This window comes from Aethalodelphis obliquidens, unplaced genomic scaffold, assembly GCF_003676395.1.
Source record: "Aethalodelphis obliquidens isolate GAN/ISIS:26980383/991018 unplaced genomic scaffold, ASM367639v1 scaffold71, whole genome shotgun sequence".
NCBI classification, from domain to species: Eukaryota; Metazoa; Chordata; class Mammalia; order Artiodactyla; family Delphinidae; genus Aethalodelphis; species Aethalodelphis obliquidens.
In genome coordinates this window covers 8,178,992-8,251,080 of record NW_020838015.1, presented here as the reverse complement: position 1 = coordinate 8,251,080, position 72,089 = coordinate 8,178,992, and the positions used below count along the sequence as shown (strand labels likewise).

Here is a 72,089-nt window from a genome sequence, read left to right as displayed (position 1 = left end):
TGGTCAGTCAGGTGTCTTTCCAGGACTTCCTATACAGATTTAAAGAATCCCTTTCTCCAGCTCCCTCCTCTCTGAGATCCTCTCTTCACTCTCTAATTGAGAGAATGAGGGTACTAGCTGCCACTGGCCGACAAGGGTAAAAGTCCGGACCCCTCATTCTGTCTCTACTGACATGGCAACACCAGGTAGGGGGAGCATCTCTCTGGATCCTTTCCTTATGCCAGGTGGGAGAGGAGTGGCAGATGTCCAAACTCCCCCATACATTCTCAGCCAACACCACTGGTGGGAGAGGAAAGTGCCTCCCCAGTCGCCTGCCACTTGATGGGGGTCAGGGGATCCTGTGCCTCCCTGGGCCATTCCATATCACCAGGTTGAGGGGAGGGGGGCTGGAAGATGCCAGGCCTGCTGGGGCTGAAAGTGCTAACCCTGGCTACCTGGTGCTGCTGGGTGAGCCACAGCAGTGTGGATTCCTTGCTGGTTATCTGCTGATGGCTCCAGCAGGGCACAGCACTGCCACCATCCCCACCCCCACTCCCGACCAGTGTCATTGTGGCTCCAGTTTACTCTCCATGGGGGGAGGGGGTGTGGGGTGCTTCCCAGGCTGCCTGGTGCCACTGGGACTCACACTCAATCTTGGCTTGTGCTCTTCGAGGGAGAAGGAGGGGAAAGCATAGGAAAGTGTTTCCCCTAGCTGCCTGCAGCTACTGAATGGGGCACCTAAGTCAAATGTCCCTATTCAGTCACTGCTGACACCATAGGCTGCTGTAGGGCAGGTGCTGTCAAAAAGGTTTCTCTCCTGCTGGACTGGGTTTCTCTCCTTTCCAGGTGCTTTGGCCAGAAAGAACAGGATGTTTTTTTTTGGCTTTGCTGTTTTTTGTTTGTTTGTTTTGGTCTGCTCTGATTGGAGATCCTAGGTTGCAGGATTCCCCAGCACCCAGTCTGGAACACTGAAAAACCAGGGAGCTCACCTCCATGTTTTCTCGAGTCCTGAGGTCTCTGGGCAGCCCACATTCCTCTTTCCAGCACCAGAGTCTCTTTATGATGGACTTTTGTATTATTTCCAGGGATTTTAGTTGTACTTAGCAGGGAGGAGCAAAGAGAAATGAGCCTATGCCATCTTGTCTGAAACTTGAAGCTACCTCATCATTTAAAAGAAATTAGTGAGGGCTTCCCTGATGGCGCAGTGGTTAAGAATCCGCCCGCCAATGCAGGGGACATGGGTTCAAGCGCTGGTCCGGGAAGATCCCACATACCGCGGAGCAACTAAGCCCGTACGCCACAACTACTGAGCCCACGCACTGCAACTACTGAAGCCCACGTGCCTAGAGCCTGTGCTCTGCAACAAGAGAAGCCACAGCAATGAGAAGCCGGTGCACTGGAACTAGAGAAAGCCCGCGCACAGTAACGAAGACCCAATGCAGACAAAAACTGAAAAAAAAAAAAAAAATGAAATGATTAACAAAGAGATTTCTGTTTCAGTTGGAAAACACGAAGAATTTGCCACCATGATGACTTCAGCTTGTACTTTAAAGCCAAAATGACTCTTCTTTCTTTCTTTTTAATTTGTAAATTAGAACTGCTAATGCTTGGACTTCAGTGGAGAGACTTTCAGAAGGCCTAGGGGACTGTGTATCTGTCTTTGTTGAGCCACTCCTTGATGAAACTGGATGCAAGATCTCTAGACCACCTGTGCTATTGTGCAGACACTATGGTGGTGTAACTTGCCAGCAATGGGCTCAGGGGACCAAAAGTGAAAAGGCCAAAGAAATATAGAGAAGTAAATTATCACTCTTGGCAAAACCTTCCATCCTTCTCTTTTCTCTCCAATCTCTCTCTTACTCATCACACCAGTTTCACATGATAAAAATCAATAATAGGCCCTATTTTCCTTAGACAAGTAAAACAGCTACTTTCCATATAATTTCATCTGTCTGTGTACTGTACTATATATGTAAATCCATAGACAAATGGTCTGGAAGAGTACAGACCAAATTGAGAATGGTACTTACCAATGGGGAGTAGGGATCAAAGAGCATTTTTAGATTTATCTCCATTTTTTTCAGGGAAAATAAAATGGTATTATTTTTGTAATTAACAATTAATAATAAAACAACCTGTGCATCTGCCGAGCCACATGAGAGAGACTGATAAGGAAAAGAATATAAGATATGCTCCCTTTTCCTTGGCCAAAACTTATTTCAAACTTGTGAAATCTGGTAACACCTAACCTTTGTTCAGAACTTCATGACTATGAGTCAGGAATATTTTCAGATAAAATTTGGAAAATTGCTGACTTTTCAAACAGAAAAAGCAATTGTAAACACCTGGAGAATTTTATCTGCACTCACGATTGAAATGAAAACATGTAAAAATGGTCTTCATATGCGCATAAGCAAATACAAAGGAAACTACAGTGAGAGTATAGTCAGTGTGATAAATTCACGAGCCCTGGTAACCTCACTTGATTCTTTGCTATATATTGATATCCAAAATAATGCTATCAAGTAGAAACAATCTGCAAAAAAAAAGTTGGAGAGAACTTTTAATTCACAAGAGTTCACTTGTGAAGGCTGTATTCATGGAAGGAGACAGAAAATCAATGTGTGGAGAATCTACTGTGTTCCAAGTGTTTTAACTTATATTTTCTCATCTAATCCTTCCCCAAACCCTCCAGATAATAATCATTATTCCCACTTCACAGGTAAACAAACTGAGGCTCAGAGAGAAAATAACTTTCTCCACATCATTAATAGACAGTAGGTATGCTTCATACAAAATGCTTCTTACTCTTGTGTAGGTTTCATTATTTAAAGCATCCACCATTTTTATTCCAAGGGAGAGTAGAAATTGCCAACTAACCTAGCCCAGTATTCATTAAACATTTGTGGCATGATGGGAATTCCCGGCGGGCCAGTGGTTAGAACTCAGCGCTTTCACTGCCAGGGCCCGGGTTCAATCCCTGGTCAGGGAACTAAGATCCCGCAAGCCAAGCAGTGAAGCCAAAAAGGAAAAGAAAAGAAAGAAATGATTTACAAATGAAGACATACACACCTATTCCTTGAAATACTTCTTCCTTTTTAGGTGTTAACTGCAATTGAGTTGGAAGACTAATTTTCTTACCAATAAACTGAAAAGAGTTTAGTGGAATCAGGTAATAGCATACACCCAATGGATGAATTATAATCAGTGAAGCTTCCTTTCACCAGATGGTTAATGACCTTTATAGACCAAATATGTATTAATGCTGATACCACAGGTTGATAATATTGGTTCTTTCTCTTCTTAGAAGTCTGTCCAGGCTTGTGATTTATTTTCACAAAGAACAAAATGTTCTGATGGAATTTAAAAACAAAATGAAACACGAACAAACACCATTAGTGTTACAGGGCTAGGCTATAGTTCCCAGCTATTCATTCAAACACTAATTGAGGTGGGGCTGTGAAGGTGTTTTGTAGATATGATTCAAGTCTTCCTGACTTTAAGTAAGGAAGATTATCCAAGATAATCTGGGTGGGCCTGATTCAATCAGTTGAAGGCCTTAAGAGCAGAACTGGGGCTTCCCTGAAGAATTCCCACCTACGGACAGCAGCATCAGCTTGTGCCTGAGAGCTCCAGCCTGCTCGTCCTGACACTCCCCTCTACAGACTGCAGATTTTGGACTTGCCTAGCCAGCCCCCACGATCACCTAAGCCAATTCCTTGGTTCTGTTTCTCTGGTGGAATCCTGAATGATACAATCACTATCTTTACTTTTAAATCCAGAATCTAGATGTACTTAAGACAAAAATTAATTAATTTCCCTGAACTTTGTCTTCTCTCCTTAGATTGGATTTTTCTAAATCAGAAATTTCAAAAGGGGTGAACTGTCCGATTCCAGAGAATGCTCAGCTTTAGAGACTAACCGTCATTTTCCATATTAGAAGTAAACTGCACCATGTGTGGCTTAGGCGAGAGTGGTTCCTCTTGGAAATCATCATCTAAGTGAGTTCTCAGAAGTCTCTGTATCTGGCATTCTGAAGATATAAGCACCAGGATCTTTGGGATAGAAATCCACGAAAACTGTTCCAGGCCTTCTATGCTCTATTTAAGGCCATCCATAAATCCTGCATGTCTGATGGGATACATGAACCAGTTGTTGTTTTTGTTTGTCTGAGTCACAACAGCAATAATTTGGTTCCTGAAGTTCTTCAGAAATTTCTTGGAGATTTTTTACTTCGCTGAGAGACCTTACCCAAATGATCTCATCTCATTCTTTATCCCTCTGAAGAAACTTTTGGGTTATTTGGAGAAATGTTCTTAAACTTTTCCCCTCCCATCTGTTTATGGTATATTCTAAACTACACGGATTATAAGCTTCATGTGGCAAATACTGAGAGTTGTTTACCCAATATCCATTCTTTTCATCTTACCGTCAGAACCTCAGTTTTTCAGGGAGACAATATGCCCAGTAAGAATACTCACCTCCTCAGACTCCCTAGAAGGTAGGATGGCCATGTGATCCAGCTCTGGCAAATGAGATATAAGTTGAAGTCTACTGAATGAGACTTCTGGGAAAGTTACTGTTTTCCCAATGGAAAGGTACAGACTTAGCTGGCCTTCTGCCATTCACCTTCTCCATTCTTTCTACCTAGAATGCAGTCACCATACCTAGAGGTCTGAAAGCCATGTTACTGGCATAAAGAAAAAGTTACATGTTTAGGATGGCAGAGCAGGAAGATAGAAAGAGCCTAGGACCTTAAAGACATTTCGGAGTTGTTGGGTGGCCTAGCTGCCTACCTCAAGACTTTGTTACATATGACCCATCACCTCAGCTCATATAAGTTCAATACTCATAGTTGTTCAGTCAGAGTTACTAATTGAGTGGCATTAGAGTACTAGAGCCCCCTACACATGTTTATATTTGTATTCATCCAACCAGTATTCATTTGCCTTAGGCAGTATTTGGCTGCCTGAGGCCAACAGGGGGCAGGTACAGAAGTCTTGGTGGCTGTCCACAGTGAGTTTTGTGTCATGTTAGAAAAATAAGACACAAGAAAATGATACTTCAGAGTTTTGTGTGATTAAGGTGAAGACCTAACACTGAGGCTGGAACTTTTACTTACTTTATTTCACTGAATACTCAAAATAACTACAAAGCAGTCATACTTCTCATTTTACAGAGCACAGAACTAAAGACATAACTTACAGAGATCTACACAGATAGTATGTAGGAGAATGTAAGTCAAACCCAGGTCTGACGTTTCTCAAACCCATACTTGTTGTTCTTTGCAACTCTGACATGACTGGTTCAAATGATCAAGGGTCAGTGGCTTATTGGAGGAGATGGAAATTAGGCCAGTCCAGAAGGAAGGGCAGAATTTGAAGCTTTGGGGTAAGGGGGCGGGAGAAGTGGAAGAGTGATCAAAGGATTCCAGGCATAGAGAGGAACATAAGCAAAGACCAGTTTTCAAACGGCTAAAGTGGAGGACTGAGTTCTTCAAACAAGTAACTGTGATAGCTGCTGTGGGCTATACCAAAGTTAATTTTCGGAAAGTACATGGCATGTGTTGCCACTCAGTTTTTTTTAAAGTGATCACTGAAGAAATCAAAGAGGAAATTAAAAAATACCTAGAAACAAATGACAATGGAAACACGATGACCCAAAACCTATGGGATGCAGCAAAAGCAGTTCTAACAGGGAAGTTTATAGCAATAAAATCCTACCTTAAGAAACAGGAAACATCTCGAATAAACAACCTAACCTTGTACCTAAAGCAATTAGAGAAAGACGAACAAAAGAACCCCAAAGTTAGCAGAAGGAAAGAAATCATAAAAATCAGATCAGAAATAAATGAAAAAGAAATGAAGGAAACGATAGCAAAGATCAATACAACTAAAAGCTGGTTCTTTTAGAAGATAAACAAAAATTCATAAACCATTAGCCAGACTCATCAAGAAAAACAGGGAGAAGACTCAAATCAATAGAATTAGACATGGAAAAGGAGAAGTAACAACTGACACTGCAGAAATACAAAAGATCATGAGAGATTACTACAAGCAACTCTATGCCAATAAAATGGACAACCTGGAAGAAATGGACAAATTCGTAGAAATGCACAACCTGCCAAGACTGAATCAGGAAGAAATAGAAACTATGAACAGACCAATCACAAGCACTGAAATTGAAACTGTGATTAAAAATCTTCCAACAAACAAAAGCCCAGGACCAGATGGATTCACAGGTGAATTCTATCAAACATTTAGAGACGAGCTAACACCTATCCTTCTCAAACTCTTCCAAAATATAGCAGCGGGAGGAACACTCCCAAACTCATTCTACGAGGCCACCATCACCTTGATACCAAAACCAGACAAGGATGTCACAAAGAAAGAAAACTACAGGCTGATATCACTGATGAACATAGATGCAAAAATCCTCAACAAAATACTAGCAAACAGAATCCAACAGCACATTGAAAGGATCATACACCATAATCGAGTTGGGTTTATTCAAGGAATGCAAGGATTCTTCAGTATACGTAAATCAATCAACGTGATACACCATATTAACAAATTGAAGGAGAAACACCATATGATCATCTCAATAGATGCAGAAAAAACTTTCGACAAATTTCAACACCGATTTATGATAAAAACCCTGCAGAAAGTAGGCATAGAGGGAACTTTCCTCAACATAATAAAAGCCATATATGACAAACTCACAGCCAACATCGTCCTCAATGGTGAAAAACTGAAAGCATTTCCACTAAGATCAGGAACAAGACAAGGTTGCCCACTCTCACCACTATTATTCAACATAGTTTTGGAAGTTTTAGCCACAGCAATCGGAGAAGAAAAGGAAATAAAAGGAATCCAAATCAGAAAAGAAGAAGTAAAGCAGTCACTGTTTGCAGATGACATGTTACTATACATAGAGAATCCTAAAGATGCTACCAGAAAACTACTAGAGCTAATCAATGAATGTGGTAAAGTAGCAGGATACAAAATTAATGCATGGAAATCTCTGGCATTCCTATACACTAATGGTGAAAAACCTGAAAGTGAAATCAAGAAAACACTCCCATTTACCATTGCAACAAAAAGAATAAAATATCTAGGAATAAACCTACCTAAGGAGACAAAAGACCTGTATGCAGAAAATTATAAGACACTGATGAAAGAAATTAAAGATGATACAAATAGATGGAGAGATATACCATGTTCTTGGATTGGAAAAATCAACATTGTGAAAATGCCTCTACTACCCAAAGCAATCTACAGATTCAATGCAATCCCTATCAAACTACCACTGGCATTTTTCACAGAACTAGAACAAAAAATTTCACAATTTGTATGGAAACACAAAAGACCCCGAATAGCCAAAGCAATCTTGAGCATGAAAAACGGAGCTGGAGGAATCAGGCTCCCTGACTTCAGATTATACTACAAAGGTACAGTAATCAAGACAGTATGGTACTGGCACAAAAACAGAAAGATAGATCAATGGAACAGGATAGAAAGCCCAGAGATAAACCCACGCACATATGGTCCCCTTATCTTTGATAAAGGAGGCAGGAATGTACAGTGGAGAAAGGACAGCCTCTTCAATAAGTGGTGCTGGGAAAACCAGACAGGTACATGTAAAAGTATGAGATTAGATCACTCCCTAACACCACACACAAAAATAAGCTCAAAATGGATTAAAGACCTAAATGTAAGGCCAGAAACTATCTAACTCTTAGAGGAAAACATAGGCAGAACACTCTATGACATAAATCACAGCAAGATCCTTTTTGACCCACCTCCTAGAGAAATGGAAATAAAAACAAAAATAAACAAATGTGGCCTAATGAAACTTCAAAGCTTTTGCACAGCAAAGAAAACCATAAACAAGACCAAAAGACAACCCTCAGAATGGGAGAAAATATTTGCAAATGAAGCAACTGACAAAGGATTAATCTCCAAAATTTATAAGCAGCTCATGCAGCTCAATAACAAAAAAACAAACAACCCAATCCAAAAATGGGCAGAAGACCTAAATAGACATTTCTGCAAAGAAGATATACAAACTGCCCACAAACACATGAAAGAATGCTCAACATCATTAATCATTAGAGAAATGCAAATCAAAACTACAATGAGATATCATCTCACACCAATCAGAATGGCCATCATCAAAAAATCTAGAAAGAATAAATGCTGGAGAGGGTGTGAAGAAAAGGGAACACTCTTGCACTGCTGGTGGGAATGTGAATTGGTACAGCCACTATGGAGAACAGTATCGAAGTTTCTTAAAAAACTACAAATAGAACTACCATATGACCCAGCAATCCCACTACTGGGCATATACCCTGAGAAAACCATAATTCAAAAACAGTCATGTACCGAAATATTCATTGCAGCTCTATTTACAATAGCCCGGAGATGGAAACAACCTAAGTGCCCATCATCGGATGAATGGATAAAGAAGATGTGGCACATATATACAATGGAATATTACTCAGCCATAAAAAGAAATGAAATTGAGCTATTTGTAATGAGGTGGATAGACCTAGAGTCTGTCATACAGAGTGAAGTAAGTCAGAAAGAGAAAGACAAATACTGTATGCTAACACATATATATATGGAATTTAAGAAAAAAATGTCATGAAGAACCCAGGGGTAAGACAGGAATAAAGACACAGACCTAGTAGACAATGGACTTGAGGATATGGTGAGGGGGAAGTGTAAGCTGTGACAAAGCGAGAGAGAGGCATGGACATACATACACTACCAAACATAAGGTAGATAGCTAGTGGGAAGCAGCCACATAGCACAGGCAGATCAGCTCAGTGCTTTTTGACCACCTGGAGGGGTGGGATAGGGAGGGTGGGAGGGAGGGAGACACAAGGGGGAACAGATATGAGAACATATGTATATGTATAACTGATTCACTTTGTTATAAAGCAGAAACTAATGCACCATTGTAAAGCAATTATTCTCCAATAAAGATGTAAGAAAATAATAAAAAAAATATACTAAGGTATTATTTAAAAAAAGTATAGTTGATTTATAACGTTGTGTTCATTTCTGCCATACAGCAAAGTGTTTCTTATACATATATATATTCTTTTTCATACTCCTTTCCATTATGGTTTATTACAGGATATTGAATATAGTTCATTGTGCTATATACAGTAGGACCTTGTTGTTTATCCATTCTATATATAATAGTTTGCATCTGCTAATCCCAAACTCCCAATCCTTCCCTCCCCTACTCCCTGCCACTCAGTTTTTGACATTGTTTTTTTTTTCTTTAAGGAAGTGGCTTCCCTGGTGGTACAGTGGTTAAGAATCCACCTGCCAATGCAGGGGACACGGGTTCAATCCCTGATCCGGGAAGATCCCACATGCCATGGAGCAACTAAGCCCATGCACCACAACTACTGAGCCTGCACGCTATAGCCTGTGAGCCACAACTACTGAGCCCGCGTGCTGCAACTACTGAAGCCTGTGCGCCTAGAGCCCGTGCTCCGCAACAAGAGAAGCCATCGCAATGAGAAGCCCGTGCACCGCAATGAAGAGTAGCCCCTGCTTACCGCAACTAGAGAAAGCCCACGTGCAGCAACAAAGACCCAACACAGCCAAAAATAAATAAATAAAATAAATTTATTTTAAAAAATCAGATATCATTAAAAAAAAGAAAGTGGTCCCAGACTTGAGAACGAAGGTGTTCATCATTTGGATTACTCCAGAAGTTGACAATCTAGCTTGTCAACTGTGCATCACACAAGATGATGCGAGATTAATGATAACAAAAACACCCCCAAAGGCTACGCTCTTAACTACTATGCAGAGCAAAACCCTGCAGTGTATGGGATGCGTGAGAGGAAGCGAGCAGAGATCTTAAGTAGGGGTCCTAGTGAGGAGGCCAATGTAGCAACCATGTGCCTACATTTGGTTGATAAGTATGGGCATGCAAAGGAAAGGATGGAGAAGAGAAACATTTCAACAACAGGGCTAGTTAAGAGCTTCCTAGCAAGGGGTGGGGTGGGTGGGGGGAAGAACATTCTAAGATGACCCCAAAATGTCAGTGGTATAACTGAGATAATTTCGTGTCATCAATGGAAGCAAGGGTGCCAGGACAGGGAGACCATCTGGGAGGGAGGAATGTGATGAGTTCAGTGTACTACATGGTGAGACCAGGAGAACAATTAAAATTTAACTACTTGGGTGAAGATATTTGGTAGAGCTGAAGATTGAGCAACAGCAGCCAGATAAATGGCTGTCCTTAGCGGTGCTGGTCGAAGCTGTGAGAAGGGTTCATGGACCTAAAGGAAAGGACACAGAGATCAAAGCAGAGGATTCACGACTGACCCTTGTACCATGATAACAGCTGAGGTGGAAGAGGGAAAAGGAAGGGCAGAGAGAAAAAGAAAAGAAATGAAGAGCTAAACAAAGAGACTAAGTCTCAAAGAAGTAGGAAAAACTGAGGCTAGCACAGTGCCTGGCCCAAGAAGCAGTGCTCAGTGAATTCGTGGATGGTGGATAACTGCATTCATTATCACAGGAACCAAGGTGAGAGACATTTTAAAGAACAAGGCAATGATTATCAGTGAAAAATGCTATAGGGAACAAAGTGTGATTAAAAAACAAACAGGGAATTCCCTGGTGGTCCAGTGGTTGGGATCCTGCACTTTCACTGCCAAGGGCCGCGTTCGGGGAACTAAGACCCCACAAGCCACGTGGTGTGGCCAAAAAAACAAAAAACAACGATAACAAACCCCCCTAAAAAACAAACAAAAATAACAACAACCTATGGATCTTGACGAGAAGATTTAGAGGCACTCTTCTGAAATATAAGTGGCATTGACACACACAGTATAAAGGGGGTTGTAATACACATGAATAGCAATAGGAGAAGTGCCACTGACTTGATAGTTACTCAGTTCCTATCCCTTCATCAAGTTGGATTCTTCCTCAACTCTCTTGGTCACTCAGGACACATCTTTTCTATCAGGATCCAGGTCTGGTCTAAGGTATAGGTTGTCTCTTTCCAGCCATCTCTGGGTATTAACTTTTTTTTGCTTTCCCTGAATTCCATCCCAAGTAAAAAAATCACCAACTTGTCTTTGGAAAAAGTATTCCGATGATTTTTTTCTATTCTTATTCTTTTTCTCTTTTACTCTCTAAGCACCTTCTTTCTGCTTCTTTACCCCCAACTTGGATCTAAAAACAGATAATATATTTACAAAGTTCAAAAATCAAAGCTGTAAAAAGGTATATTTAGGAATCTCATTCCCACTTCTGACCCCATCCCCCTTGGTTTCTCTTGCCTCCTGTGGGCAACTTTTATTGGTTTATTTGTTCTTTCAGTGGTCCTTTATGCAAAATTAAGCATATATATACATGTACTTATTATCTCCCCTTTTCTTACACATAAGGTAGCACAGGGGGTACACTGTTGTAGACCTTGGTTTTGTAACCTACAAGTAACATTACTCCTTATCAGTACTGCCCACTGAAGAAAAGCCCACAACCTAAACGTTGTGACTTATGTTTTATTTGGGCACCTTACTGAGAGAGGACTATAGCCCAGGAGACAGCCTCTCAGATAGCTCTAAGGAACTGTCCTGAAGAGGTAAGGGAGGGGCCAGGATATATAGGAGTTTTTGCAAAAAAAAAAAAAATGTAGTCGAACATCAAAAGATTTTTGCTAATCACACACGAAAAAGACATCTCCAGTGAATGATATTAGTGCTCTTCTATGTATGGGAAGATGCAAGAGTCTGGGCTCATCGAAATTATTCCTTTGATATGCATCTTAACTATCTAGGGCCAGTATCCTGTTTTTCTCCATCTGAATTCCCCTGAGGGTACACCACTGGGTGGGGGGCTGCAGTGCCTGATGGCTTAATGGCAGGCAACATTTTTTGTCCACAGTACATAGAGATCTTTGTTTTTTGCTACTCGAATGTTGTTTCTCTGCCCTTCTTTGATCTTCTTCCCCCACCTTTAATGCTTTGTACAGCCCCCTTGTTTAGGCTTTCTAACTGCCTGAAGGGCCATATGTATTTTGAAAAACACCCACAAGTAATTTTGATATGCCCCTCTCTCTGAAATAGTGGTTAACAGACAGCCATTTAAACCCCAGCTCTACCACTTACCTGTTATGATAATGCTGGTCTTTAGGAGAAAGGAGACTCAGGGTTACTAGTCTCCTCCCCCACTTCCCTGGACAATCCTGCACATGCTCTATTGATGATGATGGCCAAGCTCATCCCTAAACTCTCCAAGTGGAAAGATGTCAAGAGATAAAGAGGGAGGATAACATCTGAGAGGGACTAAATGACTAACTTTCCCCACAAGCCCAAAGCAAGTAGCTGACTGCTGTTTTACTTTAACTCAGCCCCAGCATCAACAAAGCACCACTCTGGCTTATGCAACACATTTCCTCATTGAATAAAACAAACTTGAATAAGAAAACACATCAGAAGAAAATTTAAGTCAGAAACTGCTGTGCTCTTCTCTGTTTCCGATGCATACCACTGATGTTCTTAAAGCTCTAAAGGAGCCTCAGTGGGCAGAGACCCTGTTTACTATTTCAACACAAAACTGGGGGGGGCGGGAAGTAAATATTGTAGAATGTTTTTATTCCAAAGCCTATCAAGGAGAGTACATGAAGAGAGGAATTACAGAAAAAAACTAAAATCTGATAGAGTAGAATGAAGCACTGGATTATGTCATTCAGTCAAAAATATTTATTAAATATAGATCACATTACTGGACCCTAAGCTACTCTCTATGAATACAAAGGTTTCTGAGCCTTGATTTTAGTGCTTGAGGAACTAACAGTCTAGGACAGAGCTTCTCCAACTTTATATACTGAATCCCCTGAACACCTTGTTAAAAGGTAGAAGCTTGCAGACAGAAAATGTTGCCTGCCATTTCAGTAAACAATGCTGTCCACCATCAAGCCAGCAACCACTGCAGCTGCCCCCTGCCCCATGGTGCCCCCTGGGGGAATTCAGGATGTAGAAAAACAGGATACAGGCCCTAGATAGTTGAGATGCATATCTAAGGAATGATTTCTATGAGCCCAGACTCTTGGATCTTCCCATACATAGAAAAGGACTAAAACCATTAACTTAGGATGTCTGCTTTTTGTGATTAGTGGTAATCTTTTGATGTTCGACTATGTTTGTTTTCCAAGCAAAAACTCCTATATATCCTGGCTCCTCCCTTACCTCTTTGGGGCAGTTCCTCAGAGCTATCTGAGAGGCTATCTCCCAGGCTATAGTTCTCAGTAAGGTCCCTGAATAAAACATACATATATATTCTTTTTCTTAATATTCTTTTCCATTATGGTTTTTCATAGGATACCGAATATAGGTCTCTGTGCTATACAGTAGGACCTTGTTGTTGATCCATTCTATATATAAAAGCTTACATCTGCTAACACCAACCTCCCACTCCATCCCTCCCCCAACCCTCTCCCCTTGACAACCACAAGTCTGTTCTCTATGTCCGTGAGTCTGTTCTGTTTCACAGAGAGGTTCATTTCTGTCACATTTTGGATTCCACATATAAGTGATATCATATGGTATTTGTCTTTCTCTGTCTTACTTATTTCACCTTGCATAATGCCCTCCAGGTCCACCATGTTGCTGCAGCTGGCATTATTTCTTTCTTTTTTATAGCTGAGTAGTATTCCATTGTATATATGTACCACATTTTCTTTATCCATCTGTCGATGGACATTTAGGTTGTTTCCACGTCTTGGCTATTGCAAATAGTGCTGCTATGAACATAGGGGTGCATATATCTTTTTGGATTAGAGTCTGAATAAAATATGACTTGCAACTTTTAGGCTGTACATTTTTCTTCAGTTGACAGGCTTATTCAACAAATCTGGAATGGGGCCTGATACTCTAACAAACTCTAGGTGATGCTGATGCTGACGGTCTACAGGGCACACTTTGAGTAGCAAGGGAGGAATGGCTAAAGAAATAGAATAAAGTGTTACAGGAAATCTATACAGAGGACTGTGTAAGCACCAAAGAGGGGCTGCACCTTTGTGAGAATTAGAAAAGGCTTCGTAAAGAAGGAGCCTGATGAGCTGAGCCTTGTTCTCTGGGTGATCGCAGGGGAAAAGTCAAGAGGTCTACACCGTAGTTCAGTGATTATGGTTTGAGTTGGACAGGCCATCTAAATTTTCTGACCCTCAAATTTACCATCTGTAAAATGAGGGACTGAAAATGTCCATACACTTCACAGTCCTAAAACTAGATGGCTCTAATGAGATAATTTTTTTTTTTCGCCACACCACATGGCATGCAGGATCTTAGTTCCTCGACCAGGGATCAAACCCGTGCCCCCTGCAGTGGAAGCAAGGAGTCTTAACCACTGGACAGCCAGGGAAGTCCTGGGATAAATTTAAAAATCACTTAATATATGCTCAGTTTAGAAGTTAGGGTGAAATAATATAAAAGGTTCTATTAATGAGCCTAACAAGCTGACCTACAATTGACAAATGAAAGTACATCAATCAATAAGAGAACAGCACTTAAGTCTTAACAGCCTCTTATATGTGTTTTCTCTTATTCAGTTGCCTATTTGTAGGTGGGTGTATGGCTTCACAACTGAACTACTTTAAAAGATCACCATACTACTTTGCTGAGCACAGTAATACTTAACGTCCATAAAGCACCATTTCAAGGCACTTTACAAACATCAGTTAATTACTTGTCGCCACTTACAAGTTACTTTTCATTAGTCCAATTACTAGTGGACAGATTAAACTGAAATGGGGAAGGCAGACCCCAGAGGGAGGATCAGAGCCGAGAGAAGGATGCTGGGGGCTCCCTGCTACCTGTGAGCCTGCTCCCTCAACATCTATTTACAGGTAAGAACCTGCCCTGACCGGGAAAGCACCAAAACACTAGAAAAGGAAAAAAAAACACTGCTTCTGAACATCTTGCTGGAGTTTGCCACTAAAAGCCAAAATGTCGCAAATGTCAAAGGAGAGAGATGAAGTAGTATAAAGGTTTACTGCCTCCCCAGCTGAGTAGGACCGATTGCCACCCTCTTCAAACACTCGACCAAAAAAGGAAACCAAGTCAATGGTGAATGCCTCCATTTTCACAAAAAAAGTTTTCATTACTAAAATTCAAATGAAATGCGGCTTTTTTTTAGTGTTACACTTTTAAAGGATAAAATATTTTCTAGAATGGATTTTGAAGGAGTAATCATACCTTAATTACAGTATCTTCTCTTCCTATGTAAAACAGAGTTAAATATGACCCTTCTATTATTTATTTATTTATTTGGCCGCACCACACGGCATGCAGGATCTTAGTTCCCTGACCAGGGATCCAACCCGTGGCCCCTGCATTGGGAGCACAGACTCTTAACCACTGGATCACCAGGGAAGTCCCTAAATATGTCCCTTTTAAATGAGAAAAACACAGTGCTTTGTGACCACCTAGAGGGGTGGGATAGGGAGGGTGGGAGGGAGACGCAAGAGGGAGGAGATATGGGGATAGATGTATATGTATTGCTGATTCACTTTGTTATACAGCAGAAACTAACACACCATTGTAAAGCAATTATACTCCAATAAAGATGTTTAAAAAAAAAGATAAAATCATAACTCACACAAATATAAAATGAAAATAAAAATGAGAAAAAATTTAAACTCAGCACAGCAAGAATTATCCAATAAGTAGGAAGTAATTTTTGCTACTATCTTGCACAGTTCTGTTTTTCCCCCCAAATGCTCTAAATATACATGTAGAAGCTTTATACATAGAAATAATGATAATAAATGTTATTTTTAAAACTAACCAATCTGCAGTTTCTCTGATTTATGGGCTGCGAGAAGGAGAAATTGGGTACAAAGGCTGATAAATTTGGTAGCAATTCAAAAATAAGGTCCATTTGTATAAACCTGAAAGTATATCACAAACAATTCACTATTTTCTTAAATATGGAAGAAAAAGATGCCTAATCTTAGTAAGTATTCAATCATAGCAAAACGTATCTTTTAACAAAGGGAGCATGATATTGGAAATTCCTTAGATTAAAACAGGTTTTCTACTTCCTTTGCATTTCTCCAGAGTGCTTTGTACACACAACATGGCATACAGTTCATTTATCATTAACATAAGACAGATTAGACCATTTATTTTACTTTTATCATTAAAAAATTTGTGTCATGATCATATTTTGGTACACGTATGAGTAAATATATGTTATAGAAGTGCTCTTCAAAAATTAGTGTTAATTCATTTTCATTTTAACAATATTTATTACAAATCACATTTTATAAACACTAGATAAATTACATACAAAAGCTAGATATAAATATACAGAAGCAAAAACAGCAGTACTATTAACACAAGAGAAATAAGCTAATATAATGTCTAAACATGTATATCTTAAAAAAATTACTAAGTTTTCATTGCTAATTCTTTTTTCATGAATTCAAAAGCTATTCAGAAATGAAATGTAGAATACTGTAATTACAATCAAGGTTTAGAATGATAAAAACAACAACGTAGCACTACTTATTTTTAAAAAATCTTTTCAAACATTCAGAAGCAAAGAACTGTCCTGAAAGACAAATTAAACTTGGGTAAAAGCTCTTATCTAACTGAAGAGTATAAAATTTTAGGCTTTGGTTAATAGATACTAAATTTAGTGGAAAATTTTAAATTAACATCTCCCTTATATGTAATATTCCTGAGTTTTTGCTAAAATACCATAGGTAAAATAAAGAACTCAATTTACAGCGTTGTATAACATTGTATTATATTTTTGAAAAACAAAGTACTGTGATTTTTTAAACTGTGAATAATGGGATTTAATAATGTAATTATGATAAGAATATGTTTAATTTAGCTTACCTATGAGAAAAATTAATGTCCTCTGACTACTACTTGGCAAAGCTCATTTGTAAATTATGATAAAAATTATATTAAACCCATCACCGATTTTTATTTGTATCTTACGAATTCATTTTGATTTAAAGGATAGGTTATGTAGAATAGAATGCTCTTGTAGAAGACTGAAATGATACAATGCTAATACAAGGTGAGGCACAGGGTAGGTGGTCAATATTACTTATTAATTTAAAGTGAAAAGTCTTTTAATGTATTATTTCTGAATATCGACACACAATTCAATGCAATAGTTGTAAATGAATCTGAAAATATCCACAAAAATATTTTCAGTTTAAACACGAAAATACATTGTTAGTAACAATCATAAGAGGAATTTTTATAAGTGATTATTTTCAGCTTTAGTTTTATCAAAACATAGTTAAATTTAAGGTTCCTTTTAAAAATAGACCTATGAAAGCTAACTTCTGATTAGCTACTCTGTGTGGTGTAGATGGCAGGTTCAGTCCCTTCTCACAAGATCAGCCTATCAAGATCTTCTGATTACCTTACGTTACAACAAACCCCTTAAAACAGAGTTTCCCCTGGGCACTGAATCGATTTGCCTAAGGATTGGTCCAAGAACGTGGATTTTTAAACAAGTAGCTCTCCCCTGCCCCATGGTAAATTATTACGGTCAGGTTGATCTGGAAAATAATGTTTTAAAGCAACCAAAATAATTTTATCATACTTGAACATTGATTGATAGAAGTGGGATATCTAATTAAAATCAAATTTATCTAGCTTTTTAATAATCTGCATAGCTTATCACTATGCTTAAGTATTTCTTACCTAAATGTTGCAAGGCTTTGTTTTAATTCTAATAGCTCATAAGAGCTGATAAAACAGTGATCACCTTTTTGAACTGCTGGTGATTGGGCTTCTATAGTTTCAGTGTTGCATACACCTTTTCTTACCAGGAAGCAGAAGAGTCATCTAGCAGTTGTATTCAAAAACTAAACAATGTGGAATTTATTCAAATAATCATACTACTCACAAAGTAGTCTTTAAACAGCTATACCAACATCAGTTAGTAGAGTTACTTGCAAAACTGGTTATCAAATACCTATTAATTTAAAAATCTTAATTTACGAAGTATTATGTCAACTCTGTATACAAAATTTCATTTGCCATATTATGCAATTAGGAAGCAAATATTTAACTGGATGTATATACATGAAAAAAATGCACATAGGTTCATTCTAACCGATCTGCTAGTAACGAATCCTTCTAAATTAAAAAAGAAAATAAGCAATGGAATATATTCTCAAATATTATGGAGTACTGAGGAAAGTGTAAATTAGAGATTTGAAAGAACATTTAATTAGGACTAAAATCATGAACTGTTAGCCACTTCTATTTTCTAATAACAGTATCATATGCAGAGAAACAAAACCTACAAGCTCACTGAACTGGGTTAAATGTTTTTTAAGCTGATTAAAACTACTTAATTTAAAATGAACTCTTTTTGAAACTCAAGTAAATGATGCAGTATTCAAAAATTTATTTTAAAAATGACTTTAACAATTATAGCATCAGTAAAAAAAAATCATTGCTAATACACAAAATGAAAAGGGCTTAAAATCAAGTCCTTGTTCCACATCGCACTTCATATTCCCATTTGTATATCAGCAAAGTTGTAGAAGCTGTCTACATCTCCAGATGCCGCATCCTTGCTTTCTGATACAAACATCTATGTTAAACATAAAAGAGACAAAAAATACATGCTAGTAATCCCCAAATTCCAAAGCCCACATTCTTCACAGAACAGTCACAGGCTTGCTATTTAAAAGAAATTCAAGTACATCATTTATAATATTTGTGGATTTTCTGTAGAATTCATGCAATATAGTTTCAAAAGCTATGATGTAATTGAGCTTTTTTAAAAGCACTTAAGATATAATTAAGATCTTTGCTTTCATAATACTTAAGTTGTATTTTATTACACTTGGAATTTCAGTTTTTAAAGTATGTAACAGCCAATATTATGAAAGCTACGAATAAAGAGGTTTATTTAAAGAACTCTTAATTTCTTCTATTTTCTAAATAAGAATCTCAATAGGCTGAGAAGGAAAACTTGAGATTATCTTTTTCAAAGCTGCTAAAGATATATTACTAATTTTAAATTAACTATTTTCCAAACATCAACAAAGCAGTACTCAATAGAACCCTTCAAAAACAGCTTTTATAAATGTCAGCCAGAAATTAGAGGAGACCTGGGTTCTATTTAGCTTTATCATAAACTAGTTGTATGATGCTAACAATTTAATAAACCTCTCTGGGCTCAGTTTCCACATATGTAAAATCAGAAAGTTGGATTAGATAATCTTTAACTCATTCAGATCTAAAAACTCCAAATCATATAACCATTTTCTCTCTGTTTCCTTTTCTATTCAATCTGATTTGCCCTCTCCCTTAGTACTGTTGTGATGATAAAATGAGACAAAAGACAAAGTACTCTGAATTATGCAAATTCAAGGGACCATAAGCCAAATCAGACTATAAAATCAAAAATTTCCTCTCAGATATTTATCAAAAAAACCCAGTTATATATACTCATTTAGTCCTCTTATAATGTTTGGTTTTTAAGCTATATTAAATTAAGTTTGAAATTTTCAGATACAGCAACCTCATCAACCATATCTAGAAAATACCTACATGTAGTGATTTCTAGATATAGCTCAAGTTCAAGTTTTGATCAAGTATTACTGAAGCAAATGAAAATGAACACTGGGCAATAGGATTGTCCATCTAAAGTATACAATCTTAGAGATATAACATTTTCAACATATCACTACTTTTAAAAAAGGAAGAACTTGAAGAGACATTTGGTGAGACATTTTACTTTAGAAACATGTATTATTGAAGGTTTTTAATAAGTAGATACTTACTTTGTAAATTTTTAAGCTATTAAAATTTTAGTTTGGCAAGGAAAAACCAAAGCTTACTTCCCAATTATTTACCATAAATTCTAAAAATCATGATGTGCTGAAAATACTATTTAATTGTAAGGAAAAAGAAAGGAAAGGAAAGGTTTGAATGAAATACAGTCAATAAAATCTTGTACCTTGGTCCCACTGAATATCTCATTGACAATAAGTTGACATCCTTCTACAGCGCCATCTCCATTGAACTCCAAGGCAATAACAGGACCTATAAGCAAACCCAAGAAGTGTTGTCTTAACATGAATATAAATCTATTCTCAAATTAATCTTTTTATTCTTCCCTGAAGAATCTTTAGCATCTTCTTTGGGGGTAAGAGAAAAGAAAGAAGGGAATAGACAGATGGGACGTGTCACTTCAGCTACTTCCTACTCTAATCATAAAACAAATTAACATAGAGTCTCATCACATGACAAGTAGCTTCAGTGCCATTATAGGACTAGTGTCACATTTTTAAGTGTTGTAAATAGTCTGGCTTTTCTGGTATTCATACTTCTACGAAAACCATAGAAAGTACAAAAAAATAGTTGATAAAATGACAAATAAGATCAGAAGCTATTCAAATCATTTTGCTAGGCAGCCAGTCTTGCTTCCAACTCTCCTACTTACCAGCCAAGTTCTGGGCCACCTATAATGAAGCTAAGCCAAGTAGGAATTGAGGCCAGGCACCAAAAGTAATGACCATCTGAAAGTATTTTTCTTGAATGTGCCATAATACTACATGCTAGAACCAACGACCAAGTTTTATTTTTTAATTCTCTGAACAGAATATTTGTGCCTCCTTTCCCATACTTAATTTGATTACTTTTAAACCACCTGTACTTTAAATTCTGGTACAAAGATTCGTGATTCAGTTTGCCTTGGATTTAAATGTAGCATTGGAACTACCGGTGTCAAACTGTTGGCAAACATGGCTGTAAGTAAGCCAAACAAAACAAGCCTTTCAATTCAATTAAAATTTTTTCCACTATCACTATATTCCTAATAGATTTGTTTTTTATCTCCTTCAGTAATGGAGAAGTCCTGACCTCCAGGAAATTACAAATTTCTTTAAAAAGACATAAATCTAGAATCCTGCAGCCTGTGGAACAAAAGCCACATTCACAGAAAGATAGACAAGATGAAAATGCAGAGGGCTATGTACTAGATGAAGGAACAAGATAAAACCCCAGAAAAACAACTAAATGAAGTGGAGATAGGCAACCTTCCAGAAAAAGAATTCAGAATAATGATAATGAAGATGATACAGGACCTCGGAAAAAGAATGGAGGCAAAGATTGAGAAGATGCAAGAAATGTTTAACAAAGACCTAGAAGAATTAAAGAACAAACAAACCGAGATAAACAATACAATAACTGAAAATAAAAGTACACTAGAAGGAATCAATAGCAGAATAACTGAGGCAGAAGAACGGATAAGTGACCTGGAAGACAGAATGGTGGAATTCACTGCTGCAGAACATAATAAAGAAAAAAGAATGAAAAGAAATGAAAACAGCCTAAGAGACCTCTGGGACAACATTAAAAGCAACAACATTCACATTATAGGGGTCCCAGAAGGAGAAGAGAGAGAGAAAGGACCTGAGAAAATCTTTGAAGAGATTATAGTTGAAAACTTCCCTAGCATGGGAAAGGAAAAAGCCACCCAAGTCCAGGAAGCGCAGAGAGTCCCAGGCAGGATAAACCCAAGGAGAAACACGCCGAGACACATAGTAATCAAATTGGCAAAAATTAAAGAAAAAGAAAAACTATTGAAAGCAGCAAGGGAAAAATGACAAATAACATATAAGGGAACTCCCATAAGGTTAACAGCTGATTTCTCAGCAGAAACTCTACAAGCCAGAAGGAAGTGGCATGATATACTTACAGTGATGAAAGGGAAGAACCTACAACCAAGATTACTCTACCTAGCAAGGATCTCATTCAGATTTGATGGAGAAATCAAAAGCTTTACAAACAAGCAAAAGCTAAGAGAATTCAGCAATACCAAACCAGCTCTACAACGAATGCTAAAGGAACTTCTGTAAGTGGGAAACACAAGAGAAGAAAAGGACCTACAAAAAAACCCCCAAAACAATTAAGAAAATGGTCATAGGAACATACATATCGATAATTACCTTAAACATGAATGGATTAAATGCTCCAACCAAAGACACAGGCTTGCTGAATGGATACAAAAACAAGACCCATATATATGCTGTCTACAAGAGATATACTTCAGACCTAGGGACACATACAGACTGAAAGTGAGGGGATGGAAAAAGATATTCCATGCAAATGGATATCAAAAGAAAGCTGGAGTAGCAATACTCATATCAGATAAAATAGACTTTAAAATAAAGAATGTTACAAGAGACAAGGAAGGACACTACATAATGATCAAGGGATTAATCCAAGAAGAAGATATAACAATTATAAATATATATGCACCCAACATGGGAGCACCTCAATACCTAAGGCAACTGCTAACAGCTGTAAAAGAGGAAATCAACAGGAACACAATAATAGTGGGGGACTCTAACACCTCACTTACACCAATGGACAGATCATCCAAACAGAAAATTAATAAGGGAACACAAGCTTTAAATGACACAATAGATCAGACAGATTTAATTGATATTTATAGGACATTCCATCCAAAAACAGCAGATCACACTTTATTCTCAGGTGCACATGGAACATTCTCCAGGATAGAACACATCTGCATCACAAATCAAGCCTCAGTAAATTTAAGAAAAGTGAAATCGTATCAAGCATCTTTTCTGACCACAATGCTATGAGATTAGAAATGAATTACAGGGAAAAAAAGTAAAAAACACAAACACATGGAGGCTAAACAATACGTTACTAAATAACCAAGAGATCACTGAAGAAACAAAAGAGGAAATCAAAAAATACCCAGAGACAAATGACAATGAAAACACGACAATACAAAACTTATGGGATGCAGCAAAAGCAGTTCTAAGAGGGAAGCTTATAGCAATACAAGCCTACCTCAAGAAACAAGAAAAATCTCAAATAAACAATACAACCTTACACCTAAAGGAACTAGAGAAAGAAGAACAAACAAAACCCAAAATTAGTAGAAGGAAAGAAATCATAAAGATCAGAGCAGAAATAAATGAAATAGAAACAAAGAAAATAATAGCAAAGATCAATAAAACTAAAATCTGGCTCTTTGAGAAGATAAACAAAATTGATAAACCATTAGCCAGACTCATGTGAAAGAGAGGGAGAGGACTCAAATCAATAAAGTTACAAATGAAAATTAGGAAGTTACAATGGACACCGCAGAAATACAAAGCATCCTAAGAGAATACTACAAGCAACTCTATGCCAATAAAATGGAGAACCTGGAAGAAATGGACACATTCTTAGAAAGGTATAACCTTCCAAGCCTGAACCAGGAAGAAATAGAAAATATGAACAGACCAATCACAAGTAATGAAATTGAAACTGGGATTAAAAATATTCCAACCAACAAAATTCCAGGACCAAATGGCTTCGCAGGTGAATTCTATGAAACGTTTAGGGAAGAGCTAACACCCATCCTTCTCAAACTCTTCCAAAAAACTGAGGAGGAAGGAACACTCCTAAACTCATTCTATGAGGCCACCATTACCCTGATACTAAAACCAGACAAAGATACTACAAAAGAAGAAAATTACAGACCAATATCACTGATGAATATACATGCAAAAATTCTCAACAAAATACTAGCAAACAGAATCCAACAACACATTAAAAGGATCATACACCATGATCAAGTGGGATTTATCCCAGGGATTCAAGGATTCTTCAATATACACAATATACGCAAATCAATGAATGTGATACACCATATTAACAAATTGAAGAATAAAAACCATATGATCATCTCAATAGATGCAGAAAAAGCTTTTGACAAAATTCAACACCCATTTATGATAAAAACTCTCCAGAAACTGGGCATAGAGGGAACCTACCTCAACATAATAAAGGCCATATATGACAAACCCACAGCAAACATCACTGTCAATGGTGAAAAAAATGAAAGCATTTCCTCTAAGATCAGGAACAAGACAAGGATGTCCACTCTTAGCACTATTATTCAACACAGTTTTGGAAGTCCTAGCCACAGCAATCAGAGAAGAAAAAGAAATAAAAGGAATACAAATTGGAAAAGAAGAAGTAAAACTGTCACTGTTTGCAGATGACATGATACTATACATAGAGAATTCTAAAGATGCCACCAGAAAACTACTAGAGCTAATCAATGAATTTGGTAAAGTAGCAGGATACAAAATTAATGCACAGAAATCTCTTGCATTCGTATATACTAATGATGAAAAATCTGAAAGAGAAATTAAGGAAACACTCCCATTTACCATTGCAACAAAAAGAATAAAATACCCAGGAATAAACCTACCTAGGGAGACAAAAGACCTGTATGCAGAAAACTATAAGACACTGATGAAAGAAATTAAAGATGATACCAACAGATGGAGAGATATACCATGTTCTTGGATTGGAAGAATCAATATTGTGAAAATGACTATACTACCCAAAGCAATCTACAGATTCAAGGCAATCCGTATCAAATTACCAATGGCATTTTTTTCGGAACTAGAACAAAAAGTCTTAAAATTTGTATGGAGACACAAAAGAACCCGAATAGCCAAAGCAGTCTTGAGGGAAAAAAACGGAGCTGGAGGAATCACACTCCCTGACTTCAGACTATATTACAAAGCTACAGTAATCAACACAATATGGTACTGGCACAAAAACAGAAACATAGATCAATGGAACAAGATAGAAGGCCCAGAGATAAACCCACACACCTATGGTCAACTAATCTATGACAAAGGAGGCAAGGAAGTACGATGGAGAAAAGACAGTCTCTTCAGTACGTGGTGCTGGGAAAACTGGACAGCTACATGTAAAAGAATGAAATTAGAACACTCTCTAACACCATATGCAAAAATAAACTCAAAATGGATTAGGGACCTAAATGTAAGACTGGACACTATAAAACTCTTAGAGGAAAACATAGGAAGAACACTCTTTGACATAAATCACAGCAAGATCTTTTTTGATCCACCTCCTAGAGTAATGGAAATAAAAACACAAATAAACAAATGGGACCTAATGAAACTTCAAAGCTTTTGCACAGCAAAGGAAACCATAAACAAGATGAAAAGACAACCCTCAGAATGGGAGAAAATATTTGCAAACGAATCAACGGACAAAGGATTAATCTCCAAAATATATAAACAGCTCATGCAGCTCAATATCAAAAAAACAAACAACCCAATCCAAAAATGGGCAGAAGACCTAAATAGACATTTCTCCAAAGAAGACATACAGATGGCTGAGAAGCACATGAAAAGCTGCTCAACATCACTAATTATTAGAGAAATGCAAAGCAAAACTACAATGAGGTATCACCTCACACCAGGTAGAATGGGCATCATCAGAAATTCTACAAACAACAAATGCTGGAGAGGGTGTGGAGAAAAGGGAACCCTCTTGCACTGTTGGTGGGAATGTAAGTTGATACACCCACTATGGAGAACAGTATGGAGGTTCCTTAAAAAACTAAAAATAGAATTACCATATGATCCAGCAATCCCACTACTGGGCATATACCCAGAGAAAACCATAATTCAAAAAGACACATGCACCCCAATGTTCATTGCAGCACTATTTACAGTAGGCAGGTCATGGAAGCAACCTAAATGCCTATCGAGAGACGAATGGATAAAGAAGATGTGGTACATATATACAATGGAATATTACTCAGTCATAAAAAGGAATGAAATTGAATCATTTATTGAGATGTGGATGGATCTAGAGACTGTCATACAGAGTGAAGTAAGTCAGAAAGAGAAAAACAAATATCGTATATTAACGCATATATATGGAACCTAGAAAAATGGTACAGATGAACCAGTTTGCAGGGCAGAAATTGAGACACAGATGTGGAGAAGAAACATATGGACACCAAGGGGGGAAAGTGGCAGGGTGGTGGTGGTGGTGGTGTGATGAATTGGGCGATTGGGATTGACATGTATACACTGATCTGTATAAAACTGATGACTAATAAGAACCTGCTGTATAAAAAAATAAATAAAATAAAATTCAAAAGAAGACATAAATCTATTAAACAATATGGAACAAGAGAGAAAAATGAAGTATTAAGGAATGAAATACTAAGGTGAATGTAGTCATGTGCCACAGAACAAGGCACAAGAAGGAGAGAAAAGGCTTGTGATTTAATACAGACAACAAATACAGAAAAGGCAGGATATATACAGTCGACTGTACAATTAGATACAGAGAACGAGTTAAAGTATGAGTTTTGCAGTATCACAGTATATAGATCAAGATGGGTACTGAGTAAAGAAAAGAAGGTAACTGGGGAATATTTTCTCAGAAAAATGGATGATTCTATGTCTGTGGCAAGAAATGGGTAAGATCAACCTCGAATATCATGTTGAGCCAAAAAGCAATGAGGCTATCAAAGGCCAATAGGGTTTTATCAAAAGGATACAGGAGCCAGCTTGAAGAGGCTCCTAATGACCAAAGATGAGACATGGTGAGATCAGAAGGAATAATGCCTGCAAGTTATCGAAACATACTGAATATATAAAGTCATGAGCTCATAATGATATTCAGAAGAGACACAAACAAAATTCACTGGACACCACTATAGGTTGCTAGGGCACTGACTTTTTACTCTGAAAATCGATGCTTAATTATTTAAAAAAATCGACTTTTTACTCTGAAAATCGATGCTTCCTTTATTTACTCTGCTTTTCTGATATGAAGCATATTTCAAGTTAGCCAAACAGCTCAGTGTACGAGAAGTTCTGTTAACATCTATTAATAAATGCAGAGGTAATGACACACTTTGAAAATGATCATTTTGAAACTCCTAATAAAATAACTGGATCAGGCAACAATCATCAATGGCTTTAGCATCCCATAGGGAAGACTGACAGGAAACTCTACAATAAAAAGACTGTCACCACCTGAGCCTAACAATATTGGCATCACTAGAAGTACAACAATCAAATATTATGTGCCTTCTCATTATAGGAAATAGTACCACCTGTGAAATATTTCCCCCAAAAGACTAAACCTGAGTGTAAACAAGGCTTTGATTTAACTTCTAATCTACAAGAACTATAGAGGAACAAATTAAACAAACCCATGCATACTACAGGACAACTGACCACATTTCTTTTACAAGACGAAGGCACGAAACAAACAGGGGAGGGGGAACACCTGTTTCTGGTTAAGAGCGATATAAGATACAAAACAACCGCATACAGTGAGTGAGTGGGCCAGTTTTAGATCTGGATCAAATTAACTGTAAAAATACATAAAGAATGTTTTTAGACAATTAGGGAAATTTGAACATGAACTAGTTAGTTGATGATATTAAGACATTGTTAATCATGTTAGACGTGATAATACACCCCACTTAAGAAAACATTTATGTAGCTGTCAAATTGTTATGGTATAATCTTATGGTATATAAAATATACCTTAATAAAACTGTTATTAGAAAGCATTCATTTTTAATTTCACTTTGTTTAAGACACATACTGAAATATTTAGGGATGAAATGACAAGACATATCAAAATTTGATTAAAATATTTTAGCAAAAAGGAGAATATATAGATTATTTTTTAAAGTATGGCAAAAGGTTGATAAAACTGGGGGATGGGTACACATGGGGTCATTGGAAGCTACTTCTGAGTAGAAACAGTACATTTGGAAATTTGCAAAAAAGAGTTTAGAAAGCATTTCAAACCAAATAAATATGAACTAAAAAGAAAAATCTGATAATGTAGGGTTTCCAGTTTTGTAGAGAGTAGAAAGTTTGAATTAAGGTAGAATGGAATATGCTTTTATTCAGGATCACTAAAAGAAATAAGTAGATATCTCTTTTAAAGTCAGATATTTATTACTGAAAGTTCCTGTATTCTACAAAGACAATATAATCTAGAATTCAGAAATACAATTTTGGTAGAATTACCCAAGTATGTAACTTGGTTGCTATCCTTTGAATAGGATATGAAGAGCTTCCAATAAGTGACTTAATTTGCCAACAAAGAAACATCAACAAAAAAGGTGGACAAGTGCATCAGTTTTGATTAACATGTGTGGACCCTAAATTTAAAAAAAACTACACCACCAACAATGCGCTTTTTAAGCAGTTCTATTTGTCTCTCTATCTAATGATGAGGACTACAGTTACTTCAAAGTGCTTACTTCAAGTGACTATTTCAAACTGAATTATGAGGTCAACAAGATCACTGGTCATGTTTTTACTGTTTTAATGTGACTGTCTTATCAAATAGCTTGCAGTAGCCTTAAATCTAAATATTTGAACTGTCATGAAAAAATTGTGAGACTTCGAAGTAAACAAAAAAGATTTCTGGATATCCTATCTAATGAACTCTTCTGTGTTATTTAACATGACCTTGGAACAAGTCACTGTCACGTCTCAATTAGGTTACAGCAACAGCCTCCCAGCTGGTCTCTCTGTTTCTCCCTTAGAGTAACCAGAATGATAAAAGCTACATTTTAAAGGGACCATGGCATTCATATGCTCTAAAACCTCCAGTAATATGTCTATATTTTTCTTATTTTTAATTTTTCTAAAAATAACTGACAGTTTAAAGTAATAGTGTGAACAATGCATTAGGTGTTTATAGCATATGTAATAGTAAAATATATAATAGTGACACAAGGATGGGAAGGAAGATTTGAGAATATGATGTTATTAGGTCCTTATATACTACAGGTGATGTGGTATAATATTATTATAAGGTGGACTCAAATTATTTAAATATGTATACTGTAAAACCAAAGGTGACCATTAAATAAGATTTAGGAAAAGAGGTATAAATACTAAGTCACTAGGGGAGGTAAAATGGAATCATTAAAAAATACCCAATTAAACAGAAAAAGAGGTAACAAAAAACAAAGAACAAATGGAACAGAAAGCAGCTAGCAAGATGGTAGATATTGATCCAACGATATCAATCCCTTTCAATATGAATGGTGCAAACACACCAGTTAAACACAGACTTCCCTGGTGGTGCAGTGGTTAAGAATCTGCCTACCAATGCAGGGGGTACAGGTTCAAGCCCTGGTCCGGGAAGATCCCACGTGCCGCGGAGCAACTAAGCCCGTGCACCACAACTACTGAGCCTGCGCTCTAGAGCCCACAAGCCACAACTACTGAGCCTGCGAGCCACAACTACTGAAGCCCGCGTGCCTAGAGCCCATGCTCAGCAACAAGAGAAGCCACTGCAATGAGAAGCCCGTGTACCGCAACGAAGAGTAACGCTTGCTCACTGCAACTAGAGAAAGCTCGGGGGCAGCAACGAAGACCCAAGGCAGCCAAAAAAAAAAAAAAAAAAGACAGAGACTGTCAAATTGGATTGAAAAGCAAGAACCAACTATATGCTGTCTACAAAAAATTCACTTTAGACACACAGACTTTGATAAGTTCAAAGAAAAGGGATAAAGCTTTATGATGAAACACTAACAACCAAACAAAAGGTGGAGTAGCTGTATTTCAGACAAAGCAGATTTTAGAACAAGGAAGATTATCAGAGACAAAGAGGGACATTACATAATAATAAAGGATTCTTCAAGAAGACATAATCCTAGATGTGTATGCACCTAACGACAGAGTTTCAAAATTCACAAGGCAAAATCTGATAGAGTCTGAAAAAAGAAATAGACGAATCTACAATTACAGTTGAAGACTTTGACACTCCTCTAATTCATAGAGCAAGTAGGCAGAAAATCAGTAAGGATATAGATGACCTAAATAACGCTATCAACCAAACCGACTTAGTGGACATTTATAGAACATTTCAGCAAAGAAAAGCAGATTATATATTCTTCTCACCTGCACATAGATTATTCACCAAGATAGACTATATTCTGTTCCAGAAAACAAGCCTTAACTTATTAAATAAAATACAAATCATACAATGTGTGTTTTCAGACCATAACAGCATTAATCTAGAAATCAGTAATAGAAACACATCTGGACAATCTCCCAAATGTTTGGAAATTAAACATTATACTTCTAAATTATCCATGGATCAAGTGAAAAGTCTCAAGGGAAACTACTACATCAGGGGTCAGCACACTTTTTCTGTAAAGGGCCAGATGGGAAATATTTTAGGCTTAGTGAGCCATACAATGTCTGTCACAACTAATCATCTCTGCTGTTACAGTGCAATAGCAGCAAAACATAATAAATAAAAGAATGAGTGTGGCTATGCTCTGATAAAACTTCATTTAAAAAACGTAGAGTAGGCCATACTTTGCCAAACCCTGAATTAAATGAAAATACATCATATCAAAATTGGCAGAATGCAGCTAAAGCAGCATTTAAAGGAAAATTTCTAACACAAAATACATATACAGTCAATCCTCATTATTTGTGGATTCCTTATTTGCTAATTGCTTACTTGGTAAAATTTATTTTACCAAATAGGTAAAATATTTTACTGAAAATCAGTACTTGTCTTTTCATGGTCATTCATGGACACACACAAAGTGGCAAAAAATATGAGCTGCCTGACATGCATGTTTCCAGGTAAATTTGAACAAAGTGATGCTCTGCTTTCTTGTTTCAGCATTCATTCTGTAAACAAGTGGCCTTTTCACAGTCCATCTAGTGCCACATTTTTATACTTTTTGTTGGTAATATCAGTGTTTAAAATGGCCTTCAAATGTAGTGCTCAAGTACAGTCTAATGTTCCCAAGCTTAGGAAACCTGTGATGTGCCTTACAAAGAAAATGTCTGTTAGATAAGCTTCATTCAGGCACAAGTTACAGTGCTGCTGGCTGTGCGTTCAATGTTAATGAATCAAAAACATATCTAAATGAGGTGTCTTTAAACAAAAGCACACATACAACAAGGTTATACTGATTGGTTGAAAGAAATGTTGTGACCAGAGACTTGCAGGAACCTAGCCCTGCATTTCTCCTAGGAGTAGCAATTCAGTACTCACTGATTCAGTGTTCACAGCAACTTTATAGAACAGACCTACCGTGAATAACGAGTATCACTCTATTAGAAAAGAAGAAATCAGTAACCCAAACTTAAACCTTAAGAAACTAGGGAAAGAAGAGCAAATTAAACCCAAAGCAAATGAAAGGAAGGAAATAAATATTAGAGCAGAAACCAATGAAACTGAAAAGAGAAAAACAATAGAGGAAATCAATAAAACAAAAAGCTGCTTCTTTGAAATTATCAATAAAGTGATAAACCTCTATCGAGGCTAATCGGAGAGGGAGAGGCCTCAAATCACCAACAGGAGTATAAGAAGGACATCACTACTGATCCTACATACATTAATAATAAGGAAATACTATAAACTCTACACCTATAAATTTGATAACTCAGATGAAATGAAACAATTCCCTGAAAGACAAAAACTATCAAAATTCACCCAAGAAGACAAATATATCTTAAAGAGCTCTCTATGTAATAAATAAATAAAATGTATGGCTAAAAATCTTTCCCCCAAGTCTTCAGGCCCAGATGGGTTTCACTGGCAAATTCTACCAGACATTTAAGGAAGAAATGATACTAATTCTCTATAATCTCTCCAAGATCACAGAAGAAGAAGGATACTTCTCAACTCATTTTATGAGGCCAGCATTACACTAATATCAAAGCCAGAGAAAGATACTACAAGAAAAGAAAACCACAAACCAATATGCTTCATGGACAAAGATGTAAAAATCTACAATAAAATATTAGCAAATTGAATCCAGCAATATATTAAAGGGATAAAACATCGTGATCAACGGGGTGCATCTCAGGAATACAAGGTTGGTTCAACATTCAAAATTAACAAAAGTCACTTACCAGATTAAATGACTCAATAATAAAAAAACACGACCATCTCAATAAATACAGAAAAAGCATTCAACAAAATTCAACATCATGTGTGATAAAAAATCAACAGGGACTTCCCTGGTGGTCCAGTAGTTAAGAATCCACCTTTCAATGCAAGTGATGCGGGTTCAACCCCTGGTCGGGGAACTAAGATCCCACATGCTGCAGGGCAACTGAGCCTGAGCGCCACAACTACTGAGCCTGCGTGCCAAAACTAGAGAGCCTGCATGCCGCAACTACTGAGCCTGCATGCTCTGAAGCCCACACACCACAACTAGAGAGAAGCCCATGTGCTGCAATGAAGAGCCCGTGCACCGCAACGAAAAGATCCCACTTGCTGCAACTAAGAACTGACACAGCCAAGAAAACCCCCAAAAACAAAAAAAGCCCTCAACAAACCATGAATAGAATGAAACTCCCTCAGTCTAATAAAAGGTATGTATGAAAAATCTACAACTACCATCATTCTTAATGGTGAGACTGAACACTTTCACCCTGAGATCAGAAACAGGGCAAGGATGTCCTCTTCTCACTATTCTACATAGCATAATAGTGGAAGTCCTAGCCAACATAATAATGCAAGAAAAAGAAATAAAATGCATGTCAAAGAGACAGAGGAACTAACCTAAAAGAGCTCCCAAAGGCTAAACTGGAACAATTTGATAGTATTGGACTATAACCCAAAGAATAAAATACATATCTATGAGTTCCTACTGATAGACATAAATGACTGAATAAATAAATGGGAGAGAAGGGACAAATCTTTCTTACAGAATTCCAAATAATGTATGTAGATACTCCCCTCTCTAGGAGGTGGAGCTTAATTCCCTCTCCTTGAGTGTAGACTGGTCTTAGTGACTCAACTTCCAAAGACCATAGAAAGAACTTCCAAAGAGTATAGAAAGGGGAAAAAAGGAAATTTACAGTGTTCAAGAAACCTGGCAGATACCACCTGAACCAAGTCACTAAGGTCAACATCACCAGCATTAAGTCATGTTGCTATCATGTGCCCTATGATGTGATGTGATGTGACGTGATGAGAAGGGCACTTCACCTCTTCTCCAAAACCCATAACCCCAGTCTAACCAGAGAAAACACCAGACAAACGCAAACTGAGGGACATTCTACAAAATAACTTACCAATACTGCTCGAATATTTCAAGGTTATGAAAAACAAGGAAAGACTAAGGAACTGTCACAGATTAGAAGAGATTAAGGAGATAGGATGACTAAATGCAATGTGGGATCTTGGATTGAATTCTGGAACAGAAAAAGGACATAAGTGAAAAAAACCCGGTGAAATTTGAATAAAGTTTATAGTTTGAGTAAATAGTATTTTACCCATGTAAATTCCTTAGTTTCAACAAATGTATCATGCTTATGTTAACATAAGAGGAAGGTGAGTTTCAAAACTCTCTGTACTACCTTTGCAATTTTTCTGAAAATCTAAAATTATTCCAATATAAAGAGTTTATTTTAAAACAAAAATGTCTAGTAGATTCTCATCTCACTCAAACTAGAAGCCACAGTCTCTACAGTGGCCTACAAGGCCCTATATAATCTGATTCCTCTTTTACTACTTCTCAGATCTCATCTATGTTTGTTGAATAAATGAATGAATGACCCTCTAAAACAAAGGAACCCAAATCTGACTAATCATCAGAACCATCTGGGGAACTTTTTAAAATGCAGATTCTAAGGGAATATCTCAGAGATATTTGAATCAGTCTTTCTGGGGTGGGAGGTGGAAATTTAAATCTTTAACAGCACCCCAGACAGTTCTGAGAATCAGTCAGATTTGGAAGATTCTCAAGATGAAAAACACAACGAATTCTCTCATTTGGCTGTCAAATAGCTTCATTAATTGAAAGGAAATAATTATGACTACTTTAACTGAAGAGGAAAACTTAGAGACTCTAAAGTATAAACTATTTGAAATAAAAGTGAATTTTCAAAAGAATAAGTGCATCCCCCTGCTAAGAACAGTGGTTTGCAACTGGGAGCAATTTTGTCCGCCACGGGGCATTTGGCAATGTCTGGAAACATTTTTGGTTGCCATAACTGGGGCAGTGTGCTATTGGTACCTAGTCAGTAGAGGCCAGAGATGCTGCTAAACATCCTATAATGTACAAGACAGCCCACCACAGCAAAGAATTATCTAAAATGTCAACAGTGCTGAAGCTGAGAAACTCTCCTCAGAATGACTGATGGCCACTTTTACATAAGGACCCAATCCATCCAACACCTGCTGGAATATCTCCACAGACAGCCTGCTCATTATTCTACATCAATCAATGCACTATTGGGCAGCTTAAAATTTTCCCCCAACTTTTCTTTTGAAAAATTCCAAACATTGTAGAAAAGTTGAAAGAATAACAAACATCCATTTGCTCTTCACTTACACCCATCAAATGTTAACATTTGGCCACATTTGCTTTGCCACACACTATACACATATACACACATGCACACACAGACATGCACAAACACACACACTTTTTTGTTTTGCTGAGCCACTTGAAAATAGCAGACATCATAACACTTCAGCATGCATCTCCTATGTAACCACAGTACCACTATCATACTTAAGGATACAACAATAATTCCAAAATATCATCCTCAAACTTCCCCAGTTGTCCCCAAAATGACTTCTACAGCTTTATAGTTCACCCCACCCTAACCCAAAATCCAATTAAGGTTCACTCCTTGTATTTAATTGTTAGGTTTCTTTTAATCCAGAACAGTCCCCCATTGTTTTTGTCTTCCAGGACATTGTCTGAAGAGTCCTAGCCAGTTATCTTGTAAAATGTCTTCTATTTTTGATTTGTTTCAGTTTCCTCATGGTGTCATTTAACATGTCTCCAGATTTCCTTTCTTTCCTATAAACCAGAAATTAAGTCTTGGCTCGATTAGATTCAGGTAAAATATTTTTGGCAAGAATACTTCATAGATGATGATGTGTATTTCTCATTGCATCACATTAGGAGAAATACAATGTCAGGCTGCCCTGCCATCAGTGATGCTAAGTTTGATCACTGGGTTAGTGTGATGATCATCAAATCTCTGCTCTAAAGGTATACTTCCCATTTGAATTAGAATGTATAAGTATCCTACTTTTTATCAACTTTTACCCCAATAGTTTTAGCACCCACTGATAACCTTTGTCTGAATTAATTATTACAACAGGGGTTAGAAAATGGTGATTTCTGAAGTCTATCATTCCTTCTACGTTTATTAGCTCAGAGTATTCTATAAAGAGCAGAAGAGCTTTCCTTATTCCCTCTCCCCCCGCCCCCCTTTTTTTGGTGCTTAATACACATTTATTAACTGAATACATTCAATACTGTTGATTTCTCAAATTAGATAAAAAGCATGGGCTGATGAGTTTTATGGAGATATTTCTCAGATTATAAAAACAAATTTTAAACAGGATCTGTGACTACTTAGATGAGAAACTGATTATTACTGTGAGGCAATTTGGGGTCCTGGAGAAAGGGTCATTTCAAGCTAATGGAAGAGTGCCTCTCTTAATAGAGGATAGGAAGCTTCTAGATCGTGGGAATGTCTAGCAGTCATTCATGATATCCGTGTAGACCATATAGTTAGGTAGATTCCAAGCTGGCTGGGCACGCTGGTCCATAGTTCAGTGCCAATTTCCTCTCCCCTCTTTTTCATTATCACTATGGATGCATGGATTTCTATTGTTGTTTAATCAATTCCCTTCATTATTGTTTTTGATGCTCAAATTGACCCAAATTTGGCCAGTGGACACTTCTTGAGACTCCTTCAAGCTGGCTCCTGTGACCTTTTGACATAACTTCATTAGTCTTTGACCACTTCCGATGGACATCTCTGGTTTTAAAAGCTGTTTATATGATATTTATTTGCTGAAATTCCTATAACATCTGTCCATTGGTTTTGGTTCTACTTTTTTCAGGAACAGAACATTTTATTTCTTCCATGTGGAATGTTATGTGACTTAAACACATATTATGGCTGGGTTGGAGCAATTCTGTGAAACCACTTCACTAACATCACACAAGTATATAAATCATTAATTTAGGCCTACTCATATGCTCACTTCATCCCTAATCCTCACACTTTAGGATGTCTATTACACACACTTATTACTTAATTCAGTTTCTGAAAGCTGCTGAGAGTTTAAAGATTTGTTTCCAAGGTTTCATCAAATTTTCCCATATCAAAATGGCTGCATCAAAGGAGCCGGGTCATAATTTCCTATATATGATCTGGGATAGATTCATGCACTGGTTGGAGCCAGTCCTTGGTACTACTAGAATAACCACTAAGGTATATGAAATACTGTATTACTACTTAAGGGCCGAATTGCACCCAGCATTAGTTATTAAAGTTATCCTAACAATCCTCCAATATTTTCATACAGGTTTTTGCAGTTTATTACAACTTATTTATACATAAAGAGCATGTAAATGCAGATGTGCCTTCCTTCTAGGGTATATCCAATCAGCATTACCTATTACCATATATATTTGCTCAGGCCAGTCAAGAAAAGCCTGATGAGCCTAGAGCAAAAAATGTCCCTGCCCTAATAGATGAACGGTACTCTGTCTTCTAGAATACATAGAGGCAAATAGCAACACTTCAGGAGGGCACAGGAACTCTAGTTCCTCTGTTTGTAGACATATTTCCAGTATCTGACAACTTAATCAGATCATGTTAAATACACAGAATAGTATACTGTTTTATTTATATTTCTTATTCCTTTTCCAGTATGGTCAAAGCACACTGAAGGCAGAAAGAATCCTTATCAAGTGCTTTGTAACTCTGGGCAGGGAGAAGGAAATGCTCACTCACTATAGTACAATAATAATAATAAAATAATTTAAAATAATAAAATGTGACTTTCAAGAACGAAGGTGACAGAACAGGGAAAAAAAACCTAATGCCTAATTTCTAGGTGATTACATATGGCTTTTCGAATGATGTGAAATTTTGACATTTCTGAATAGTAATAGGAAAAGCATAAAACAAATGACAAAGAGAAGACAATGTAAGAGAAATACTAAAGGCAAGAGTAAATCAAATCAGCAGGTCAAGGGAAAAACCACAAAAGTATACCAATCATCCAGAAGGTACCTTTGTTCAGAAGAGGAAGGAAGTCAGGTGCTTTTTCCCGAAAAACCCTTTGAGCATCTTCAGCTTTCATTGATACCTCCTTTGTCTGAACCAGGAAAAAGCCTTTACCAACCAGCTGTGGGAAATAAAATTTCATTTACATTTTAAAATGACCTGAGACTAAAACAATATTTTCCTATTCTACAATTTTTCTGTATAAAATGTAACACAGTGCTCTGATTTTTGTTTTAGTTATAACTGTAATTAATTCAGAGTGTTTTCTATAAACAAGTTTTCACATACACAAGATTCTTTCTTCCAGATGGGTGGTTCTGATTAAGGATTAGTACTGCCACTCCAATAAAGATGTTAAAAAAAAAAAGAATTAGTACTGCCTACTGTTACAATTAAGGGTCAAATAAATGTAAATTAGCCCTCAAAATTTTAAACTTTATTAAAAAAATTTTGTTGACTGAAACTAACAGAAGCTTTAGTTTGGTGACACTGTCCAGTGAGAGGAGAATCATTAACTAAAGTATGGTACATTCACAAGATAAAATACCATAGTTTGTTAAATATAACAAATGATAAAAGGGAGAAAGCTTATATAATACTGTTAATTTTAAAAAGCATGATTCAAATTTATATAGTATAGCACAATAACGCTAGAATACATTTATGGAGTACTTACTATGTGCCAGGCAGTTTTATGTGTTCTACATGTAAAACACGTTTAATCCTCTCACGAGGCAGGTATTATTATTACTCTCATTTTACAGATGAGAAACTAAAGCACAGAGTGGTTAAGAAATCTGCCCATGGTCACACAACTATTAAGGGACAGAGCTGTGACGTGAACCCAATTAAACTGATTACAGACTAAATAAATTAAAATTATTCCTACAAAGACAATTCAAGGTACAGCACATTATGGATGATTTTTAAATTTATTTCTACTCTTCTTTATTTCTACAGTTCTCTACAATGAGTATACATTAATTTTTAAAATAATTATGAAAGTATTTTTTAAAAATGCAAAGCAATTCAACCAATTAAAGCCTATTGAGTTTTTAATTATAAAAGTAACAAACAGGCTCAATACAGAACATTTATTTTTTTAAAACATTTAAAAAATAAAAAACAGAAACAAAGAAATATCAACCAAAGTGCTACCACTCGAAGATGCCACTGTTATATAGGTATACTTCCTTTTTTTTGGCCACGCTGTGTGGCTTGTGGGATCTTAGTCTTAGTTCCCCTAACCAGGGATGGAACTCGTGGCCCCTGCAGTGGAAGCGCGGAGTCCTAACCACTGGACCACCAGGGAAGTCCTGGCATACTTCTTTTTACCTTTCCGGTTTTCGTTTTCCTCCATTACAGAAATAATACATGTTTTATGTAAAATCCATAGGGCTACGAACAAGAAAAGAAAACCCTGCTCCTAATCCACTTCCTAAAAAGAACCACAACTGTCAACATTTTAGTATATATAACTCTCCAGACTTACCTACTTTAAAAAAAAACAGATACGTAATATTCTACAAATTTTCACTTACTTGGTTGTGAACATTTTCCAACTATTCTACTACAAAATCAGTTTTAATGGTTGATAGTATTTCATTCTATGGCTACGTTATTCCATACCATTTCATCAAATTGGATTCAAACTCAAATCCTTTTCCAGAGCCCTCAATGCTGCCTCAGAAAAAGAGAAACATCCATAAAAATGTAGCAGAAAATTACATAAACATCACTGCCAGATAATGACTGCAAAGTTACTTAAATTATCAGAAACAATCCCACATCTGTTTCTAATTCTCTAGACTGCTCAATACCTCTCATTTTATAGTCAGACACATAAACTGACAAAAGTAAGATGATTAATTCAAAACACTGTTACCTAAAAACAATGAACTATGAAACTAGTATATTTACTTTGATATTTCACTGCAGACATGTGAAGAGACTCTTTTTCATGAAAATTCTTCTACTTTTAAGCTTTTTTTTTTTTTTGCGGTACGCGGGCCTCTCACTGCTGTGGCCTCTCCCGTTGCGGAGCACAGGCTCTGGACGCGCAGGCCCAGCGGCCATGGCTCACGGGCCCAGCTGCCCCGCAGCCTGTGAGACCTTCCCGGACCGGGGCATGAACGCGTGTCCCCTGCATCAGCAGGCGGACTCCCAACCACTGCGCCACCAGGGAAGCCCCTACTTTTAAAGACTTGAAAATAGAGGTAACTACCCAACTTTAATATACAATAAGTTATATATCAATATACATGTATATGTACATATACATGTATACACGCATATGTTAATATAAAATAAGTTATACAACTTTAAGTTATACAATACTTCCAAACAATTCCAAATACTTTAATTTATCCTGTGCTTATCTGTGATATAGTTAAGAGGCAGCAAGAAATCTGATCTTTAGGTAAGAAAACTGAGGCCTAGTAACTTCTCTTGACTCCTATGGAATGTACTTTCTGGTTTACCCAGTTTTTCTGGACTTCCTACTCTCTCAAGTTTTACACTTCCTACCTTAAAAAATCATTATGATATGTTTAATTTATGAAAACACTATGAAACAAAATTCTGTGCTACTCCTAGGATTTAACAAAACCAGAGTTAGCAATCACAGTTCCAGTCTAAGCTGTTCTAAGACATTTGTGTTATGATACGAGAAAAGACTCAAGTTTCATTTTTTTCTGTCTCAGCATTAACTAGCTTCTACACATATTTTCCAGGGAACTTGAGCTTCACTTTTTAAAAAATATGTAATCGCTCTCTTGATATGTAACTTACCGGTCTTTCAGCACGCTGTGATACCCTCTTCACATGTACTTAGCATTTTCTTCTTTTTGTTCTCTTAATTCTGTGATTTCAGAATTAGTCAGGATAACTCTAGCCAAAAAGTCCCAGGGTTTTTCCTTCTAGGCTGGAGGGTAGTATCTGCCTTGCCTCCACACACTTTCGGTCACATTCCAGCTCCACCAGGCATTTATCAACCTTCCTTTACCACTGAGGCAGCATAATAGCATCATGCTTAAGGGTTAAGACTATGGCCTACAAAGCCAAACTGCCTGGATTTAAATCATGGCTCTGCTACTTACCAGCAAGTGACCTTTTGCAAGTTACTTACCTTCTCTGTGGCTCATTTTTCTTATCTGTATAAAGAGAAACAATGGCACCTATTTCATAGGTTATTCCTGAATTAAGTGAGTTAATTCACTTAAATACTGTACAACAGTCACCTGACGTATAATAAACACTATATTAACTGCTAGCTATTATTATTGTCATCATTTTTGTTACTGTTATTGCTGGATTTTTATTTAAATTATTTTGTAATCCAGAAGGACATCTAAAGAACATCACTCTTCCTGGTCATATTGCAAAAAGTGCACACAACGGTGCCATTTTGTACAACAGATATCAAAAGTTAAAAGGTTAAGGACATCTGATGACTCATGAAGAATGACAGTGTTTGTTTTGATGGCTTTTTTCTTTAAACATACTGTACATTCTTTATGTCCTCTCCTCATTATCTACCAAAAAGGAGTTTAACCTGAATAATTACCTCTCTTGAAAACTGTATGTAGATTTTTTTAAAAATCACCATACAGTATAATGAAAATGTTTACCTCTCAGATGTTGGATTAACATGTGATTAGATAGCTCAAAGGCCAGAGCACTTTTTCTATATCTCACCAGATCCATAGCACATTTTTATCAGATTGGCATAATCAAGAAAGAAAATATCAAAGTCTTAAGATTATACTTGGCTTCTGTTGTTTTTAAAACTGGACCTCAGATATACTTTGTGGATTTCAGACATGGGTTTTCTACATTGTAGAATGTATAAGCTACAGAGAGGTGGTCATTTTTCTAGTTTTTTTTTTTTTCCTAAAACCGTTCCTTTTGACAGAAGTGTTACAACTTAAAAAAAAATCCATTCAAAGAGAGTTTTCCATTCACCTCTCCATTTCTGGAAGTTTGATTTTTAAATTCAAACAGACTCTTTCTGAAGAAAGCCTGATTAATGACTAATCAATACATCCTACTGCTGCCTCCCCACTGGAGGAACTGCTGCTTCTGGAGCCCCTAACCTCCACATCCCCATTTATTTTTCAAGTGAAAGCTGCTACCCAAAGAACCCTTCTCTACTCCTGAAAGCACTAAAAGCCCCTGCTCATGAGTCCACAATCTCTGCTGTCGCAGCTGCCACCTCATTGTTTCACACCAACTTCCTCTTCATGGCAATAAGGCAAAGGAAAGTAATGTGGAGGTTGCTCTCAGCCAAAACGGGCTCCAAAAGTTGTATGCCTAAATGCCTTCCCCACACCTTAAACAGTTAAAAACTCCAAATAAATTTCCCCACTAAATAATTATAAAAGGTCACGCTTTACTTTGCAGTACTACTTTTGTGAGCTCCCATGGAAATCAGTTATGATAAAGAATGGAAGTTCTTTGAGGGTAGAGAATTTTGTCTATTTATCTCCACTCCCAGCATATATTTCATCAGCTCTAAACTGCCATCAATTGTAAGATGCATTTCAGAGAAGCAAAACTGTGGAAAACAAAGGTGCATCCTATAATCAATGAAAGATGGTGACAGAGTAACCTGCACATAATGAGTGCTTAACAGATGCTTCCTGAATTGAACTGTTTTTAAAAAGTTTCTTTGGGAAAGTATTTGAGGCCTAAGCAACTAGCTTGCAGATAAATCTGTAGGGGGCAGAGGACTATAATTTAAGGATTGCCTGTATTTCTAACAGCCAATTTGAAAAGAATGGATGCTCTCCAGAAAGTGGTGTGTTTCTATGTAGGTGTATGTCTGTTTCTCTTCTCTCTCTTCTCCTTACCTCATCAATTAATTTCCTGGCATTTGCGATAGTATAATCACCAGCAAATAATACCACTAAGCATGACTCATCACTGTTCTTCTGTCTCTGACCCCGGGACACTGGAACGATACTTCTACTGGCTTCTGTGGAAAGGCGGACAGCTTTGAGCTCTTCAGTAGTAGGTAGAGGAACATGGTCCTGAATGACAGCATCTTCTGGAAGAAGGCTCCAATTGAGTTCTCCTGACACAGGTGTAAAGTCATGAATGTTACTCCAGGTATTATTGAAGATACTGAGCCCTGCATCTTTGAACTGGAAAGCTAATTCAGGGTAGTACCATTGAAAACAGCCAAACTTGATATTCGTGGAAGACTCAATAATGGGCTGAGTGGCACAGCACAAAAAGACTTCCAGCTTTCTACAATCCCGCACACGAAACTGTTGGCAGGCTAATGCACACTTGCAATCTCTGCAATTCCGGAAAAACACACTGCCTTTCACCGGTCCCAGAAAAATGACACAGTTAGTACAGTCATCAATAGTAACTGTAGCAGAGTGATCAAAAATATAGATGTTACAGTTCTCACAGTCTTGAATGAGAAATTGTTGTCCTGCCACTTTCCCAGGTAAGCGACCTACTGTTTCATCCTTCAGTCCACTGAACATGTAGTCTTTCGGATCAACCTGCAGGAACAAAACACAGACCTTGAGTATTACTGACATTATTCAGCAAACATTAATTGTCTATTGGGAGTCAGGAACGATTTTTATTGCTAAAATAATGTTCCAACTCTTACTGACTTTGCGACATAATAAGAAAATGAGCAGGACAAAAAACTTTTTTTAAATAAATACATAAAAGGCATGAGGGGAAGAAAGGGAGAGGAAACTGTTATAGATAAAGAAAGACTCAGGACATACCAACCAAATGATGTGTGGACATTGTTGGATCCTGTTTTAACATATCAACTGTAAAAGTACATTTTGGAAACAATTGGGGAAATTCTCATACATACACACAGCATACTGGATGATATTAAGGAATATTTCAGCTTTCAGCCTTTTCTTTTTCTGATGCTTCACTTTTAAAAAACTTCTGCATCTTTAAAACTTCTGAACTTGGAAATACACTCAGATAGGAATATGTTTCTGTATCTTTCCATAAATTGATGCCTAGGTCTTAGTTTCTAAACCCTGACTGATTTCTGCAATATGCTACAGAAAATGGAAGCACCTGAAGGCCCAAGAATCACTATATGTCAGAATTTGCATCTACAAATTTGATTGAAACATTTACTGAGCTACTCCTACAATGTAAAATTTTCAAATTTCACCATTTCCATCTTTAGGCATTTTAAACTAAAGCTCACAGAATCTTTTACACAGTGTGTCTGGAATCTGTTACATTATTTTTTAAATTTTAGCTGACCTCTCAAAATATAGTCATTAAAAGACCATTTTGATTTTTCTAAATTACTTTTAAATCTACTTGCACTGTCTTAACCTCTTTGTGAATATTAAATTTCATACAAAACTATTCATGTACCAGAAACAGGCTCCCATAGGTACGGTACACAAAAACTTGATTATTTACAAAGGATAATTTAATCATCTTAATCGTTAGCAAACTAGCTTAAAGTGATTTATTCAGTATTACACAACAAATGTTGTACTCATCAGTTTTACACAATGTACTAAAAGTAGTATTGGTCTGTAGCATGAGCAATAAAAGACACAGTTAGTACAGTCATCAATAGTAACTGTAGCAGAGTGATCAAAAATATAGATGTTACAGTTTTCTAGTCTCAATTTTGTCACCTATGAGCAACATGAATGAAAAAGGCACTTTAACTTTCTAGATCTTCATTCAGCCATTCAGCCATTTGAACACCCAATAGGAGCCAGACATTGTTTTAAGCACCAAAATGAATATGACCAACTCTTTCCATAAAAAAAGTGAACACTAACCTAAACAAATGATTTTAAAACCACCTGGCTGTGTAATGAGAGATGCTCAGAATATTCTGGAAATACAGAGGAGGGACACCAGGTGCAGGGGAGGTAGGGGTGTAAGACTTCCTGTGCAAAGTGAGAATGAATAAGCTGAAGTTCACCAGGTAAAAGGGGTAGGAGTAAAGGATCCTCCCTTCCCATATCAGGCAAAAGTGAAAGAATGAAATAAAATAAAACTCTTCAGGGAGTGTGAGGAAAAGTGAACGTGGTTTGGTGTTACCAGTGATACTGCAATGGGAGCAAATGAAGCTGGAGAGGTAGGCAGAGGCCATATTATGAAGCTTGGAAGTTCTCCGTGGACAAAGGGGTACCACAGAATGATTTAAATAAGCAAAATTTACATTTTAGGAAGATTGTTCTGGTAAGAATAATGACAAGTGGCATGTGAATCGGAGAGGCAGTTGCAGTCATCCAGAAAGGGCTGGAACTAGAGCAGTGGTTAGCAGGGAAGAGGAAGATGGAATGAATTTGAGAAATACTGAGGAAGGAGAATCAGACGATTTAGTAATTCAATGGCTGTAGGAGGTAAGGCAGAAGGATGGGTCAAAAATGATTCCTAGTTATCTAGTCCAGTATTTTTCAACCTTTTTGACTACAATTCACATTAGTACATTCTCCAGCACAGCCCAGTACACGTATTTATGAGTATTTGTACATGTACACATACCAATGAAAGAAAAGTTTCACAAAATAATACTTACCCTTATTTTGTGTTAAACCCCAAATATTTTCTATTATCCCACCCACAGGTTTGAAGAAACACTGCTCTGGTTTATGTGATTGGATGTTGGTAGTGCCACACACCAAAAAAAAAAAAAAAAAAGAAAATATAAGAGGCAGCACAGGTTTAATGTGGGAAGAGGTGTTCAAGCTATTCCATTTCTAGGATTTTACAGGTGACACACATATATAAAGGTACAGTGTTCCAGTTTGGGCTCTATCAAGATACTGAACTAGCATAGTGGCTGGTTCCCAATTATCCAAGATCAATCTCAAATGGACCAAGTAAGAAAAACACCAAGAAAAGGGGAAACTATGAGACACCCCTGTGGTGGGTGTGGGAACAGAAAACAGAAAAGGAAACTCAGATTTCTTCTATTGCTTCTCCCCTTCCCAAATCTTGAGACAACAATGCTTCCCATACACCTGCTAGGACTCAGACCTCTGGTCCAGATTTCCCTGGGAGCAAATTCCGGTCAGGGCAGAAACCCTGTGCTGGCGAAGAGCTGAGAAAAATGGGTGGGGATTAATTTTGACAGTGGTTCAGGACCTCTCCAAATCCTCAGAACTGGCAACTTAAAATCTAAGGAGTTTCTTCTAATGCTGCTTCTCAAGTATTGATTGGTCAAGTGAACCAAAAAAAAAAAAAAAAATCAACAAGGATCTAGGAGATCAAACCACACAATGAATAAGTTTGAGTTCTGCACACAACTAGCAGAGTATACTCACATTTTTTCTCAAGCACACATTGAAGGATTTTTTAAAAAATCATGTACTAGTACTAGATCATAAAGAAAGCCTCAACAAATTTTAAATATTAGATAAGTTACAGATTATTATATGCGACCAAGATGCAATTAAATTAGAAGTTAATAACAAAAGATACTTTAAAAAATCATTGCCTATTTGAAAATTTTAAAAACACAGTGCTGGACGAGGGGAAGATGGTGGAAGAGTAAGACGCAGAGATCACCTTCCTCCCCACAGATACACCAGAAATACATCTACACGTGGAACAACTCCTACAGAACACCTACTGAATGCTGTCAGAAGACCTCAGACCTCCCCAAAGGCAAGAAACTCCCCACGTACCTGGGTAGGGCAAAAGAAAAAAAGAAAAAACAGAGACAAAAGAATAGGGACGGGACCTGCACCAGTGGGAGGGAGCTGTGAAGGAGGAAAGGTTTCCACACACTAGGAGCCCCTTCACGGGCGGAGACTGTGGGTGGCGGAGGGGGGAAGCTTCGGGGCCGTGGAAGAGAGCACAGCAAAAGGGGTGCGGAGGGCAAAGCGGGGAGATTCCCACACAGAGGATCGGTGCCGACCAGCACTCACCAGCCCGAGAGGCTTGTCTGCTCATCCGCCTGGGCGGGCGGGGCTGGGAGCTGACGCTCGGGCTTTGGTCAGAGCGCCAGGAGAGGACTGGGGTTGGCGGCATGAACAGAGCCTGAAGGGGTTAGTGCACCACGGCTAACCAAGAGGAAGTCCGGGAAAAGGTCTGGAGCTGCCGAAGAAGCAAGAGACTTTTTCTTCCCTCTTTGTTTCCTGGTGCGTGAGGAGAGGGGATTAAGAGCGCTGCTTAAAGGAGCTCCAGAGACGGGCGCGAGCCGCGGCTAAAAGCGCGGACCCCAGAGACGGGCAGGAGACGCTAAGGCTGCTGCTGCCGCCAGCAAAAAGCCTGTGTGCGAGCACAGGTCACTATCCACACCCCCCTTCCGGGGAGTCTGTGCAGCCCGCCACTACCAGGTTCCCGGGATCCAGGAACAACTTCCCCGGGAGAACGCACGCCGGCCTCTGACGCCGCAGGCTCGCCCAGCACTCTGCGCCCCTCCCTCCCCCCGGCCCGAGTATGCCAGAGCACCCGAATCAGCAGCTCCTTTAACCCCGTCCTTTCTGAGTGAAAAACAGACGCTCTCCGGCGACCTATACGCAGAGGCGGGACCAAATCCAAAGCTGAGCCCCTGGGAGCTGTGAGAACAAACAAGAGAAAGGGAAATCTCTCCCAGCAGCCTCAGAAGCAGCGGATTAAAGCTCCACAATCAACTTGATGATTGAGGAGATGGACTTTGAGAGCAACATTTATGATTTTTTCCCCTTTTCCTCTTTTTGTGAGTGTGTATGTGTATGCTTCTGTATGAGATTTTGTCTGTATAGCTTTGCTTCCACCATTTGTCCTAAGGATCTATCCGTCCATTTTTTGTTGTTTTTAATTTTTTTTAATAATTATTTTTTACTTTAATAACTTTATATTTTACTTTATTTTATTTTACTTTCTCTTCTTTCTTTATTTTTTCCTTCCTTCCCTCCTTCCTTCCTTCCTCCCACCGTCCCTCCCTCCCTCCCTCCTTTCTTTCTTTCCTTCTTTTCTTCCTTTCTTCTTTCTTTCTTCCTTCCTTCCTCCCTTCCTTCCTTCCTTTCTTTCTTCCTACTTCTACTAATTCTTCCTCTCTACTTTTTCTCCCTTTTACTCTGAGCCTTGTGGATGAAAGGCTCTTGGTGCTGCAGCCAGGAATCAGTGCTGTGCCTCTGAGGTGTGAGAGCCAACTTCAGGACACTGGCCAACAAGAGACCTCCCAGCTCCACATAATATCAAATGGAGAAAATCTCCCAGAGATCTCCATCTCAACGGCAGCACAAGCTTCACTCAAGGATCAGCAAGCTACAGTGCTGGACACCTTATGCCAAACATCTAGCAAAAGAGGAACATAACCCCACCCATTAGCAGAGAGGCTGCCTAAAATCATAATAAGTCCAGAGACACCCCAAAACACACCACCAGACGTGGACCTGCCCACCAGAGAGACAAGATCCAGCCTCATCCACCAGAACACAGGCAATAGTCCCCTCCACCAGGAAGCCTACACAACCCACTGAACCAACCTTAGCCACTGGGGACAGGCACCAAAAACAACGGGAACTACGAACCTGCAGCCTGCAAAAAGGAGACCCCAAACACAGTAAGATAAGCAAAATGAGAAAACAGAAAAACACACAGCAGATGAAGGAGCAAGATAAAAACCCACCAGACCTAACAAATGAAGAGGAAATAGGCAGTCTACCTGAAAAAGAATTCAGAATAATGATAGTAAAGATGACCCAAAATCTTGGAAATAGAATAGACAAAATGCAAGAAACATTTAACAAGGACCTCGAAGAAGTAAAGATGAAACAAACAACGATGAACAAGACAATAAAGGAAATGAAAAATACTCTAGATGGGATCAATAGCAGAATAACTGTGGCAGAAGAATGGATAAGTGACCTGGAAGATAAAATAGTGGAAATAACTACTGCAGAGCATAATAAAGAAAAAAGAATGAAAAGAACTGAGGACAGTTTCAGAGACCTCTGGGACAACATTAAACGCACCAACATTCAAAATATAGGGGTTCCAGAAGAAGAAGAGAAAAAAAAAGGGACTGAGAAAATATTTGAAGAGATTATATTTGAAAACTTCCCTAATATGGGAAAGGAAATAGTTAATCAAGTCCAGGAAGTGCAGAGAGTCCCATACAGGATAAATCCAAGGAGGAATATGCCAAGACACATGTTAATCAAACTGTCAAAAATTAAATACAAAGAAAGCATATTAAAAGCGGCAAGGGAAAAACAACAAATAACACACAAGGGAATCCTCATAAGGTTAACAGCTGATCTTTTAGCAGAAACTCTGCAAACCAGAAGGGAGTGGCAAGACATATTTAAAGTGATGAAGGAGAAAAACCTGCAACCAAGATTACACTACCCAGCAAGGATCTCATTCAGATTTGATGGAGAAATTAAAACCTTAACAGACAAGCAAAAGCTGAGAGAGTTCAGCACCACCAAACCAGCTTTAGAACAAATGCTAAAGGAACTTCTCTAGGCAAGAACCACAGGAGAAGGAAAAGACCTACAATAACGAACCCAAAACAATTTAGAAAATGGGAATAGGAACATACATATCGATAATTACCTTAAATGTAAATGGACTAAATGCTCCCACCAAAAGACACAGATTGGCTGAATGGATACAAAAACAAGACCCTTATATATGCTGTCTACAAGAGACCCACTTCAGACCTAGAGACACATACAGACTGAAAGTAAGGGGATGGAAAAAGATATTCCATGCAAATGGAAACCAAAAGAAAGCTGGAGTAGCAATTCTCATATCAGACAAAATATACTTTAAAATAAAGACTATGAGAAGAGACAAAGAAGGACACTACATAATGATCAAGGGATCGATCAAAGAAGAAGATATAACAATTGTAAATATTTATGCACCTCAATACATAAGGCAAATACTAACAGCCATAAAAGGGGAAATCGACAGTAACACATTCATAGTAGGGGACTTTAACACCCCACTTTCACCAATGGACAGATGATCCAAAATGAAACTAAGTAAGGAAACACAAGCTTTAAATGATACATTAAACAAGATGGACTTAATTGATATTTATAGGACACTCCATCCAAAAACAGAATACACATTTTTCTCAAGTGCTCATGGAACATTCTCCAGGATAGATCATATCTTGGGTAACAAATGAAGCCTTGGTAAATTTAAGAAAATTGAAATTGTATCAAGCATCTTTTCCGACCACAACACTATGAGACTAGATATCAATTACAGGAAAAGATCTGTAAAAAATACAAACACATGGAGGCTAAACAATACACTACTTAATAACGAAGTGATCACTGAAGAAATCAAAGAGGAATCAAAAAATACCTAGAAACAAATGACAGTGGAGACACGATGGCCCAAAACCTACGGGATTCAGCAAAAGCAGTTCTAAGAGGGAAGTTTATACCAATACAAGCCCACCTTAAGAAACAGGAAACATCTCGAATAAACAACCTAACTGGGCTTCCCTGGTGGCGCAGTGGTTGAGGGTCTGCCTGCCGATGCAGGGGACACGGGTTCATGCCCCAGTCTGGGAGGATCCCACATGCCGCGGAGCGGCTGGGCCAGTGAGCCATGGCCACTGAGCCTGCGCGTCTGGAGCCTGTGCTCCACAACGGGAGAGGCCACAACAGTGAGAGGCCCGCGTACCGCAAAAAAAAAAAAAGAGAAAAACAACAACTATATACCAACAAGTTAAAAAACATTTTGTCCATGAAATGAATGCATCTTTTAAAAAATAACTTACCACAGTGAATTTGAGAAGAAGTTAAAAGCTTAAATAAAAAGCTATTACTACTAAAGAAATAGAAGCAGTGGCTAAAGTGTTCCCACAAAGAAAACACAAGACTCTGATGGTTTTATAAGCAGATTCTAGTTTTATTCATCCCAGTTTTATGCAAACCTTTAAAGACAATAGAAAAAGAAGCAACAGTCCTAATTCATGCTACTAGTCTGTCCAGCAAGAAATAAGAAAAACAAAGACATAACAAAAGAAAATTTTAGGTCCATTTCACTCATGCCTATAGATGTTTTGAAAAAATTGTCAATTAAATCAATCCTAGAAGAGAAAGCACCACAACCAAGTTGGATTTGTCGCAGGTTGTGTAAAAATGGTTCATCATTAGAAAACCTTTCAATGTAAGTCACTACTATGTGATATCAACTCACATTTTAGTCCTAACTCTTATCACCCTGCTATGGGAACTTTGTTCTTCAGTAGATCTGACACACTTGCTGTAACTTATCTATGCCCTCTGATTCTCCTTTGCCCAGAAGGCTTTCTCCTAGTTCTTATACTTGCCCACCTGTCACACTTTTCCTGTGACGCTTTCCAGTTCCCTCAACCAGAAGCCTGCTCTCCTTTTTCTGAGTATCTACATTACATTAAATACCAATCTGCATCCCCTTATGTATCTAAAACTTTGGACTTGAATCCTATAACCAATCTATTTAAAACAGAAACACCTCCTCCAATAATATTACCCCTTTACCCTTCTTTATTTTTCTCCAAAGCACTTAGCTTCTTTTTATCACACTATATATGAACTGTATTTATTGTCAGTCTCCCCGCTGCCCTCCATTAGAACATAAACTACATGAGCGAAGGGATTATCTGTTTTGTTCACCCGTTTTCCCCAGCACTTAGAACAGTGCCTGGCACCACAGAGGCCCTGCACACATACTTATTGAACCCATTTTAACTACTTAATCTTCATTACCTCAGAGTATAACCAGAAGTAGGTGGTCTCCAGGTATCTCTTGAATAAACAAATATGAAGCGTAACTGAGATTGATGATTATACACTTCTCCACACCCCATCTCTCTACTTCATCCCCAAAGAAGACAGACTCTGAAATGTATTTTTAGGGACATTCACTTAGGTCACTGTTCAAGTTGGCCAACTTCTGAGTAGGAAGATAATTATACACAAAGCCAGGCAGAGGCACTCCTTTTAATGTCAGTCCTGGGTCTCTCCATTTTACATACTCTTCTGTCCCTACCTGCAGTAAAAGGAGGCTGAGGCTGCCTTCCACTTGGTAGAGCCAGTGGAAGGGGATGGGAATGTGGTCATGGAGTAGGCTAATGGGATCTTGATCGACTCAGGAACATGCAAGAGTGGTTTAAGTTGGTTCTGCTTTAGGCCTTAAGGAGGATAAAAAACGTTCTCTGATCTTCTTCAGCTTGTCTTCTCAGCACCAGTCTACCTCCCACAGTGGGAATGAGATGATCTAGAGTGCCACCAATAGGTTTTTTGGAAAAGGAGTCCAGGAGTTGGCCTGTCTCTACCAAGGCCTCAAACTCAATGAGCAAGGGGAATCTTCAAGCTTCAGTTTATGGTTTCTCTCACTGTACCAGAAACTCCTTAAAAATTTTACATAAAATTTTGTGGGTATTTTCCTGGAGAATTGATTTGGGCTTCAAGATTCTGGCCAAATTATCTTTGCCTAAGACACAGACAGCAAGTTCAAAAGTTTGCAAGCATATTTATCTCCGAATTAAATAGGAAACAAACCACTGTTTGGATAAAGATAAAAAATAAAAGTTAATACTTCTTACTTAAAGGAATTCAGCTAATTTTTTTGGCATGGGAAATGATATATATTATAAGTGTACAGTATTAAACAGAAATTTCAACTATATTAATTATAATATATTATAATTAGTACTATATTAGTAGTTGTAGTTGAGACCTGTTGCAAATGCAGAAAGAAAATCTATTCTTAACTTTAAAATTACTGAGCTGCTGTCTTAGTCTGCTTGGGCTGTGTTATGGACTGAATGTTTGTGTCCTCTCAAAATTCATATGTTGAAGCTCTAATCCCCCAATGTGATGGCATTTGGAGGTGGGGACTTTTGGAGGTAATTAGATTTAGATGAGGTCATGAGGGAGGGGCCCTCACGATGGGATTAGTGTCCTTGTAAGAAGAGATCTCTCTCTCTCTCCATGCAGGCAGGCACCAAGGAAAGGCCACATGAGCACATGGCAAGAAGGCGGCTGACTACAAGTAGGAAGCAGGCTTTCACCAGTAAGAGCTGCAGAACTCTTGGCACACTGCAAGTCCGTCCAAATCCCTGCACTAACAGACTTGACCAAACTCTAGCATGGCTTCTACTAGCACAAGGCTTTGTCCCTAGAATGACCCCAGGTCCCCATTAAAATGCCTGCCTGAGGAAGCTCAACTCTGCAGGAAATTTTACTATTTGTTCTAGCCAACATCTGATGACAGGCCACTGACCTCCCTGTCTTAAAGCATTTACTAAAAAGGGCTTACAATTGTGACTGTATCTCTTACTAATGAGAAGTGTCCTTCTCAAGGACCTGAGATCCATTCCTATGAAATGTAATTATTAGGAAGGATAGGGCCTCTGTTTACCAGTCTCTGTGGGAGGATAAGATCCTAACTTCTAAAATTGCCAGCTAGGGCCTTCCCTGGTGGCGCAGTGGTTGAGAGTCCGCCTGCCGATGCAGGGGACACAGGTTCGTGCCCCAGTCTGGGAGGATCCCACATGCCGCGGAGCGGCTGGGCCCGTGAGACATGGCCGCTGAGCCTGCGCGTCCGGAGCCTGTGCTCCGCAATGGGAGAGGCCACAACAGTGAGAGGCCCGCATACCGCAATAAATAAATAAATAAATAAATAAATAAAATTGCCAGCTAACACGACTGACCTAATCTTATTTACACAGACCAACTTTGTAATTTTTCACTTCTCTGACTCTACTGAGTCCCTGCTCTCCCCGCTCCCTCATTCTTCCTTAAATGGCTTAAGTCACCTCTGCACAAATCAGAATGGAGCTCAGCTCCTTCCCCTGTCAGTAATTACTGAACAAAAATCTGTTTTCACTGCTTTAACCAATGTCCAGCTGTATTTATCTCTGTCACCAGACACTGGATCTGTTGGTACCTTGATCTTGGACTTCCCAGCCTCCAGAACTGTGAGAAATAAATTTCTGTTGTTTAAGCCACCCAGTCTATGGTATCTTGTTACAATGGGCTGAACAGACCAAGACTGGCTGCCATAACAAAATAATACAGACTGGGTAGCTTAAACAACAGAAACTTATTTCTCACAGTTCTAGAGGCTGGGAAGTACAAAATCAAGGTGCCATTGTGGTTGGCTTCTGGTGATACCTCTCTTCTTGTCCTGCAGATGGTTGCCTTCTTGAATTATCCTCACATGGTCTTTCCTGGGTGGGTGCATGGCAAGCTTTCTGATGCCTCTTCATATAAGGACACTAATCCTATCAGATCAAGGCCCCATCGTCATGACCTCATTTAATCTTAATTACTTCCTTACAGGCCCCATCTCCAAACAGAACCACACTGGGAGTTAGGGTTTCAACATATGAATTTGGAGGTGATTGCAGGGTGGGGCGTGGTGGGGAACCACAAACATTCAGTCCATAACTGCTGCCAATGCTGAGGAATTAAATGTGATTTACTACTCTACATATTTTATCTAGACACCTCAGTTCTCGTAGTTCACTGGGTGAAATTAATCCTATAACTAAAGAGTTCTATAGTATAAAATTATTTGGACTATCATTATGATCTACAAAGGAGAAACTTAGGATTTACATTGCTGTACTTACTTTCTCAACAATTCCTGAAAGCTCTTCAAAACAAAAAGTGACAATAAAAAACTTGAAGCTTAGTACCATAATAATTTTGTAAAAGTTACTAGTTCTCAAAGTGCCCAAAATCACAAACACGAAAGGTGAAGTTTTTAAACTACTTTTTCACAAGAATCACTTATGAAGTGAGCTTAGTTTAGGTCATATTTCTAACTACAATCCTTGAAAGGTAGTGGATATACTCTCAAAAATCAAAGAAACATTTCAGGAGTTGGAATTCACCTGATATAGCTAATAAACTAAGGTAAGTATTATTTTCCTAACAGAAAATAAAAGTGAACATCTTATTCTTTCACTGAGCAGTTATCCAAATTTTTCATTAAAATTCACCTCCACAGTTAAACTTCCATAGTGATAACCTAAGATGAAATAATGGCATTTGTTAGTTTTAATGGAAATCTGGTCTGGGTAGAAGTTCAAAATAAGACTCAGGAGTATAAGGAGCACTATACAGGCACCAGGCACCATTCTAAGTGCTTTATAATCTTTCACTCAATCCTCATAAAAACCCCTATGAAGGTTGTATACTATAATTATCTCTATTTTACAGATGAGAAAATTGAGGCACCCAGAGGGTAAATAACTTACCCAAGGTCACATAGTAAATGCTTGAGCTGAGTCTCAGACCTAGGCAGTCTGGCTCCTAAGTATATTCTCTTGGCTGCTTCTTTGTATTCAACCATATTCAAACAGAAGCCAATGTTTACTAGGTGAATAAATCAATGGAATAGAATTCAAAAACAGACTTATGTATATATTGACAAAGGTGCAAAGGCAGTTCAATAGAGAAAGGATAATCTTTTCAACAAATGGTGCTGGAACAATTAGACATCTATATGTAAAAAATAAAATAAAGAATCTCCCATACCTTGTATCATATTTAACAATTAACTCAAAATGGATCATAGAACCTAAACATAAAACCAAAAAGTCTAAAACTTCTAGAAGAAAACAGAGGAGAAAACGTTTGTAATCTTGGTTAGGCAAAGATTTCCTAGATGTGAAGCCAAAAACATGATCCATAAAAGAAAAAATTGAAAATTGGACTTTTATCTAAATTTTGAAAACTTTTATTCTTCAAAAGACACTATTAAGGGACTTCCCTGGCGGTCCAGTGGTTAAGACTCCGAGTTTCCACTGCAGGGGGTGTGGGTTCGATCCCTGGTTGGGGAGCTAAGATCCCGCACGCTGTGTAGCAAAAAAACAATAAATAAAATGTGAATCTTTTTTTTAAAAAAAAGACACTATTAAGAGAAGACAAGTCATTATTTGGGAAAAAAATATTTGCAAGACACACATGACAAGGGACTTGTATTCAGGATATATAAAAAACTCTCAAAACTCAATAATAAGAAAACAAATAACCCAGTAAAAAAAAAAATGAGCAAAAGGTTTTAATAAACACTTCACCAAAGAAAATATACAGATGGCAAATAAGTACATGGAAAAATGCTCCACAAATAATTAGTCATTAGGGAAATGCAAATTAAGCCACAATGAAATACCACTACACTCCTATTAGAATGGCTAAAAATTTTTTAAAAACTGACCATACCAAGTGCTGGTGAGGATGCAGAGAAACTGGATTTCTCATACATTACTGGCGGGAATGCAAAATAGCACAGCTGCTTTGGAAAAGGGTTTGGCACTTTCTTATAAAGTTTAATATACAATTTCCATATGACTCAGAAATCCTACTCCTAGGTATTCACTCAAGTGAAATGAAAGCTTATGTTTATTCAAAAACCTGTATGCAAATGTTTATGGTAGTTTTATTCATAATTACCAGAATTTGTAAACAACCTAAATGTCCTTCAACTGGTGAATGGATAAACAAATGTGGTAAATCCATAAAATGGACTACTACTCAGCAATAAAAAGGAACTCCTGATACATGCAACAACATGGATGAATCTTAAATGTGTCATGCTAAGTGAAAGAAGCCAGACTCAAAAGGTTACCTACTACATGATTCCATTTATAGGACATTCTCAAAAAGATAAAACTATAGGGATAAAAAACAGATCAGAGGCTGGAGGCAGAGTTGACTACAAAGGAGCATGAGGAAATTTGTGGGGGATGATGGTACTGTTCTATATCTTGATTATGGTGATAGTTACATGACTGTATTTGTCTGTCAAAACTCATAGAACTGTACACTTCAAAAGGGTAAATTTTACATTATGTAAATTACACTTCAATTAAAATAACCAATTATTTAAAACTTAAACATTGTTAAGTCAGTTTCAAGGCAACATAGCTATGTAGCTGAAAGGTAATTTCATGAGTGAAAATAACAAATACCAGTACCTTGATCTTATATACATTGATGACAAGAGAAGGTGAAGTATTATATTTATATAACACACCATGTTGCTAAATATATAACCACAAAATAGAATTCATATCATCTAATTGATTTTTAATCTAATTTTACATCCTATCCCATTCTCTCTGTTCATTCAGATGTGCCTGAATGCTTCTACTGATGCTTACCTCTTCTCTTAAGATGCTCAAAGAATTAAAGAACTGGAAGGGATCTTAGGAAATTGAGGGCTGGAAAAGCTAAATGACTTGACCAGTGAGATATAGTACAGGGCAGAATGCAAATTAAAACCCCAGTCCCATACACTTTCCACTCCATGCACTTTTCCCCTTTTCCCACTTTATATGAGTGAAGAAATTGGAACCCCCATACACTGCTGGTGAAAATGTAAATGGTGCAGACACTTTGAAAAACAGTTAGGCAGATTCTCACAAAGTTAACCACAGAGTTACTATACGACCCAGGAATTCCACTCCTAAGTATATATCGAAGAGAAATTAAAACATATGTCTACACAAAAGCTTGTACACAAATATTCATAGCAGCATTATTTGTAATGGCCAAAAAGTGGAAACAAGCCAAATATCCATCAACTAATGAATGGATAAACAAAACGGACAGTAAAATAAAATTTATTTATAAATAAAATGAAATAAAATATCTACTCTGTTAATGTCATTCAGCAATAAAAAGGAATAAACTACTGATATATGCTATAATATGGATGAATCTCAAAAACACACTAAGTGAAGTAACAAAAGACCACATATTGTATGATTCCACTGATAAATGTCCTAAATAAGCAAATCTATAGAGATAGAAAGTAAAACTGTAGTTTCTAGGGGCTAGGAGGAGTGAGGAGTAACTACTTATGGATCTGGGTTTCTTTTGTGAGGGATAAAAAAGTTCTAAAATTAGATCATAGTGATAGTAACATAACCCTGTGGACTTGCTGAAACTATTGAATTGTACACTTTAAATTAGTAAACTGTATGGCATATGAATTTATCTCAATAAAGCTATTTTAAAATGAATAAACAAAGAACTAGTTACTTCCTTTAAGCAGCAACAACTTTATGTAAAGGATTTAAAACATGTCGACAAGTTTGACACTTCTCCCATCAAGAGGTCCCCTCCCCTTGGATGCAGGTGGACATCTGTGATTGCCTCAACCAACAAAATATAGCAGAAGTAATGCTACATCACTTAAGAGGCTAGTTAGAAAAAGCCATGCAGCTTCTGCCAGTCTCTCTTAGGACACTTGCCCTGGGAACCCAGCCATCACGCTGTGGGGAAGCCCAGGCTACAGGAAGAGGCCTCTGGCCCTTAGCCCCAGCTGAGCTTCCAGCCAAAAGCCAGCATCAACTTGCCAGCCAGCTCTGTGATTAAGTCATATTGAAAGCAGATCCTCCAACCCCCAGTCAAGCTGCTGCAGCTGATGCCAGATAAAGCAAAGAGCCAACCTAACTAAGCCCTACACAAATTGCAGAGTTGTGAGCAAAATAAGTACTTGCCATTATTCTATGCCATTAAGTTTTGGGGTGGTTTGGTATGCAACAATGGATAACTAGAATACCTCACGTACTTAAAAGGCTAAAAACAGCATCTAGCCCCCTACTCAATGCAGACACTTCTTCCTAGTAGGTCTCCACCCTACCTCTGCCTGAATGTTTTGACCAACATGGAGATCAGTTCTTCACAAAGCCACCCTTTCCACTGAAGAACAACTCTGGGAATTATGATCTGCCTTATACTAAGACTGGTTCTGTCCTGCCCAATCTCTGGCCCAAGTTCTATCCTCAGAGGTGACCAGTACTGTCTAACCCTCAGGACAGGCCTTTACCTTATTAAACAGTAGAGAAATTTTTACCAGGTTTGATTTTATAACTGAGGAACCTGAATGGACACAGATGTGTTGTCCATACTCAAAATCACAATTTTCATACCTATGCCATCATTTCTATTGTCTAGAAAGAGTATTGGTATGAATAACTAGAAGATGAAAGCTACTTTTCTATACTACTCATCTTCCCGTGATACTTAAATATTTCCTGTTTTAACTCAAAAAAGCCAGTCAGCTCTTCAAGGGCAGGGAAAATAATTCTTATAATTTTGAGTTTTCCTTGGTGTTTGAGAACATATATATTGAATAATTTGCTTAGTTATGGGAGGCAGCATACAGATAACAAGGATAAAAGCATTTCCTTCCAAATGATTTAAACACAGATCTTACAATCCAAAAATATTTCTCATCATGGCAATGTAGTAATTGTACAATAAGCTTTTTTTCCAAGTCAGCAATAGAAAATGAGCTTCTTACACTGTTGATTACAGTATACCAGTTGTCATGACAACACTGAGTCCCCAAACATTCTTTCTAATTGAGACAATTTCTTCTAGCTTCAGTCCCCTAAGACTGACCCAATTACACAAGTCAAAACCCAAAACCCAGAGGGTGCCTCTCAATAAAGATACTCTGATTACACAACCTAAGGAAAAATCTAAACACCACTTTTCCAAGTTGCAAGGAAACTTTTCAGGCAATGCACTTTTCTTTTTCTTTTTGTACTTTCTTTTTTACAGCTAAGTCTTACAAGTTGAATGGTAATTGTCTGATATAACAATTGTCTGATATAACAATTGTCTGATATAAAATTGTTTATGTTATAGTCCATGATCACATTAGAGACCTAAACTTTTAATACAAACCATTCTGTTAATATACATCCAACGTATCTCATTTATGTTCTCTGGGCTGCATTTGCATCCCATTCTTTTTAAGGTACAATTAAAATCTTCTAGGAGCAAGCAAGACCATGCTAAACTCAGTAAAAGTATCACTGGACTAATACAGAACATTTGCGCACTACCCATACTGACCTCATGAGAGGTAAGGAGCTAGAAAAAAATCTTTAAAATCACATAAAATTTAGCAGGCTATCATAAATTAGAGGTACCCTAGAGTGAATTCTTAGTAATTCCAGAAGAAAAAGAAAAAATTCCCAAAAGAAAAAGCAATGTTGGGAAATGTGGTATCTCCACTGTCTCAAAATGTAAGCTGGTAATTCTTTCTCTAATAGTCCAGGAGAATTTTTAAAGGGGTTGTTTTCAGACAGAAAATATAGTATTTTCCACTGTTACATTATAAAATGCTTCTATCAAGTATGGATAAAAGAGAATTAATAAACAGATCATGCAACCCTGTGAAACAGGGGCAGAAAGATGGGGCTGAGGAGTCTGTAAAAAGCGTCCAATTTTTAAAATCTGACACTTGGAGAACCGAGTTTATGTGAATACATTCTGCTGGGGACTGGAAATCATGTAGGATGGTCTATGAAATCAAAACATTAGTAAGACATTTACTATAAAGTAGTCATGGATACAGATATGTTTATTAAGCAAGGAGTTAACTGTTCATAACACTCATTTAAAAGTCTTTATTTTCTTTTGGATGAGAAAAATAATTGATGGATCAAAGTATTTTACTAAACACAAATGGAGAACTATGTAGAAAGAGGAAGCATTATGAAATTTATGACTAAGTGCGCTTTGTGTAAGACTAGTGGACGTGTTCAAAGCTTTTTCGTTTCTGGCTATATAGAAAAGTAAAACTAAGGGCATTTTCATTCATGAAAGCAACAGTAAAATATTGCCTGGCTTATGCTGGTTATTTTCATCTTACGGTCTTAACACACATTCCAAGGCTGATTCCATTTTCATTATTCCTTTCGGGTAAGTGGAAGAGGAGGTCATACAAAGCTGTAGGTCAAACGGTCCACTTCGTCATTGAGAAAATTCAGCAGTGGAATATATCAGGAGGCACCAAAGAGATTTACTGGCTAGGGCAGACAAAAGAGAAGACAACCACAGAAAGAACACAAGCCGCGAAAGAGATGAGATCAGTTCCATGTGTAACTCGAGGACTGGACAAAACCCCGCTCGGAGCTGCGAGTGAAACGAGATGTGAGATTTGGGGCATTCCGGGTTCTCCTTCCTTCCCTGGAGTCCATCCTTGGACCGGAGGGCAGGGTGCACAGAGAAGGGAAAGCCCGAAGTGTCCATCTGCCTGGACAATGAGCTCTAGGGCCCCTTCCAGCGCCGCACCGCCCTCCGTGGAGCCCTCTCTGACGCTGAATTTCACTGCTCCCCCAAAAGTCATTCACTCCGACTTCAACTACTCGCGGGAGAGAGCGAGCGCGCAAGAGCGGCAGCTGCTGGGTCCGCCCCCTCAGCGCTGCCCGGCCACTGGGGACCCTTGCCGAGCGGGCTCGGGAAGGCTGAGACCAGCCACTACGTGACGTTGGTTACCTTCTCGCGCTGGTCCCAGCTGTACTGCTTCGGCCGCTCCTCCTCGCCCTCCGGCTGCGACTCCTTCTCAGCCTTCCGCGTCTTGGAGAAGAAGCAGCCCATGGTCCCGGCCCGCGGGGTCCCACTAGCCACTACTCCTCGCCGGCGCGCTGGCTCAGGCACCTCCTGGAGTTGTGGCGTGAACCCCGGGGTCCCGGGTCCCGCAGCACTCCGGACACCGCCCCGCGGAACCGCCAAACCGCCCGCAGCCTCGGTTCGCCGGCCAGGCCCAAAACCCCTTCTCTTTTTCCTCTCAGTCGCCTTGACGACCCACCGCAGCCAATGACCGCTCAGCGCCCTGGGAGCCAATCCAAGTCCCGCGAGCAGCCCTGCGCGGCCTATGAAGAGAGGCCGACTTACGCACACAGCCAATCCACGCCCGGCTCCTGCGCCAGCCCCCAGGGGCGGGCCCGGTCGGCCCAGATGCACTCATCGCCACCACCACCCCCAACCCTGCCCCGCCCCTCCTAGGACTCAGCGGGGCTGTCCCGCTGCAGGGAGTGCAACCTCGGCAGACAGGTCGTTTTGCCCTAGGTTCTCAGTTTCCAAGCTCCGTAGTTGAACATTAGACTTAAGTTTTGTGATGCAATTGGGAGGGAACAGGAATTCCTGCTGACGCAGGAAGGGCCATGAAATTCGCATGCCTCACTCTTCGTCACCCATTCCCCGACCCCACGTCTGGCCAGTGTTACCTCCTCGGGAAATTTCCCCAAAGACCTTCCCGACCCTCCTTGCCCTCTCTTATGTGCTTTCTTAGAATTTCCACGAATGACTCTAAAATTGAACAAGAACTTAGAAAAATAATTGTTTTTGTATCGTCTCCTTATTGGAACTGTGAATTTCTTGAGACCAAAAGCCCTGTCTTTTTCTTTTATTTAATCCCCCAAGCCTTGCTCAACTTCACACTAGTTGCTCAATAAAACGTTTGTCGAATGAATGCTTGCACACTAGTGAAGGAAACATTTACAACCTTTCTCTATTCTTTCCCAAAGAAAGTGACTAAAGTGGGGCAGAGGTGGTGGGGTGGGGGAAAGAGTAATGGTAAAGGGGTTCTCCTCATGGAGTTTATAGCCTGGTGGAGGACACAAGCGTTGCCATATAAACTATCAGATCTGTTCTCAGCAAATGGTATAGGGTTTGTCTGAAGATATTTTTTTTAAATATTAGCATTTGCTATACTTGGGTTGAATGTTACTGCAATACACATGTATTGCTTGTGTAATAGAAAAGGTAAGTTGTTGGTTTAATTCTCTGAGCACAGTATTTTGGCATTTGGTCAGACATCAAATGCAGATTAGTTTAGGCTCAAATTTGGTTATCTTTCTGCTTTCCCACACTTATTCACATCTAGTGTATGTCCTAAATGAGCCTCTGAGTTAACTTGAGCATTAAGAATGTTCCCTTTTTCACTTCCTGCCTTTTATTGCACAATCAGGAAGAAAAGTGCATGTGCTCAAGTATTAGAAATTACTGTAAATTTAAGTTCCAGATCTTAGGCAACAGAGTCTTCACCCAGTGCACACTTTTTCTTCCTCAGAGTGAGATGAAAAGTTTATGTGAGCCTATGGAGAACAGTATGGAGGTTCCTTAAAAAACTACAAATAGAACTACCATATGACCCAGCAATCCCACTACTGGGCATATACCCTGAGAAAACCATAATTCAAAAAGAGTCATGTACCAAAATGTTCACTGCAGCTCTATTTACAATAGCCCGGAGATGGAAACAACCTAAGTGTCCATCATCGGATGAATGGATAAAGAAGATGTGGCACATATATACAATGGAATATTACTCAGCCATAAAAAGAAATGAAATTGAGCTATTTGTAATGAGGTGGATGGACCTAGAGTCTGTCATGGAGTGAAGTAAGTCAGAAAAAGAAAGACAAACACCGTATGCTAACACATATATATGGAATTTAAGAAAAAAATGTCATGAAGAACCTAGGGGTAAGACAGGAATAAAGACACAGACCTACTGGAGAACAGATTTGAGGATATGGGGAGGGGGAAGGGTAAGCTGTGACAAAGCGAGAGAGACGCATGGACATATATACACTACCAAACGTAAGGTAGATAGCTAGTGGGAAGCAGCCTCATAGCACAGGGAGATCAGCTCAGTGCTTTGTGACCGCCTGGAGAGGGGGGGATAGGGAGGGTGGGAGGGAGGGAGACGCAAGAGGGAAGAGATATGGGAACATATGTATATGTATAACTGATTCACTTTCTTATAAAGCAGAAACTAACACACCATTGTAAAGCAATTATACTCCAATAAAGATGTAAAAAAAAAAGTCTGTGTGAGGATGTTTTGGATGAGACCCTTAGATGTTTTATATTCATAGAAAGTTAAAATTTCGATCCGTTGCTGCATAGTACAGTGGAGGAAACAGAGGTCCACAGCGGTGAAGGGACTAACCTGTGGTCACAATGAGAGTGGTTAGACAGGTTCTATAAAAATCCAGAGCCTGTGCTGTCCAGTGCTCCCTCCTCCTAAATTTGTTCCTTTCTGATTCATCTGAAAGAAAGAAGTAAAGAAGTACCTGCTTAGGCCTTCTGATTCCTATGGAGCTCTGTCCCACAGTGATGTTGTTCCTCTTAATGAACAAACAACAAAACTAATTTTAGAGAAACAATCCCTAAAACTCTCATAGTTTTGAAGTATTCATTAATGAGAGACTTAAACCTAAAACAAAATCTATATCCAACAGTGATCTTTTCAGGGACCCTTAAACAAAAGTAACGATAAAATCCCCTTTCTGTTAAATCCCATCTCACCATCACCCCTGACCAAAAGCATACGCATAGCTGAGAACAGTCATCCCACCCTGATTCCTCATGGCCTTTCTGTCCAAGTTCATACTACAATTTCTTTATATCTTAGTTCAGATTCTCAAGGGAGATAACCAGATAAACTGCTGGCCAATCAATAGAATGGTTACCCACCGGTCAACTGTGCACCCCTGGTCTAATTGCTGCAGCCACAAGGATGAGTTCTATATTGCAAACACAAGTGGGAAGCAGGTCCTGGAAAGGGCACATGTGCTGGCAGCCCTAACTCTGCAGAGTCCAGACAGAAATTGGTCGCTCCTTCTGCTTATATTCCTCCTCCTACTTATACGCTTGTGACTTCTTTTCTATAGAAAGCTGCCCTTCATGATCAACCAAACAGATAGATATTAATCTGTATTAAAAAGTTGGGTTGTGGGTTTGCACCTGGCCACAGGCTCCAGACATGGTCTGGGTCCCCTGTTTTTCTTGACCACGGAAGTGACATTGTTACCTCTCAGAAGACAGTCCTGACAACATATATCTTCACAGCATGAATAAGCCAAGTACCCCAGCAACAGCAGCTGGAAAAGTCCCTTTTCTTGAGTTGACCTGACACAGGCTTGCTCACTCTGCACTCACCTAGGGAAACACTTTGCAAGTGAAGGAGAAGGGAGGAGAGGAGTGTTTCCATGATCCATTGCAGCATAACAAACTTAATGGCTTAAAACAACGATTATTTATTTTCCTCATGAATCTGCCATTTAAGCAGGGCTCAGTGGGCACAGCTCAACTCTGGTTTCATGCGGCATCCAAAGCCTCAGCCAGGATGACTCAAATGGCTGAATCATTCTACATGAAATCTCAGAGCTTCTCCATGTGATCTCCCTAGCAAGGTAGCCTTAAGTTAGTCATATTTCATACACCATACTGAAGGCTCCAAGAATAAATGTTCCATGAGACCAAGGCAGAAGCTGCAAGGCCTCTTACGATGTAACTTCAGAAATCACACATCACTTCCACTGGATTCTGTTGATCACACAGGGCTGGCCCTGACTCCCTCAGGAAGGGAACTAAACAAATGCATGAATACTGGAAGGCATAGATCTTTGAGGTGTCATCTCAAAGGCTGGTTACCATAGCGGGAGTCGGTTCTGTCAATAGTATTACATATGTACCGAAGAAGAGAATTGGGAGGTTGAAAAAAATTGTACAAGCAGATAAATTTTTTCTTTTAATAGATTTTTGAACCAACATCTCTTCTCATACTTTAACTTTTAGGTAGTTCTTACTGATTTTCTTTCACCCTCTTATCAACCAGTTCTAATGATTTTTAAAAGCATAAAAATTGTGTGTAATCAGGTTATAAAGACTGTATATTTTTCTGACTGCTCTTAGCATAGGGTATCTTGTTCACTGTTGTTGGTAAAATTCTTAATGTAAGCCAAGCAAAAAATATTTGGAATTTAGTACAGAAAAGGAACAACAGAGGAAACAGACATTTAACTCAAATAGGGATGGGGAGGGTGGAAAAGTCAAGAACGGAGTCTCAGAAGTGAATGATTTTAGCAGCATAAAATAAAAATTATTCCAGTAACTTTTACAGCAAAGCAGTTCCAATGGAAACTACTTTAAAAAATAGTTTCCGGACTAAAAAAATCTTTTTCTAGTGGAATTTCAATTTTCCAAACACTCATTTCAATACTTTTCAGGGAAGGGACAAACTGTGATAAAACTAAAACCTCAGAGTTAATCAGAGTGTGCTAGTTCATAAAATTTGTTTTTACCTTTGGGGTTTTATAAATAAAAGAGCTACTTCCCATTTCACCCAAGCTAGGTTAGAGATTTTATTTCCTAGTTTCCTCTATGCATGTAGATTAAAAAAAATAAGCTCTCAATCTGACATCGAGAAGATTCCAACTCACAAAATTGCTACTCATCAACAGTTGTATAGTATACAATTCCAAAATAGTCAATAAGAAAGATTTGGGCAAGAAAACTGATGCCACAAGACAGAAGTTTTAATAAAAGGATATTTAATAACATTTCCTACATCTTACATGAGTAAGTGGTTAATATCATATAGATGGCCAACACCTAAGCAGACCTGAAAGTCCCTGAGACCTCTATGAGTAGGATTTCTTTCCTACTCACCCTTCCCCTCTCCCCCGGTTCCTGACAAAAGTAAGAAAAGTCAGGGCTCATGCTAGATAAAATCTTCCGTGAGAGTTTCTTTGCTGGGTTTTGTACAATTCCCACCACCTCACCTCCTCACCACAAACACCCAGCTGCACGAATTAGGGAGGAAAACATCTCTTTAGCACTTCTTTCATTCATTCACTAATTCTTGTGGTGCTAAGAATAGCATCTAATCAGCAACAGTTCACTCTAAGAGAGAAATCCAGGATTTGTAGGGTTTGCAATTTATACAATTTAGGTTGGGTCCTTTCTAAGAAAAATAATACAAATTATGAAGACAAAATTGCTAGGGCCCCTCCTGGGGTACGTACAGGACCCATGCAAATGGAGGGCCCAAAAGTTTCCATTCCATTTGCTTTACTATAAGCCATTTGTCCAAAAGTATTAGGGATATTACTTCTTGGGGAGTCAGGATCTAAATTCACACATACTACATATTTTTCATATACTAATTGGCTTCAGAATGTATACATGATGGCACATGATACAGACAAAGGACTAGGAAGACCATATTTTCCTGGCAATGTTGCATAATGAATAACCTCAACGGGAACGGAGAAACCCATAGGTGCAGGCTGATGAAAACCAATGAAAAATGAGCTACTGGAGACAGATATGCAAAGAACAAAATTTCTAATGCAGATTTACTGACTGGTTAACAATCCACAGAGACAACTAGGTAACCAGACATTCAGACGACCAGAAGTGCAAATTTGGTCAAACTCTTTTTTAAAACTTTCCTAAGAGAAAGATAAGTTAGAACCTTGAAATATATACGTTGGCCTGTATTTTAATTTTAAATTAGTATGATTGCGAATTTTTCTTTTTCTCAAACTGTTTAGAAAACTGATACTTACACTTCCTGTTGAGACAGTGTAACTTCTTATCAAACCTGTCATATCATGCTTCCCTGCTGGAAGAAATAAACTCAGTTCCTACATCTCTTGTCCAACTTTTAATTTTAACAATGACAACATTCTATTTTGTAGTTACTTACCCTACTGCCTCCTAGTTGATAACCTTTGCTTGAAAAGGGTACTACCAAGGTATAATTTTCAAAATATTAAAAACATCATTCCTAGACAAACTGACAATGAGCCAGTATCAAATTATTGATTTAACTCATTAGTGAGGAAGCCAAAATGTCAACAAGTTGATTCAAAGAGGATATGAGAAGTGGGGCTTTATATAGTTAGTGAAGAAAAAGGAATGTTGAAATAAGATTGCTACCGTGGATACAAAACTGGTTAATGTCCTAAGGGGCAATAAAACCATAAGCTTTGAGACCTTTTCTAATGAGCAGAAAAGAAAATCATCACACTGGACCAGTTTTCTGCACTGGACCAGTTTTCTACAAGTTAATCTCTAACTTCACAGACTTATAAAATATCTGAGTACTAATCAATAATAAATTGTATGTCAAGCAAGTAACATTCCCTTAGAGAGTCAGCTGAACCTTAGTCAGGCTTGTTAGACAGTGTTATAGAACAGCATTAAAAGGCCATGCAGGGGCTTCCCTAGTGGTGCAGTGGTTAAGAATCCGCCTGCCAATACACAGAGAATCCCAAAGATGCTATCAGAAAACTACTAGAGCTAATCAATGATTTTGGTAACGTAGTGGGATACAAAATTAATCACAAAAATCTTTGGCATTCCTATACACTAATGATGAAAAATCTGAAAGTGAAATTAAGAAAACACTCCTATTTATCATTTCAACAAAAAGAATAAAATATCTAGGAATAAACCTACCTAAGGAGACAAAAGACCTGTATGCAGAAAATTATAAGACACTGATGAAAGAAATTAAAGATGATACAAATAGATGGAGAGATATACCATGTTCTTGGACTGGAAGAATCAACATTGTGAAAATGACTCTACTACCCAAAGCAATCTACAGATTCAATGCAATCCCTATCAAACTACCACTGGCATTTTTCACAGAACTAGAACAAAAAATTTCACAATTTGCATGGAAAAACAAAGACCCCGAATAGCCAAAGCAATCTTGAGAACAAAAAATGGAGCTGGCGGAATCAGGCTCCCTGACTTCAGACTATACTACAAAGTTACAGTAATCAAGACAGTATGGTACTGGCACAAAAACAGAAAGATAGATCAATGGAACAGGATAGCAAGCCCAGAGATAAACCCACGCACATATGGTCACCTTATTTTTGATAAAGGAGGCAAGAATATACAGTGGAGAAAAGACAGCCTCTTCAATAAGTGGTGCTGGGAAAACTGGACAGGTACATGTAAAAGTATGAGATTAGAACACTCCTTAACACCATACACAAAAATAAGCTCAAAATGGACTAAAGACCTAAATGTAAGGCCAGAAACTATCAAACTCTTAGAGGAAAACATAGGCAGAACACTCTATGACATAAATCACAGCAAGATCCGTTTTGACCCCCCTCCTAGAGAAATGGAAATAAAAACAAAAATAAGCAAATGGGACCTAATGAAACTTCAAAGCTTTTGCACAGCAAAGGAAACCATAAACAAGACCAAAAGACAACCCTCAGAATGGGAGAAAATATTTGCAAATGAAGCAACTGACAAAGGATTGATCTCCAAAATTTACAAGCAGCTCATGCAGCTCAATAACAAAAAAACAAACAACCCAATCCAAAATTGGGCAGAAGACCTAACTAGACATTTCTCCAAAGAAGATATACAGATTGCCAACAAACACACGAAAGAATGCCCAACATCATTAATCATTAGAGAAATGCAAATCAAAACTACAATGAGATATCGTCTCACACCAGTCAGAATGGCCATCATCAAAAAATCTAGAAACAATAAATGCTGGAGAGGGTGTGGAGAAAAGGGAACACTGTTGCACTGCTGGTGGGAATGTGAATTGGTTCAGCCACTGTGGAGAACAGTATGGAGGCTCCTTAAAAAACTACAAATAGAACTACCATATGACCCAGCAATCCCACTACTGGGCATATACCCTGAGAAAACCGTAATTCAAAAAGAGTCATGTACCACAATGTTCATTGCAGCTCTATTTGCAATAGCCAGGAGATGGAAGCCACCTAAATGTCCATCATCGGATGAATGGATAAAGAAGATGTGGGACATATATACAATGGAATATTACACAGCCATAAAACGAAACGAAACTGAGTTATTTGTAATGAGGTGGATGGACCTAGAGTCTGTCATACAGAGTGAAGTAAGTCAGAAAGAGAAAGACAAATACCGTATGCTAACACATACATATGGAATCTAAGAAAGAGAAAAAAAAACGTCATGAAGAACCTAGGGGTAAGACGGGAATAAAGACAGAGACATACTAGAGAATGGACTTGAGGATATGGGGAGGGGGAAGGGTAAGTTGTGTCAAAGTGAGAGAGTGGCATGGACATATATACACTACTAAACGTAAAACAGCTAGTGGGAAGCAGCCGCATAGCACAGGGAGATCAGCTCGGTGCTTTGTGACTGCCTGGAGGGGTGGGATAGGGAGGGTGGGAGGGAGGGAGATGCAAGAGGGAAGAGATATGGGAACATATGTATAACTGATTCACTTCGTTATAAAGCAGAAACTAACACACCATTGTAAAGCAATTATACTCCAATAAAGATGTTAAAAAAGCAAATGGATCCGCCTCCCAATGCAGGGGACAGGGGTTCGAGCCCTGGTCCGGGAAGATCCCACATGCCACGGAGCAACTGTGCACCACAACTAGTGAGCCTGTGCTCTAGAGCCTGTGTGCCACAGCTATTGAGCCCACGTGCCACAACTACTGAAGCCCGTGGGCCTAGAGCCGGTGCTCCGCAACAACAGAAGCCACCGCAGTGAGAAACCTGTGCACCGCAACGAAGAGTAGTCCCCGTTCGCTGCAACTAGAGAAAGCCTGCACGCAGCAACAAAGACCCAACACAGCCAAAAATAAAACAAATTTATATTTTAAAAAAGGCTATGCAATTATGTTGCTTGTTTCCACGTTCTGTTTAATGTTTCTTACACTACTCCTAGGCAATACGATTGCCACTATTTTCCAGTAATCTACAGCTAAATCATAAGATTTGCACTTTGGCATTAACATTCCCCTCAAGAATTTTGGTCTGGAGTTTGAAGACTTGTTGGTTCCCTTCTTTGGGTTTCAGAGTTGTAAAAAATGTTACTTCATGATTCGTTCTTCTAATCTTAGTCTAAGAGTGTACTGCCAAATTAGCCAAACTGAGCAAAAGCTCTGAGCGTCAGAACAAGCAAGAAAATCTTAGGCTATGTTATGTGTTGAACTGTATTCCCTCAAAACTCGTATGTTAAAGTGCTAACCCTCAATACCTCAGAATGTGATCTTATTTGAAGATAGGGTCTTTATAGAGGTAATCCAGTTAAAGTGAGGTCGTTAGGGTGGGCCCTAATCCAACATGACTTGTGTCCTAATAAGAAGGGGAAATTTGGACATAGACATGCACAGAGGGATGACCACGTGAAGAAACACAGGGAGAAGACAGCCACCTACAAGCCAAGAAGAGAGGCCTCAGAGATCCTTCCCTTACAAGGAACCAACCCTACAGACACCTTGATCTGAGTCTTCCAGCCTCTAGAACTGTGAGACAATAAATTTCTGTTGTTTAAGCCCCCTGTCTGTGGTATTTTGTTACAGCAGCCCTAGCAAAGTAATACAGGCTGTATGTGTGGGTTTCCTTTCTGCAATCACGTGGAATGATGATTTGGTTTTGTTTAGGCTTGTGATCAGAATGCAATATCTTCCTGTGTGAGAAGTTTGGAACACAGTTATCAACAGAGGAGTCACGGGATCTTTTAGACTGGCCTGCTGGGTTTAAAGAGTGTCCCAAAGGACAAGAAACATATTTTAACACTGGCTTTTAGTTCAGAAGAAACAGGGCTGCAAACAAAACAAAACAGACAAACAAACAAAAAAAAACCCAAAAAGCAAACACACAAACAAAAACACCGAATAAGGATTTTATTTCAACTTCTGAAGTCCTGTTTCACTCCGTTTGTAATGTAAATGTTTCATTTAGCACATTAGCCATGCTACTTTATATGTGCCATCCCTCTTCAAGATAAGTCCTAAATCCTCAATGCACACTAAGACCCAGGAATGTTACTGAGAATATCAGAGGCCTTTGTGAGACCAACGAATATGATGCAGTAATCTTGGTGTGGCTCCATGCACCTGATTTCTGGGTCAATTATGGCTCAAAGACACAGAAGCAGACATAGAAAACAATCTTATGGTTACCAAAGGAGATAGTGAGGGTGGGGCGAGAGATAAATTAGGAGTTTGGGAGTAACAGACACACACTACTATATATAAAACAGATAAACAACAAGGACCTACTGTATAGCAGACGGAACTATATTCAATATCTTGTAATAACGTATAAGGGAAAAGAATCTGAAATGGAATATCACTCAGACATAAAAAAGAATGAAATAATGCTATTTGCAGTAACACGGATGGACCTAGAGATTATCATACTAAGTGAAGTAAGCCAGGCAAAGACAAATATCATATATGACTTATATGTTGAATCTAAAAAAATGTTACAAAATGAACTTATTTACAAAACAGAAACAGACTCACAGATATAGAATACAAACTTATGGCTACCAAAGTGGAGGGAAGGATAAATTAGGAGATTGGGATTAACATATCCACACTACTATATATAAAATAGATAACCAACAAGGACCTACTGTATAGCACAGGGAACTCTACTCAATATCTTATAATAACCTATAATGGAAGAGAATGTAAAAGAAGATTATATATGTTTATATATATGTATAATGAATCACTTTGCTGTACATCTGAAACTAACACAACATTTTAAATCAACTATACTACAATAAAAAAAATTTTTTTAAGACACAGAAGGATCTGAGGAGGGTATAGCTTTAAGCAGTTTCAGCAGCTGCTGATCCACAACAGTTAGGATCTCCCTGGCAATAAAATAATCACGATAGGTGCAAGTTTTTCATTGATCTTCTTGTATGTATTGAAGACAGTGGTCTGTTTGAAACTAATGAACTTTTCTCAAAACTCTGTTAAGTTGAAAAAAGGTCTAGACAGAATTCCAAGACTCCTCACCTGCACACTGTAAAGGAGTGGCTCCGCCATGGTGCCCTGGTAACTTGTGTGTGTCCACATAGGCTAGGGAGTCAAAGCTTGTACCACAGCTGGATCTAAGTCTTGACAGAATGCCTCTGATCCTTCTGGAACATGGAAGAGCATGGGAGGCTTGTGAAGTGCTGCTTTGAAGCCATTTTCCCACTCACCTCCCTGTCTTCCCTGGGAGATATCAGCCTAGGAAGCTGTCATACAATAGTTTCCTTCTTTTTTTATGGAAATATATTTGACATATAATATTCTGTAAATTTATCAAATCAATATGCTAATTTGATACACATGCCTTATAATATGCTTCCCATTGTAGTGATAATTAGCATTTCTATCACATTACTTATTTCTTTTTAGTGGTTGGAATAATTAAGTTCTAGTCTCTTAGCAAGTATGATGATTATGATACAATATTGTTGTGTATATTCACTATACTGTGCATTAGATCTCTAGGACTTAGTTACTACTCATTGCAAGTTTGTACCCTTAAACAACATGTCTCCTATCTCCCACCCTCACCCCCTGGTAACTACCATTTTACTCTCTGTTTTTATGAGTTCAGCTTTTTTAGATTCCACATATAGGTGATACCATACAATATTTGTCTTTCTCATCTCACTTAGCATCATGGCCTCAAGGTCCAACCAAGTTGTGGAAACAACCTAAGTGCCCATCAATGATTGGATAAAGAAGATGTGGTGTGTATATATATAGACTATCACTCAGCCATGAGAAAGAAGGACATCCTTCCATTTGGGATAACATAGTTTCTTACCCTCTCCTGGGTTCTGATGGGTAAGAGGCTTTCTGCCTTGCTCCCTTAGGGCACAGATGCAAGCGATGAAAA

General features: G+C 38.3%; 1 protein-coding gene across 1 annotated transcript; it reads right to left on the bottom strand.

The window, feature by feature from the left end:
* Nucleotides 1–18,377: 18,377 nt before the first annotated feature.
* RP2 (RP2 activator of ARL3 GTPase) lies at nucleotides 18,378–60,385 on the bottom strand. The gene is made up of 5 exons (XM_027091400.1): nucleotides 60,108–60,385; nucleotides 41,730–42,395; nucleotides 36,886–37,000; nucleotides 19,965–20,050; nucleotides 18,378–18,590 (listed from the first exon to the last, which is right to left on the bottom strand). The coding sequence occupies exons 1-5, from the start codon at nucleotides 60,207–60,209 to the stop codon at nucleotides 18,507–18,509; spliced, it is 1,053 nt and encodes a 350-aa protein (XP_026947201.1). The 5' UTR covers nucleotides 60,210–60,385; the 3' UTR covers nucleotides 18,378–18,506.
* Nucleotides 60,386–72,089: the final 11,704 nt, after the last annotated feature.

Coding starts and splice junctions, on each gene's coding strand:
- RP2 (XM_027091400.1), bottom strand. CDS start 60,209: ATGGGCTGCTTCTTCTCCAAGACGCGGAAGGCTGAGAAGGAGTCGCAG. Junction 37,001..41,729: donor CCAGGAAATTAATTGATGAG/GTAAGGAGAAGA, acceptor TATTTCCCACAG/CTGGTTGGTAAAGGCTTTTT. Junction 18,591..19,964: donor AGATATTCAGTGGGACCAAG/GTACAAGATTTT, acceptor TGTTTAACATAG/ATGTTTGTATCAGAAAGCAA.